This window comes from Pyrus communis, chromosome 1 (genome assembly GCF_041283825.1).
Source record: "Pyrus communis isolate YQ-2024b chromosome 1, ASM4128382v1, whole genome shotgun sequence".
Classification (NCBI taxonomy): Eukaryota; Viridiplantae; Streptophyta; class Magnoliopsida; order Rosales; family Rosaceae; genus Pyrus; species Pyrus communis.
The window spans coordinates 19,015,158-19,073,357 of NC_142565.1; the positions used below are offsets into that span (position 1 = coordinate 19,015,158).

Below are 58,200 nucleotides of genomic sequence, written 5' to 3' on the forward strand. Positions count from 1 at the left end.
CTCATATTCAATATGCCCAACCAAACTCAAGTTCGTCAATAGATTATAATCAAAAGCTTAATGAATTAATTTGTTTGGTGCAGGGCTCACAAAATCAAGTCAAGGAGGTCCAAAATCAAGACAAAAGGTTGGACCACTTGGAAAAGCAAATTGGGCAGATCGCGGAGTTCGTATGACAGTTTCGAGACCAAGGCGAACTCCCTAGTTCAACCATTGCAAATCCGAAGGGAGAATTTGAAACTGCCAAGGAAATCATGTTGAGAAGTGACAAGGAGGTTGGAACGGACCCTCAACCATCAAAATCAAATCACAAGGAAGAGGAATACACCCAACCCACGGCAAGGATGGAAACACCTTTGCCGGAGGCACCTATTGCTCCTACGCCATCTAATTCAAGTAAGGTTGTTCCAAATTTAATTAGTTCTAACCCCATTCCACCTAATATCCCTATTCCTTGCAGGTTCATGAACTCCAAGGAAGAAGAAAGTGAAAAAGACATCTTGGAAGCCCTTCCAAAGGTGCAAAGTAGGGAAATTCATGAAGGCATCAAAGAGGACATATTTGAAACCACAATTCCCAAAGAAGTTGGATTTTATGACACGGGGCAAGTCATAACTTTCGAAGGGGTGTTTATTCTTAAGTTCTTGTCGGAACACAAAGGTAAGCCGCCTCCCCGAATTTCAATTTTCTTTTATACTAATATGTCGTTAATGATTCAGGCATCCACTCTAGAATTCAAACTATTACCGGATCATTTCAAGTATCACCGCCCATTCAAAGATCAATTTCATGCCGTGCAATAAAAAGAAAAAAAAAATATAAATAAATAAAATAAAGCAGATGTAGACTTCACAGAGGTTGTTTGCTTGAGGCCCCACTACGTGGCTTTACTCTTGAAGCGGAAGGCATAGGAACAGAAGGCATCGGAACGGAAGGCATCGGAGCAGAAGACATAGGAACGGAAGGCATCGGAGCGGGAGGCATCGGAGCTAGAGCATTCCAGGCCTCAATACTTGGCCAAACGCTGGATGACCCAGGAAAAAGGTGCCTCTGGAGATAAGCCGAAAACCTCTGACGGTCACTTTGAATCCGACCTTCAGACTCTTGCAGCTCATCAAGCTTCCTCTTCATGCCCGTCGAATAGTTGTTTGCAAGCACGTGCAAACTTCTATTCTCATACTTCAGCTGCTGGACCTCCTGCTTGAGACTTTCCACCTCTGCCATCAATGATTCCACCTGACGGGAGCGGGCAAGCAGGCGTTGGCCCATGTTGGACACAGAACTCGCACACTGAACACTAAGTGCGAGGGACTCTTGAACGGCCATCTCATCGGACCGTCCTGACAGCAGCCTACTATCTTTTGGAGTGAGGAGGTTCCTAGCTACTATTGTAGCTGTTGTGGCGTCCTGCATCACGGAGTCTTCACCTGTGAGAGGACCGTTAGAAGATAAGAAAGAAGGGCGCCATACGTTACCTTGACGCGGCGCGCCCGTATCACTGCTAAGGCTCAATTCCAAGCTAAGGTTCGATGGGTTTGCCATTTTTCAAAAGTGTTCAAAGAGAAGGGGTGGATGGAGTTAAATTTCAAAGGGCCGGAGACGATGTTCAAGAATGGGAAATCTTAAGAGTGTGTTTGTTGTGGTGATCGATAGCTCTATAAAAAGCCAAGGCGACGCGTCCACCGATTCAAAAAGCCGGAATTTCCGGCGTAAGTTAGGCGACGCTTTCTAGGCTTTTCAGAAGACGCGTTCAACTTTGTCAAAAGATTTCTTCTTTTCAGACAACACGTGGAGGCCATCACCGCAACTACACATCTTTAGCTGACAAGCGCAAAGTTCGGCGACGCTTTCTCTGCTTTTCAGAAGACGCGTGCAGCTTTGTCAAAAGGAGCCGCATCCGCACTACTACGTGTCGTTCAGAAAGCGAAGGGGCGCCTGCTCAGAAATCGAAGAGGCGTATTCAGAAATCAAAGAGGCGCCACTATTTCAAAACGCCGGATTTGCGGGATCAAAACGTTTGTCGACAAGGGTAAAAGAACAGTACCACCACTTGATATTATCTCTATATATGTCGACCTTCGTCTTTTATGGCAAGGCAAACCTGAAGAAAATGCCCAACTCTCCCTCACCTCTGAGGGTGCACTCCCAGCAAAGCCTTTCGAAAAACTCAATTTTTTCTTCTTCCCCAAAGATGATACCAGATGCCTGGAGTACATATGACCCAGGAGGAAACGGCGGATTGAAGTATGCTGATTCATTCACCGCTTCTTCAAAAGCAAAGGTATCTCATATCATCAAGGTCAAAAGCAAAAGTATCTCATATCATGCTCTTTCCCTGTCTTTTTCTTTGTCCTTGTTCTTACTCGCATGGCAAAGTGAAAGAAGCAATCAGCCGGCACTTGGAGTCAGTCTTCCGAGTTGGAGCCAACTGCCTGGAATCTATTCCTGATTGCTTACCTAGCGTTGCTCTCGAGTAGTCATCTTCAACGGTTGATACACTTCCAGAGAAGGGACCACTTCTGCAAAGGGGAGCGAGTAAGGCAAGTGAAAATGATACATTGAAGCATGTGGAGACAAACTTAGGCTGACTTATCCTCCAACCCTTTTCAATACGAATTGGAAAGATTGAACAAAGAAACAGACCAAAGGAGTAAGCTCAGACCTTCGGGGGAGACCAAAAGAATCCTGCTGCCCAGTTCAAGAGTAGCACAAAGGAAAATCAACGATGGGCGGAAACCAGTTTAAGAGTAAGCCTGTGGAATCACAAAGATCAAAGCCTCAATGCAATCACCAAGGAGAAGAGGGAATTTACACTCCATAACCAGATTTGCGTCCCTAAACTCTTCTCTTTGTTAATTACATTCTGCCATGTTTAGTATGTTTAAGTGCTTTTTGTGTGTTTACTTATATTTTGTGTGAATCTATGCTTAAAACATTGAGGACAATGTTTGATTTAAGTGTGGGGGGGGGGGGGGGGTAACTAAGTATATTTAATGCAAATTCGTGGGATTTTATCACCCATAACTTCAAATGTTGTTCCTTGCTGTTTTAAGGTGTTTTAAGTTGTTTTAGAGTGTTTTATATTGTTTTGTTTTTATAACTCCGAAAAACAAATAAAAATTTGAAAAACATGTTTTGAAAAGCCTAAAAAGAGTGTTTTGAGTCGTTTTTGTTTGTTTGTGTCTTAAGGTACCTTCCAACACAATGATAAGGATTTGGTTTGTAATTGCATGATTGTTAAAGAGAGTTATAAACATGGATGAAAGTTTGATTTACTCTTGGTATATGCTTGGTTATGGTTATAATGTATGACTTCACATGCAATCATAAAAGAAAAATTCGTTTTTGTAACATGCTTGAAGGAAGAAACTCATAATAACGCTACATCCCTGTGAGACTCGAGCCATTACTTTCTTTGGAGAGTTATTTTCTATGATTCTTTGTTTTCTAAAGTTGTTGCATGATCTCATTATTCCTTGCTTGGTTGCTACTTAGAATGCAATTGTATCATGATAGAACTAAATGCTAGAACTTATATCCGTTTCATTCAAAGCATGACATTGAATTGCATAACATATATCAAGATGAAGTTGTGTAGTTGCCACCATAGCCAAATAGCCTTACTTCCCATATTTCGTATATATTAGTTTTAACCCTGTTGAGCCTCGTTTAGCCTATTTTCTTTGCTAACCACATCACCCCTTACCTAGCCTAGAGTAGGACTTAATTGAATTCCTTGTGAGTTACATTTTGCAAGAAAATGAGTGTGGGGGAGGGAAAGTTTGTTCTTAAGTTTGTATGTTTTGAGAGTCAAAAGAAAAGAAAAAAATTGTGAAAAACATATGAGAACCAAAAAGAAGAAGAAAAGAAAGAAAAAGAATGAAAATAAGTGAGAATGGACTCACAAGTGTGATTGTTGAAGAAAGGGCCCAAAAAGTTTGAATATGGCCCTAAGTTTTGTGTGACTTCCCCTTGGGTGTTCAAAGTTGACTTCTGCGTTCTAAAGGGAATTCTAAGTGCCTAATTCAATACTTTGCTCACTATTGCTTAAAGAACGTTTGTTTTCCCTATCCTTTCATTGTTAGCCAACTCCCCAAGCCCCGTTACACCTCTTTGATTTCTATCTTGATCGTTATGTGTTCAATAATGTGGAGTTTGGAATTGATATGAGCTTATGGAATCACTGGTTCTCGTTCTAAGTAGTAGCATTCCATTCATGAGATCATATTCATGTCATTGTCGTAAATCCAGAAAATGCTTTCTTTGATATAACATATGTGAGTGTTAGAATTCATATTTACATCAATCTTCTCACATATAACTAGTGTAGGGTGTGTAGTCAGAAAATCTGTGTGAAAAACGAGTGCATATCTTGTAAGGATTTGAGCAAATTCTCTAAGGCATGTTACTACATTCAAATCATGGTTTAAATGCTTAATTGTGAACTAGTATGTGGTGACTATGAGTAAGAATGTACTTAAGTATAAAGATGGCTAAAATCTGTGGGAATAATGATTTTTAACATGTCATGTGCATTGGAAATCCCTGAGACGTTTGTTGGAAGGTGTAGGTTGTGTTTTGTTCGTTTTGTTTTGTTTTTGGTTTCTTTTGTTTTGTTTTGCTCGAGGACTAGCAAAAGCTAAGTGTGGGGGAATTTGATAGGAGCATATTCATGCGACTTAAATGGCTTATTCTCGTGCATTTACGTTATGTTTCTTTAGTTATTTTAGTCCTTTATGCTTCTTTTGTGTGTTTTCAGGTTCTAAGGGCAAAGTATGCAAAAGGATGCCTTTTGGAGCCTTTTGGAGCAAATTAGAGATTGGAATGGATATCATATGCTTGGAGCCAAGAGGATGGACGAAATTGAAGGATTCCTAATCCATTGCAGCCACATGCACATTCAATCATTCACACCAAAACCTTGCACATGCTTTCCCATTTCATTATTCATTCACTTTGCAGCCACCATTCACTCTTTAATCCACATGCATTCATCATCATTCACCCTAGCTTTAATTCACATGCAAACACATTCATTTTCAGCACCAAACACCATCATTGACATGCACTCCCATTTTCTCCCAAAACATTGCACATGCATTGATAATCATTCATCCATTGCAGCCACATGCATTCCCCCTTTAATCCACATGCTCTCCCATTTCAGATTGCATTCCCACTCACCACAAATCAGCCACATGCATTTTGCCTTTCATCATTGCATCACAAATCAGCCACATGCACTTTTCCTTTCATCATTGCACCACAAATCAGCCACATGCACATTTCCTTTCATCATTGCACCACAAATCAGCCACATGCACATTCACCCCTTTCTCCACCTATAAATAAGCACCCATTGCAGCCACAAAACTGATTCCCATATTCAGAAATTCTCATACATTCTTCCATTCACTCTTCCATATTCCAGAAATTCGTCAAAACCTCTCCACACCCTTGCAGCAGCCACCAAAACACTTTTCTCCTCCATTGCAGCCACTCCAACCACTCCCCAAACCATTCACACCATCAAACTATCCTTAGACCTTGTGCTACAACGAAGAGGAAGATAAGAGGGCCTAAACGTTCATACAATTCAAGTTTGAGTTGTTGGAATGTTTAGGTGTTTCTTTGATTTCAATGTTTAATTTCAATACTCTTTGTTTTGTACGAATGAGGAATGGAAGAGAAGAGGGCCTAAACGTTCATACAATTCAAGTTTGAGTTGTTGGAATGTTTAGGTGTTTCTTTGATTCCAATGTTTAAATTCAACTAAACCCCCCTTGGCTAGGGGGGAATTCGAAATATATGTTTATGCTTGCATTTTGATTTGATTACTTCTAATTGCGTTTCATAAGTTGTGGATTCAATTCGTTTAACTGTTTGATTGATAACTTATTTATGTATGTTTATTGAGAGTGCACACTTAATTTTCATGCATGAATATGACGCTAGAATATAAGTGAGTTTCACCTAATAGTTACGAACTTATATTCACAAGTAGTGGAGGTTGCTTATAAACAATCGCGTTCAACGAATTCTTGGCATAAGTTTCATGCGTATTCCATAGTAACGAATGCCTCGTCAACACTTATAATTTTCATAGAGCGTAATGATTCTTGCTTGTATCTCTATTATGCAATCATGTAGGGGACTTGTGGGGAATGTTTTGGGTTGTCGTATGCAATCATCCAATTCAATAACGTTAGGAAGATTTGAAAGTTAATTTAAGCGGACCTAATTAACTTGGAGTGTTGAGAATTAATGATTTATTGAAATGCAATTGGAATTCATTTTATTATGCAAGTGTAACATGTGTTCTATCATCCATTCATTCCATTTCATCACATTCATCTTTACTATCTGTTTTTACTTACAATCTGTTCTTTTAATTTAAATTCGTCAAAACCAAAATCCCCCTTTACTTTCTTGTCGAATTAGTTAGAAATCAATTTAGTTTGTGTTTATAAGTGTTGTGATTAAATTTGTTACATAAATTCGTCCAAATTCACCAAAGTGCTCAAAACTGCCCAGAAAGTGATTTTAAGGCAGTTTTGAGTGTTTTGGGTGATGTTTGAGTCTTTTGATTTGTTTTAGTGTTTTAAAGTTTAGTTTTGCATTCCTTGAGTCTAGTATAGTGTTTCATATTGTTATTTTACGTTTTTGAGTCAAATCCAAGTGGTTAACAATCCCTCCTAATCCCCGGTCCAGAACGATCCCTACTTATACTTATACTACAATTTGACAAAAAGAGGGTTTAATTTGTGTGCGTATAATTCTCGCATCAAGGGTAGCAAACAATATCAAAATATCGTATATGCGTTAAATAGTGGCGCGACCGATAAACTGATTAACAGTGACTACCTGAGCCGAGGAAACTAAATCATGGAAACTAAGAGCAAGTTTTGTATTTGGACAGTAAACTCATAGTTGTTTTTACCTCATCACTTATCTAGGTAAACAGAACCTTTCCGACTAGTCACCTTTTCGATCACTTCCATAGGTAGACAGTAGAATCGAAGTACGAGTTAATTTCTCACAGTTAGAGTGAATTAAGTATCGAGAAAGCTGTGGAGACCTATTAGCACATGGTGTAGTGAAAGGAAGTAGTATGGTACATTTCGAGGATGTACATTTGGGTGTCATATTCCAAAATCTTACCTAGGATATCATCAAATGGTGAAGTGAAGTACACCATCAATCCACTTTCTCGTACTACATCAATTTTCCTTGCAACTTGTCGAACAAGTCCAACTTCATTGAGAGAACTTAGTTACAAAAGCTTACTGATTAGAAATTTATCCAACTTATCTAGAAAATCTCAAACCTATCCACGAAGGCAAAAGGCCGAACCCTAGTATGTGCCTAGATTTTAGCAACTCCATCGGGTGACAATTAAAAACCGTTTAAACCCTACTTCGAGTTGATGGTCTAGCCGACCAACCTTTGTAACTTCAGTTTTCTTCCATAGCCTAACGAATTTGTAGTGGTCTTATTGATGACTTTCCCACCTATCCCAGCAACGAGATTAAATTCTCTAAACACCAATAGTCAGCTTTGTATCAAAATCTTCGAATGTTAAACTTGTTTAGAACATGTATGTTTCTTGGAAACCGTGCTCTTAGTGGACGACATTCTTTTCTTTTTCCCAAAAGGTTGTAGTGGAAGAAAGTTGAAAATCTCACGAAGTGTTGGGAAATTCAAGATATCTTTGGTCTTGTCGATTTTATCGACAATTGGTTAGCAATTTTTTGGTTATAGTGTTTTTCCTCACTTATCAACCGAGGAAAGTTAGTTTAATTGTGATGTTGATTATGAATAAAGTTTCTGACAACTGAACTGTTGTCTCACACCTTAGTTTTACACCTTTTGATGATAATGATCATTTTGGAAATCCACGATGATGTGTTCTTTGGATGTTTCAAATGTATAGAGGCAGTATGACGAAATATCGCTTACATTTCCCAACGTGTAGAACCGTTCAAAATGAACCATCTTATTCATGACTTAGAGTCAACAGTTACCGTCCTTTGAAAATCAGATGACACTTCTTTGTTGAGAAACGTGTCCAAAATCTCTATCAATCTTAGACCTCTAGAGTACATATGAATTTGAAAAGAATTAGATTTCTGACAATGGCGATAGAAGAACCAAATCTACATCTACGATTACACAATCATGTATCTTCCCCGTTGTGTAAACGTAATTACTGTTTACAGTAGCAAAAGATATTATCTACTCCCAAAATGCTTTCGGCCTGCCCTATTTCATTTTAGTTGGAACTCATGAGCATTGGGTTGACGTTACTTACAAATCATCAAGAAATCGTTTGAGTGATTATAATCATTTTATGTATCCGAATGGAGATGGGAAATATCATCGTACACTCTCGGTATGAGGTATCTTGTGCATATGGAGATTATTATGATGTTTCGATGATTATAGATCGACTTGACAAGTCAACTTACTTCTCGTTGGTCTAGATGGACAATATTTTAGATCCCTTGGTAAATTGCTTATTCTTGAATTTACCAAATTTTTTGGCGTTTTGATCAGTATCTACTCTGATTATGATTCCATATTCTCCTCTTGGTGCTGGAAGGCATTCCAGTCAATCTTGGGTACGTGTCTACCCTATTGCATTTTGTATTAATTTTGAAGTAGACAAACCGTTTAGGTGAATTGCTCTAACATTTAAGTTTTAGCTGTGACCGTCAACTTCTCAATCAATCAACAAATTCTTTACGAAATGAATCTTTACTATTATTGATTGAATATTCCGAAGGCTACCATTGTGGCGACATGTTATATGCATTAAATCCAGTTATCTTGTACTCTAGATTTGATAGACTTATTTTGACCCTCAAATTCTTGAGTGTTCTTTTAGCCTTCTTGACATAGATTTTACTAAATTCAAAAGAAATTCACAATGAAGCTGCTCGCTAAGGTGTTATGAATTACATTGTTCAGCTACATGGTGTGCATGTCACTACTGTATCTCATCGTGATGCATGTTTCACTTTCAAGCCTTGGGAAGTCTTCTTGAAGGTTATGAGCACAAAGTTGTTGTTGGAAACCACATTTCACCTTTGGACTAACGGCCAGTTGGAACGAATTATCCGGACTTTTGTGGACATGTTGTGTTTGTCCGTTCTATAGTTTAGCATGTAATTGTGATTACATTTTCGATTTTGTGTATGGCACCACTTGAGGCGTAGTACAAAAATTCTATGCATAATACATAATTGACAGTTGAGTACTACAAATAGGTATTTGAATGATCGAGTTTGAGATATAGAAAATTTCATAATTTAGACGATATTGCCCGAGAGGGTACTACGTGAGCGCGATCGAGGCGCTAATTAGACGAATTTTACGTACTTTCCAATGAGGGGCAAGATTGTAATATTGCACCCTTGGGAAATTGTTACTTGCTTATCGAGACAACAGTGACTTGTCGGTATTACGAGCTGCCGACTGTAATATGGATAACTTATTCGTTGTGTTCATTAAGCACGTAGACAAGTAGGTTCTTTTACTTTAGCATTTTTAGTTATTTATTTATTATTTGGGCTTAACCCAAAGATACCACACGCTCCTCTTCGGAGTACTGATAGGAGCATATTCATGCGACTTAAATGGCTTGTTCTCGTGCATTTACGTTATGTTTCTCTCGTTATTTTAGTCCTTTATGCTTCTTTTGTGTGTTTTCAGGTTCTAAGGGCCTAGGGAGCAAGAAAGTGCATTTTGAGGCCATTTGGAGCATTTTTGGGCATGGATTGGATAGCTTATCCATGGAGCCAAGAGGATGGACGAATTTGAAGGCCTTGTATGCACTTGAAGACACAAAACAATGGATCTAGCCCAATCAAACACATTATGCCATACAAACCAACCTATTTTAGGCCCATTCTATGTACTTAAACCCTAGCCCTTTAAACTAATTCATTTATCACTTATCAAACCATTCACTTATCACTCACCACATATCATTCACTTATCACTTAACATATCATTCATTTATTTCACTTCCATACTCCTCTTAATTCCACATGCATTCTCACACATGCACATCATTCACTCACATTTCCACCATTCATTCTTTATTCCTTTCCAAACATCTCACATGCATTTCCACCTTCCTACTTCATCATTTCACCACATTCTCCCTCTTTAACTCACATGCATTCATCATAATTCACAACACAAAACAACTTCATTGCCATGGGTTCCCATTTCCTTTCCAAACATCTCACATGCATTTCTTCATTATTTCCTAACCCTACATGCATTATTTATTGCATCTTCACATGCATTCACACACACTTTACACATTCAAACCATGAGCTCCCATTCCTATATGCCATTTTCAGATTTCCACCCACTAACCTAGTCATCAACACATGCACTTCCACCTTTCATCCACAATGATTCATGATTCATTCACTTTGCATCCTTTAAATCACATACTTTTCCATCATTAATTAGCCACTTGCATCTTAAACAAACAACCATATGTTCCCTCCACTACTCCTATAAATACCCTTGCATTCATTCATTCAATTCATATCATCTCATTTCATACACAACACACCACAAACACTTCCATTCCTTCTCTTTGCCGTGAGTCCCCTTAGAATCCAAAACCATCTTTCCATTTCCATCACTCCTCACTCCATTCCACACTTCCATTCCCCCAAACCAACTATCCTTAGACCTTATGCTACAATAAAGAGGAAGAGAAGAGGGCCTAAACGTTCATACAATTCAAGTTTGAGTTGTTGGAATGTTTAGGTGTTTCTTTGATTTCAATGTTTAAATTCAATTCTCTTTGTTTGTACGTATGAGGAATGGAAGAGAAGAGTGCCTAAACGTTCATACAATTCAAGTTTGAGTTGTTGGAATGTTTAGGTGTTTCTTTGATTTCAAAGTTATAATAAACTAAACCCCCTTTAGCTAGGGGGTGATTCGAAATATATGTTTATGCTTGCATTTTGATTTGATTACTTCTAATTGCGTTTCATAAGTTGTGGTTCAATTTGTTTAACCGTTTGATTGATAACTTATTTATGTATGTTTATTGAGAGTGTACACTTAATTTTCATGCATGAATATGACGCTAGAATATAAGTGAGTTTCACCTAATAGTTACGAACTTATATTCACAAGTAGTGGAGGTTGCTTATAAACAATCGCGTTAAATGAATTCTTGGCATAAGTTTCATGCGTATTCCATAGTAACGAATGCCTCGTCAACACTTAAAGTTTTCATGATGCTTAATGATTTTTGATTGTATCTTTATTGTGCTTTTCACGTAAAGGACTTTTGGAGAATGTTGCGAATTGCGTTGCGCTAACCCATCCAATTCATTAACTTAAGGAAAACTTGACGGTTAATTTAAGCGGACCTAATTGACCCGGGGCGTTGAGAATTAATGATTTGTTGAAATGCAATTGGAAATCGTTTTATTATGCAAGTATAACATATGTGGAGATGAACCCCGTAGCTAACTTTCCATCCATTCAATTCCATCCATTTGTTCTTTCTTTTCTTGTTTCTGTTTTCATGTTTAATTTAACTTGTTATTCAATTATGTTAAACATGTGAAACTAATTTCTTTTTAGTTAGAAGCGAATTTGAAGCCATGGACATATGTTGGTTATGATTTGATTTACTCCAGTTATGAATTCATGAACTTTAGATGTGGGTTACTTTCCTGTTTTGATTAAGAACTTGTTTATGTATGTGGGTTGAGGGTCGACACTTAATTTGCATGCCTAAAACTTGATGCTAGGATATAAGGGAATTTCACCTAATCGTTATGAACTTATATTCATGAGTAGTAAAAATCGCTAGTCACGATTGTGTTTAGTAAACCCTAGGCTGGATTAACATGCGTATCCCATAGTTATGAATGCCTAGTCGATGTTTATGATTTCCATTGAACTTAATGATCTTTGTTGAATGTCTCTATCATGCGTATTCCATGTGAGAGACTTTGATTAGGAATAATTTGGTTGTAATGCGTATCCCATTCAATCCAATGAATCTAGGGAAATCTGAAGGTTAATTTAAGCGGACCTAATTAACTTGGAGCATTGTCATTCATCGTTTGTTGAAGTCATAACTGGGAGTCAAATTATATGCTTATTGTTCATGTGTGGATAAGGAACCCTCTAACTAGTTTTTCATCATTCTATTTTATCAATTTCGTTTTTATAATCTGTTTTAATTAGAATATGTGCATTTAGTTTAAATTCATCCAAAACCAATCCCCCATTTATTTTAAAGTGTTAGATTAGTTAGAAATACATTTAGCTTGTGCTTATAAGTATTTTGATTCATTTTGTTTCCCAAATTCGTCCAAAGTACTCAAGGTGCTCAAAACTGCCCAGAAAGTGTTTTTTTTAGTTTCGAGTGCTTTGGGTACTGTTTGAGTCTTTTGGTTTGTTTTAGTGTTTTAAAGTTTAATTTTGCATTCTTTGAGTCTAGTTTAGTGTTTTAAACTTTATTTTACGTTTTTGAGTCAATTCCAAGTGATTAACAATCCCTCCTAATCCCCGGTCCAGAACGATCCCTACTTATACATATACTACAATTTGACGAAAAGAGGGTTTAATTTGTGTGCGTATAAATCACGCATCAAGTACGTGATGCTACGATTGTATAGGTGGAAAACTTTATTTTAAATGTTAATTTCAGTACAATTATTTTAACTATACGTTTTTACATATATATGTATTTTGACAAGATGTTATTCTACATACGTAAATACTCTCAACTTTATGTTTTTATAAAAAGTATTATATTATAGTATTGTGTTAAAGGAGAAGGAAAGTGAGAGTTTAGGGGCATGAAAGAGGAATTGCTGCACTCCGATCGTGACGGAATGACATTCACTTTTATGCAACCACTCTAATTTGATATCTTCCTTTACATATTTATTTTCTTGTTGTCTTTTCACTACTTTTGTATAACAAGTGATTTCAAATTTCGGGGATGAAATTTTTTTAAGGTGGGTAGATTGTGATAACCCGTCCCTAATTTTATGTTCTTATAAATTTTAAATGAGTGAATTGACGAAAATGCCCTTAGAGGTGAGATTGTTGACTTTAGTTGACCGTCATTTCGTGAAGCTTATGGGCTATTATTTTATCGTATTCCTGAAGTACTCACCGATACGGATGCGTAGGCCCAACACGAAAGTGAATTTGGAGTTACGATTAAAATTTTACGGATTTACAAATCCAAAAAGTACTTTTGTAAAAGATTACTGTTTATTATTTTATATATATCTCTCTCATGGTTATTATATTGTTATTTAATATTAGAGGAGGAAAAAAAAAAGAGAAGAGAGTTGGGGGTGGAAGGTTTGCCCAATCAGGAGAGAAAGGAAGGGAAATGGGCGGCCAATGAGGAGGAGAGAGAGAGCTGAGGAACGAATTAGAAAAGAGAATAGGAGGGAAAGGAGAGAAGAAGAATAGGAGGGAACCCAAACCGGGTTGACCTGTTTCTTCCCGACTGGACCCGCGTGACCTGGCGACTTTCCCGTCGCTTTTCTGACTTTTTTTCAGCGATCCAAGGCTCGCCACCGCTTGGAAATCAATCACCATCATCCCCTCTTCAGTTTACACCCAAGATTGTTGGGGTTTTGGCCTCGTATCTCGAAGAACGGAATCGTTGGTTCCAGAGGTGCCACGTGTTGGAAATGTGCCCTAAAACCAATCATATGATGATACTTTACGGACATTTCACATGTTAAACTAATCTAGTTTACTATAAAGGGAAAAGATTATTCTTTTAAGCCGTCTTATATAAATGTTATATGCTTAAACGATAAGTCCAAGGAATATGTAATTGGGAGAATGTGATCTAAAGAAGTTAGATTCACGAGACCATTCTCTTTTGTATACATATCCTAAACGTTCCTAATCATAGGATTGCCAATTGGGCATTGATAGTCTATTAAGATTAGTATGTGCTATGTCTTCTCTTAGAGAGAGTGACTGGTCTCGAGTCCTTGGTGTGATTGACACCAAGACAAGTATGTAGGTGCTCAATAGAGAATGAGTCCACTGAACGCGATCAACAAGGAGTTTTCATACTCATGTCACATGAGAGTTCATGGTTGGGATAATGCAAAGTAGTCCTTTGACCTGAGGCATCATAGTTGTCTTGTGGTTAGATCCTTGATCTTTGACTATGTCAAAGTCACTCCGTAAGAGGGTGTCCCCGTATTGCATTGTAATTTTAACTAGACAGGTTCTCCAACCACTTCGACTTAGCTTGGGTAGCCATGACATACTGGTAGGTGTCACTCATGGTTTGTGGAAGCCCCAAAGGTGTATAATGACTAAAGGAAGAATTGAAAGTAAGTTTCAATTCACAATTGATTTGAAGAGTTCTAATTGCCCACTGCCTCGCTAAAAGGAACCTAATGGATCGCACATCGTGTAAGGTAATGATTGAAGGATATAACGAAGATGAGTAAGGACAATTAAATAGTTTAATTGTATATGGAAAGGATTAATTAAAATTTAATTAATCTAAAATGAAAGGTTTGTTTTAGGCCTTAAGTTAATTATGGGTTTCAGGACACAAAAGGGTTTTGGTCCACAAGACACATCAGGTTTAAGTTGTGTGACAACTAAAACAAAATGGGCAATTAACCCACAAAAAATAGGGAGGCGGGCCATGCTTAGAGAGGGTGTGGGTTTTGGACTTATTACAAGTTTGCCACTCCAATGAAGGTAGGTATAAATGTGACTTTATAGCTTTTTCTTCATTAGGGTTTTCTTGAGAAAATTGGAGAGAACAAAAGCTCTCCTTTTTCTCTCTAGGAGGCTGGCCACCATTGGGGAATTTACTAGCATCTAATTCTTCCATGGTCACTCATCTTTTTCCTTAACCATCCTTGGTGTCGAAACTTAGAGGTCTCCAACTTTGGGGACTTTTGGAGAACCCAATATCCACATCCATGGAGCGAAGGAGCAAGGTGACCAAGGAAGGAAGGCCCTCACATGGGTGATTAATCTTTGCTAAGCAAAGAGGTGCTTCAAAGGTATAAAGAAATCTCAACTCTTTTTCTTAGATCTTGAGTTGAGTATTGGTTCATCATAACTACTAGGCTTTGAATTTCATGGGTAAATTTTTGTTTTGAGTGCATACAAGCATGATTTCGCCTTTTAATTGTTAATTGCATGCATAGATGTTGCTCAAATGAACGTGTTTTCACCAATATTTCCTTCACCACAGCGGAAATCCACTGATCGAGAAAGTTAGGTTGACCACCACCAACACCACCAAAACACTCCTCTTGAGGCCTGGAACAAAGGCTAAGCAATTGTAGGGGCGGCGGAGCACCGGAGGTGGCAGATTGAAGCCACCCATTTCTAGGGTTTTTGGAGCCTTTGAGGGGAATTGGAGCTTTTCCCGGCCAAATTGGACTTGGCGACAGGTATCAAAGTTGCTGCTCCCGTTGAGATCTTCATTCCTGTGAAAATTGAGAATTTTTGGAAATAGTTGAATTTTCTGGCGAGTCGGGGCTACCAGCCGCCGCATGCAGTGGTGCGTGGGGAAAGACACCCCTTGACCTCCCAAGGCTAAAATGGGTGCCCCGATTTCATAATAGACATCTGATTGATGAAATTCCGTTGTTTGGTTATATTTTCGTTAAGGGTCGCCACTTGGTTATTATATGATTAGACGATTCAACCATTGGATCGTCACCAAACTTTAATAGGTAATAGTACATAATATTAAAGAATATTAGGAACTTACGAATCGAGAATTGGACGTACGGATCTTCCTAAATTGGATTTGTAAGTTCGTAAAATAAAACATTGACCACCGCTTCGGATCGTCACCAAATTTTAATAGGTAATAGTACATAATATTAAAGAATATTAGGAACTTACGAATCGAGAATTGGACGTACAGATCTTCCCAAATTGGATTTGTAAGTTTGTAAAGTAAAACGTTGACCATCGCTTAATTTTAGCAATTGGCGGAGATCCGACCGTTGGGATCGTTCCAAAACTTTAGGATGTTGTTCTAGAAGCTTATTGAAACTCTTGGGATGTTACGGATCAGAAATCCGAGGTGCGGATCTTCCGGATCGAGTTACGTAGGGTTGTAGACCCTACCGTCAATCTTCGACTGACGGTTGACTTTTGGTCAATGGGTTTCAAATCATTTTAGAACGTCTTTGGGGATGTGTTTTTATCTAAGTTATGTGTTCTATCAATAAAAATTCTAAGACGTGATTTGATATTTTTTTCTAGGCGACAATCGTTCGTGACGCCTCGATATTTGTACTAGGAAGTTGTAGCGCGGACTTTAGGTGAGTGTGTCTTTTCCTTTATATAGTGTATATATATATGATTGATTGTTTCCATTTATGCATTTGGAAAAGAATTTCTTACGTACGCCTGGATTAGACTAAAGTTTATAGGAATTAGCGAAATGATGGAATTTATGAAATTATTCCGGATCCGGCGAGATGCCTTAATACAAGTTACAGCTTTAATGAATGTTATATTGACTAGAAATTATGAAATATGCTACATCCTACAGGATGCACAGGTATGCTTATAATCTTTGATGCCATAATTATATCTATGGCTATGAATGTTAGTATGTTGATTAGAACTATCGAATCACTGTGGCCTAACTATATTTGTGTTATCTGCTCATTGTTTGCTGCACTCGGTGTTAGTGCTTGCCCAGGGTCAGGACCAGTCTTTTACATGTTTGTTCACATTCGCACCACGTGCTGGCCTTGGATCCAAGTAGGTGCCAGTCCTGTCGTACAAGTTGCATTAGGCAACTCCGACTCGTATGTGATCGTGAATAGCGCCAGTCTTCACGTAATTGTAGCACTAGAGCGTATATCATTATTACACATAGTCTTGTTCATGTCAGACTACCTCTGCATGAACTCGTGTGTCAGCATATGTCGATGAACACTCGTTATGATATATTTGCTTATGCTAGATTATGTGGTTACTGACAAAATGTGTTTACGTACGGGATTTGTGCCGTATTGATATCTTGATATTTTGCAGCTACTGTAAGTATTTTCTTACTATACGTAGTATGTATATTTTGGAAACTATACTTTTTATTTTTATTTTTTATAAAACTTTGTTTTTAGGCCCACTCACCCTTGTTTTTCGCCTCTCCAGGTTTTAGTAGCTGAGTTTTCGTATGGACGAGGACTCTTGGCAAATCTCAATATAAGTGGTTTTCTCCGAGGGTATAATTCTCAATCCATTCTACTATACTTTACTTATGCTATGACGTCACGTGTGAAATGAGTTCATTCTCGCTCACTAGCGCACTCTTATATTTAGACACTTTTAGGTTTAAATTCATTCACATTTTTCACATCACTACACTTTATGGCTTCGTCACCTTCCAGGTGTCGGCCATCACAGCTCGATTTGGAGTCCTAGTGGACATTCCGAGTCGGGGTGTGTTAGTTGGGCAATTGGAAAAGAACAAAAAAAAAAAAAAAAAAAGTGGGTTGGCCCTTTGGGCCTTTTTTGTCTCGTGGAGCCCACGAACTCTTTGGCCTAGCCCTCAATTGGAGATGATTTTTGGGCTATTTTCGGCCCTCTGACCCTCTGGACCCTTCGGTTGGAGATGGTCTAAGAAGTGACCAACTCATATGAGAAGGTAATAAAGGGCCTCAGGGCGTGCAACTCCTTTGGATTCGTAAGTAACTAAGTGTGCAACTCATATGTTAACGGCTGATTTAATAGCCACCTTAACGAGTGTGTGAAAGTGTCTCAAAATTATGAATTTAGATACTACTCTAGAATGAAAAAAAGCTTGATACATGTAATATTAAAAACCAAAAAATTTTAGAGTAATAAACTGAGATTAAGCAAAGAGTAATACGTTACCGAACAAGGACCAAGTGTAGGAGGGAACGCTACCTAGGCCAAGAGTGGGAACCAAAGTAGGAAACGCGTATGACAAGTGTTGGGCTGCTGTCACCGAAAATAAAATGGCAGATAATAGGACTCGGCGGTGTTGCCGCCGATAAGACCGTCACCAGAAACCCTAGTCTCTCTCTCGGTATTTCTTAATTTTCATTTCTTATTTATTAAATTAAAGTCACAAATTAAATATTATCCTAGTGCAGAAACACATCGTTGCTTTTGCCCTTGCTTTTGCCACTGTTTGTTTCAGATTCCCTCCTCCCAACTCTCAGATTCCCTCCTCCAACTAACAAAAGGTAAAACCAAACCCTAATTTTAATCTCCTCGCTCTCTCACTGTGTACATATGTGTGCGTATCTGTTGGGTTTGATTGGGGTTTGCTTGTGTTGGTGTTGGTGTTGGTGTTTGGGTGCAGAGTAAATGGATAGGTTTCAGAGGGTGGAGAAGCCCAAGGCGGAGGCTACGCCCATAAACGAGAATGAGATTCGTATAACGGCTCAAGGCAGAATGAGGAACTATATTACTTACGCCACCACTCTCCTCCAGGTCCCTCCTCTGCCTCTTTTCTCCATTTCATGTTTTGTGTTTTGTTAAAAGGAAAATTATAAACACACTCTTATCTTTTTAACCTCTCACGCATCTTGTCGGTTGTTTCTATTTAATTTACTCAACCAGATAAAAAGGATGTGTGAAAGCTAGAAAAGGTGTGAAAGTCTGCTTGGTTGATTTACATTTCCCTTTAGCTATATACATATTAGTCACTATTTTATCTTGCGTTTTAATATGAGGTACAAGTTGCAACTTCCAGACTCCAGTCCCTTGCTTTTTATTTATTTTTTATTTTTTTTAAACAAACGATTTTATCTTTGCTAAGAAGAAGGGGTGGGCTTAGACTTACAATGAGTTAACAATAATATGGTTCAAATTTGTATTTAGCGAGAATCGAACTTAAGATTTCTTACTTACAAGTAAAGAGAAATACTATTAGACCGTAGTACGTGGCAGTCCCTTGTCTTTTATTTTCCTTTTGCTTTTGTGCCTTTAGTTTTGTCTTTGTTTGTCCTTTGGATTTTAATTTGTTTTTGTTTGCCCTTAGCTCATCTTTTATTATCGTTATTATTATTATTATTACTTTTTTCTAATAGTGCACTAAATCCTTTTTTTTTCCCGTTAGGCTTTACCATAAATGATTGTATCTGATGTAGGAGAAAGGATCTGACGAAATTGTTCTAAAGGCAATGGGCCGAGCTATCAATAAAACGGTTATGATTGCTGAGCTAATAAAGGTGAGGGACTTGTGACCTCTTCGTAGACATATGCATGTACTTTCATGTCTGTACCAGTGTTTGTGTGTACACATTTTCTGATAAAGCTTTTCTATTTCCAGAGAAGGATTCTTGGTCTTCATCAGAATACTTCTATTGGATCGACTGATATAACTGACGTGTACGAGCCCCTAGAAGAAGGCCTGCTTCCGTATGAAACCATACACTTCTATGCTACTATGCATATGCACATATGATTTCCTTTCTTGTTTCACTTAAGTGATATAATTGGTTGTGTTTTTCTGCAGTGTTGAGAGTACTCGGCATGTTTCAACGATCACTATTACCTTGTCGAAGAAAGAGCTCCTTACATCCTCTTCAGGGTAAGCAATTTAGATTTTGGTTTCTGCTTGCATGCTGAAGCAACTATGTATTTCTGGTGCATCTCATGAGTATCCCATTTTAGTATTTACTGATGGTTTGCTGAACTGGGATACAAAATTATTAACAGATGAACTGTGCTACTGCTGTTAGGATTTTAAAGGGTGCTAAAAACTTTAAAACTTCGATTGCTTTTGAACCATATGTAGTTGAATGAATTCTAAGGAATGATTTTAGTGCTGGTTCCTAAAATGCTAATTACATTATGATGCACAGTAGAGCCCAGAAGTGCACAACTATGCGATAAAAATCACAGTGATCATATGAGTATGTGGTTTGAAAGGTGGGAAGTCTATCCTTATCTTTCATTTTCTGTTATTTGATACGGTACAGATATCAATCCCCTCTTCCAGTTGACCAAGTGAAACAGTTGAATGATTTTGAGGACAATGGAGGTGATGTGTTATGTCTTTGTTCATGTTTATGAGGTTACTTCTCTACTATAATTGCTTCAATTAATATTGATTTAATTACATGCAAGCCAGACGGTTCGCCTGGATTCCAAGGCAGGGGTCGTGGTAGCCAAGGAAGAGGCTGGGGTAGAGGTATCGCTCTCTGCTCTAAAATTAAGAATATATTTTGTTTACAGCGTCATTGTAATCGTGAAGTGGGGTTAAAATTTTGCTTTTCAAAAACTTCAAATATCATTATACCAGTACCCATGGTAATTTACTGAGTTTTTTTGTTACAAGTGGCTAAAATTGCTCATTGGGTTTTGCTCTGGTTCATGGTATGGTACCCTGTGTGCAGGAAACTACAATGGAGTTGGGGATTATAATGGAGATGTTTGGGATGGTGGGCGTGGTTATGGTGGCAGAGGTAGAGGCCGTTCAAGAGGTGGTTCTTTTAGGGGTCGAGGACGAGGTTATGGTCAGTCAGGTGGATACTATGACTATGTTGAAGGTGCACCTGCCCAAGGCCGTGGTAGGTTTTCTATGCTCTGTACTGTTATATTTAATTTATTTCCTTTAAGTTTATTCCAATTAAATGTAGTTCTCTGGCTTGCAGTAGTAACTGTAAATCTATGAATGCAAATATGTTAGCGGCTTTATGTTTGCCTCCATGTCACTAATAACGTAGTTTATCAATATTGGATTCATACGGTTTTTAAACTAGGTTTTACATTTACCCTGGTTGTATTCCTTACTTTTTTGTTTTGTTTTAATTTTTATGCTTACGGTCTACTGTATCCTTGACCAGTGTGCTTTTATTGTAGCTAATACTGATGGTTTTGACACAATGCATTTAGCTCTCTACTTGCTTGGTGGGGCTTGTTTGAGAACCATTTGGTTTTCAGCTTCTAGTTTTCACTTTTTGGTCAGAAATAAGTAGGTTACAAGGAAGAAATGAGGGGATTAATAGAAGAAGGGTGGTGGAAGGAAACGGAGAAATGCACACGGAATGGTACACAACGTGGAACCAAAAACTGAAAAGAAATTTTTTTCGTATTTTTTTATTTTGATTTTGTATGTAACATGATGTGCATTTCTTCCCCCTCTCCTACAATACTCTCCGCATTCTTATTCATCTACCCTGCCATCTACTTTCTCTCTATACCTAGTGAAAAAAACTGAAAACTCTAAACTTAAAATCAAATGGTTATTAAACGGGCCCTTAGAAAGTGGAAACTTTTGCGTTCTCAAATAATTAATTCATAAGTATTGTGTGCTTTGAATCTTTGGAATGTGGGAATGCTGTTAACGTCGATAAGATATCTGATAATAGATGCCTTTTGAAGGTCTTGCAGGGCGTGGTCGAGGCAGGGGAAGGGGCCGTGGGCGCAGTCGTAATACCAGATTGGATGGACAAGCACCTGCTGCTTGAGCCGATGTTTGATTACAAGATATGTGTGAACCTGAAAAAATTGACATATGGGATGCCTGCTCTGCTTGCTTATGTCTTGGTGAAGTTTGCTGATAGCTATGGGCACCGTCTTTCCTTTCGAGTATTCTAAGTGTTGCAACGGTCGCGATGCTTGACGTTTTGTTTTGTAGGTCATGACGTAGGAATACTTTCGTAGTTATTGCTGCTAATCAAGTGTGTTTATACACCTTATAAAGTTGTAAAATGATTTTTTGTTCCATGGAAATAATAGAGCAGTACATTCTTTTATTCTTACATGAGTATTGCATGCTAACTCCTCCTAACAGAACATCATTCAGTCTGAGTCCGCCCTCCTTTCAGTCAAATACTTGCAAAGTCTTAACAAGTTATTAATGGTAACGTACTGGTCAGTAGAGCCCTTTTAAGGGCTTTATTGTCAAAATATGTCACAAGTTCGAAACTCCCCTTCCTTACCTTTTTTGTGAGAAAAATTTAAAAAGAAAATTAATGAAAAAGACCTGGGGTATTTTGAATTCAGACAAAAAATATGTAATAGCTTCACGTTTTCTAAGGGGCAGATCGCACTTTGCGGATGTTGCGTGGGGACGGCATGTGAACCGTTGAATGAAATCTGAACGGTTGAAAATCAATCCATAAAAATGAGCTTAGGGTGAAACTGGATCATAAAGCACCCATCACTAATTGAAAGCAGTACCCTGCATCAATTCAAAATTTTTGGGATTTAAACACGTCTCCTCTCAAAACTCTCCATCTCTGGTCAGCCCTCAAACATCCTTCCCGTTCAAGACCCAGTTGTAGTTTGTCGTCTCCGGCCTCACTGCACTTTCACACAGAAGTTTAGAAGTTCAGGTGAGTTTGGCTTGAGGGTGAACAGTCGGTTCCACAGCGAGAAAAGGTGTACATATCTCAGAAACATAAGTAATTTCCTCTTCCAACTAATTTAAGATTCAACTCCTCTCTATCTCCCCTCTCCAACAATCTTTTCCTTTCATCACAACTAGCAAATTCGGAACAAGAATCTAGATGTATAGGTTTCCGATGCTGGAGTGACAGACGATGCAGCATCTCGGTCTACGACATACTGGCTGAAGCCCAAATCGTCGCCATGGACATCTTCAGCAAGAAACCCACCGTCTTTCGTCAGGTAATTTAATCACTCTGTTTGATTGGTGAGAAAATTGAGAATAAGGTTTTGTTCTGTAAAAAGTTTCGTTTTCGTGATACAAATGCTGGGCCTTTGTTTGTTTGTTTTGCAAGTATTGTAACAATTACTTGATGTTTTGAATGTATAGATATAGCAACAGGGTGTTAAACCTATCATGTTTCTAGAGCAGTTTATAAGGTAATTTGAATTTGTAAATTGTATGGACTTTGAAATTTATAAGGTAACTCGTTTCTACTTCTTTGTTCATTTGTAATTTACCAATTTTTGTTTATCTCACAGATCCTTGGTGTCAGCCCAATTGAGGGATTTGACATGATCAAGGCAGTGTCTTTGAAAAAACACTCTGGGCGGCAGAGCTTTGATCTGATTTAGGCCAAAACGTTCGGTTAAGGTGGGGATGATTTAGCCGGCTGCCTAGGCGCTAACTGGGTGCTCTAGGCGGTCTAAGCGGTGCTAGGCGACACCCTAGGCATTTTGAATCTCGCTGCAGCTCTTCATCGGATTTGCAACTCTTGATTTGATCTGCAACTCTCAATTTTTATAATATTAGCAGAGCCTTATGCAGAATTTCTGCAACTTGCCGTCTGTGCATGGATGAGGGAAGAGAAAGCGCAAAGAGAGAGAGAGAGAGCAATTGATCGGTTTTAAGCCTGGCTTCTGGATTTTAGCCTAGTTGTGCGAGGGAGAAGAAGAAACGAAAGTTTGAGTTCTGGTGGAAGAAGAAAAAACGAAATAAATTTAAAACGAAGGCCTTCCACTTTCCAAGGGGTCAAAGGCAGTAATAGGATCGGACTCCACCTTGGATTATGTGAGAAACATGAGGTGGTGGGTTACATAGAGTAATTGATTGGTTTTCACTTTTCAACCACCCATCACTGAGTTGTCTATTTTTCATTTACTTATCGACTTAAAATAATGTTTTATAAGAATATATAAATAATGTTTTGTTGTCATCTATTTTAAATTACCATATTATCTACTTAAAATACTCACATATATATATATATGGACGTTCTTCTTTTAAAAAATCATATTACTCAATAATTATATATTAAATTTAATTATCCTATCTACATTACTATATTTCTTTATTTTCTTCCTATTTTGCATTTTATGTGGTTTTAAATTGTGAACTTATTGTACATGTGTCATCCAACAATACTCCTCACTATGGTTATATGGCATACATGCTTAATTTGTTTTTAAAATTTGGACTTGTTCGATACTCTTTTTGCATTTTATCATTCTTATATTATCTTATCCATGCATTTTATCATTCTTATATTATCTTATCCATGCGTTTTATCATTCTTTTACCTAAATCTGCCTAGACCTCGCCTAGCCGCCTAGGCTCTAGGCACCAGCCCGCCGCCCGACTAGCGCGGTTTTCAGAAGCTTGCTTATTACAAGTTTGGCACTCACTTAGAAAGAGGTATAAAGGAAACTTTATAACCTTAACCACATTAGGGTTCCTTTGAGGAAATATTAGAGAACACAAGCTCTAGCTTTTTCTCCACGAGCAAAATAGAAACGCAAAAGACTCTTTGACAGAGGAAAAGAGAGACCACAACAATGAAGGCTCACTTTGACAGAGCGAAACAACGACCACAATAGTAGATGAATATGGTTAGAAGATACGAGAATTTGATAGAGGAAAATAGGGAAGAGAGGACATAAGGTGTTTTCTTAGTTTTTCTCTCTAGCGTTGTCCTGGGCTTAGCATTTATCTTTGTTGTAAAAATAGAGAAAAAATATGTAGGAGAAAGGAGCAATGAAGAAGAGTGAAAGAAGTGAAAGTAAAGAGGAGTGTGTAATCATTTTTATCTTCTCTCCTACCACATCCCTTCATCCTTCTCGATTCCTCTTTTTTCAATTCAGGAGTTGTGAAACTTGCGATTGATCAAATATAAGGCCAAATCAGGATTGGTGGGGTCGATTCTTGGTTACTAATATTCCTTGCAAAATGTCTTGGGAATGGTCTAAAAAGTCCTCTTCGCAGTAAGATTTCATGATTAAGAACACAAAAGGTCATTTTCAACTGTACCACTTTGTGCAGAGTGCTTGATATCTCTCTGGGCTTGCACTGAGTTTTCTTTATGTATTGAAAGAGTATTATGTTCATTACCATTCACTTCTGGTGTCTGGAAATGATCTTCGTTCAATTCTTATTACGTATACAAATCAGTCTTATGCTAGTTATATGATTCTGATTTTTGTCATACATATACAACTCCTTATTGTACTGTTCCTTAATTCGATATTACATACGTCTGCTGCTATCTAAAATGTAGAATAAGCATAAATAAATTACAATTTATGCTCATCTACTGTATATAGCTTACAATTTACGCTCATCTACTATATGACCATATCAAATTATGAAGAAAGTGGATCGAGGAACAATAGACCACATGCAATATATACGAAAGCAAAATTATTTTATCAAGTTATGTTACAAGATATGCAACCATGCATTACTAAATTTTGATCGACAACCTTTTATCAGTTGGGATTCTAGCAACATCTTACTCGTATGTGTTCGGGCAAAGATTTCTCGGGAGAAGGATCCTCGGACCTCAGCATAGCTTCTTAAGAGATTGGCACTTTGGATGTGTAGTCGGGCTCTTACTTGTTGATGTGCTACAAGAAGAGGACAAAGTTAGTTCTGAAACGTGCCTTTGTGGGGCCTTAGGTATAGGCCTTAAGGCTCGCAATCAAAACTAACTAAGTGCTAGGCGTGCCATTGCTATCTCAGTATAGCAGATGTAGAACAAGAATGTTTTCAGTCGATTACTTGCACCCCAAGTTAGTTGGACTTCTTGTTATCAAAGGATTGTCATGGATGGGTTAAGTCTACATTAAGTTCTTTTTCTTGCCTTGTAAACAAGGACTTTTAGTTCATAGTCTTGTATGTTCAAATGAAGGGAGTCCAGGCCCCTTTAAGCCATTTGTTTGGTTCTTGATTGATTTTAATGATAACATATCCGTTAAACTAACCAGATCTAGATGCAAATGGAACTCTTAAAATAGGAAAAATGATGAAAATAACTTGAATACATACTGGAGAATGCATTAAGTAATAGATCTATAAATTTAGAAAACAAACAAAAAGCGTCGGGTAAGATTTCACCTTGTCTGTCAAGATTGAACCTCGTACAATCACTTCTCTTTGAATTAACAGGGGTTTAAATGCTAAAAAGGGATGGATGGTAAACAAGTTTACACAAGGGAATCACCACTAAGGGAGATAGCAAAGCTTTAAACTAGGTAAGAGATAGCTTGTCCCTAAAAAGGACTGAATCTATGTTGATTTCAGCTTTTGAATGCAAATCTGGCTTGAGAGCAGAGTTTGTATGTTTGTTTGTTTGATTGGTTGAGTGTCCTTGTCTCTAGGGCCTCTTCCTCCTTTTATAGGCCAATTAGCCTGACTGATGTGATTTTGCTCTTGCCCGAAAGCATCTGAAAGGTAGTGAGTTGATAGGATCAAATTTATGCGACTTTGTTATCTTATTTCTTTGCATTTACTTCGTTACTTTCCATTTATTTTGGTAGTTTATGTTATTTTCATATTATTATAGGTCCAGTTGGTAAAGATGACAATAAATAGTCAAATGGAGCAATTTGGAGCAGTTTTGGACTTGGATTGGATAGCAGGCCTGGAGAGCTTATGGGTTGGACATTTTTGGTATTTAAATGGTGTTAGACATATGCTAAACTCTGGAGAAATTGAAGATGAGGCTTGGAAGACAAGGAATTACACAAGAAAAAGGAATCCTAGTTGGAGAGGAACTTTATCTTACCTTAACTTATCTAGATTCATCTTATGTTGCCTTATCTTATCCAAATCTTATCCTACTTTATCTTATCTCCAGTTACAAAGAGGGATCCTTATCACATTCCAACAATTCCTATCTGATTTTTGGGAGTCCTAAATTAATTCAAATGACCTAATCCTTTTCTTCCTGTGATTCAACTGTGCCTTTACCCTATATATACATTATTGCCACAAATTAGAGGGGGGAAAAAAAAGAGTGCCGCATCCTGCATCCAAAGAAGAGTGGCGAATCTGCCATTCAACTGTTGGAGTTTTTTAGAGTTCTTTCTGTCCTTGTTTAGTTTTAATGTTCATTTTAAATTGTTTTTCAGTTATGATGAGCATGCGTAACTAAATTTCTTTTTAGCTAGAGGTGAATTCGAAGCCATGAACATATATTTTATATAAGTTGATTATATCCAGTTATTGTTACATAAAACATGAATGCAATTTACTTATCTGCTTTATAGAAAACTTATTCTTGTATGTTTATTAAGGATGCATACTTAGTTTGCATGCAGGGATTTGATGCTAGAATATAAGGGAATTCCACTTAATCGATATGAACTTATATTTGCAAGTAGTAAAAGTCACTAGTCATGATTGAGTTAAGTAAATTCTTGGCAGGAGTATCATGTTTTCCATAGTTACGAATGTTTCGTCAATGCTTATGATTTTCACAGAACTTAATGATTTTCGAGATGTATCTCTATCATGCTTTTCATAGTTAGTGAACTTGAGAAGAATAATTTGATTGCGTCGCTGAGTCCAATTCAATGAACGTAGGAAAATCTAAAAGTTAATTTGTGCAGTTCACAGTTAATTTGGGGCATTGTCATTCATGGTTTATAGAAATAACTGGAAATTGATTTGTATGCATATGTTTCATGTGTGGAGAACAATCCTCTAGCTAGCCTCACTACTACAAAAGGACCTAATAGTGTCACTTCTTGCGTCGCTTTAATATTATATAGTGGCGAAAAAGAGATTTGCGACACTCAGTGAAGATGACGTCGTATTTAGTGTCGCTTATAAGCGTCATAAAATTTCTATGTCGCTTTTAAACCGACGTAAAAATTTAGTGTCGCTTATAATCGACATATATTTTAATATTTTTAAGCAATGGCGTCGCTTTAAATAAAATAGTGTCGCTTTTAAGCGACATAAACTATTAGTGTCGCTTCTAGGCGACACTAATTCTTGTTTTTAATATTTTAAATCTTGCGTCGGTTTTAAGCGACATATATTTTGAAAACCAGTGTCGGTTGTAAGCGACACATTGTTGCTCTTTATACCCTCTCCCCCGTGTTTTCTTTTTCTTCTCTTGCACTTTTCTTATTCGTTCTTCCAATTTTTACAAAGTCTCCCGTGTTCCTCTTTCAGCTATCTCCTTTGGTTTGCAAACTTCATTTGTTCCTCTGTTCTCTCTTTCAGCTTTCTCCTTTGGTTTTCAAAATTCATTTGTTCCTCTTCACAACAGTAAGTTTTTCTTGCTTATAATATTTTTATTTTCACAACAGTAAGTTTTTCTTGTTTAATTTTTAGTTACAATTTATTTTTGTAGGAAAGTTATTGGAGTTGGTTGAGTACATAAAGAATTGTTGACGTCGAAATTCTTCAACAAATCAGGTTTGTATCCCTAACTTCTTTAATTTTTAAATTGTATAATACACAAGTTTATTTATTTAAAAATTATAATTTAAGCACTTAGATAAAATTCTACTATTTTTGTTAAATTAATAAAAATTTAGTCGAATTAATTAATTTTGTCACTCTAATTGTTATTTTAATTTGTTGTTATTTTGATAATTTTTTGTTGTTATTTACTAGAATGAATTAGATGAACATAATTTGAATTGTTATGAGAAAATGGAATGAATAATATTTATAAGCATTTATGTTAAATTAACAATATTAAATATAACATAAACTTATAATATTGAGTAATATAAGAATATATTATGTTAATTTTTTTTTTTTGCACTCTAAGTGTTATTTTAATTTGGTGTTATTTTGATAATATTTTGTTGTTATTTACTAGAATGGATTAGATGAACATAATTTGAATTGTTATGAGAAAATGGAATGAATAATATTTATAAGCATTTATGTTAAATTAACAATATTAAATATAACATAAACTTATAATATTGAGTAATATAAGAATACAATATGTTAATTTTTTTTTTTTTTTGCACTCTAATTGTTATTTTAATTTGTTGTTATTTTGATAATTTTTTGTTGTTATTTACTAGAATGGATTAGATGAACATAATTTGAATTGGTATGAGAAGATGGAATGAATAATATTTATAAGCATTGATGTTAAATTAACAATATTAAATATAACATAAACTTATAATATTGAGTAATATAAGAATATATTATGTTAATTTTTTTTTTTTTTGCACTCTAATTGTTATTTTAATTTGTTGTTATTTTGATAATTTTTTGTTGTTATTTACTAGAATGGATTAGATGAACATAATTTGAATTGTTATGAGAAGATGGAATGAATAATATTTATATGCATTTATGTTAAATTAACAATATTAAATATAACATAAACTTATAATATTGAGTAATATTATAATATATTATGTTATTTTTTTTTTTTTTTGCACTCTAATAAGAATATAAGCTAAACTTATAATATTTAGGAATATAAAAATATAAGAATATAACCTTTCATAAGAATATAACCTAAACTTATAATATAAGAATATCCTTTCATATAAGAATATAACCTTTCATATAAGAATATAACCTAAACTTATAATATTTAGGAATATAAGAATATATTAATTAATTTTTTTTGCACTCTAATTGTTATTTGAATTTGTTGTTATTTTGATAAGTTTGATAACTTTTGGTTGTTATTTATTAGAATGGATTAGATGAGCATAATTTTGACAACTTTTTGTTGTTATTTTAATTTGCTTTTACTATAATAGGTGTTGAAAATTAAAAGATTGCAATCGTGATAGAGTTCGAGGGGTGAAAGATAGAAATTGAAAATTTTGATAGTTATGCCTACATGATAGGGATTGAAAGATTGTAGGCATCTTAGTGTCAACATAATATTTTACCTTCGTAAAGTGGTAAAATATGGACAAGAGTTGGTTGACAATACCCCGAAATTTTGAAGCGTATACAACTGGAATTAATTTGTTTTTGGATCAAGCAGTTGCAAATGGTGTTGGTCCTGATAAGTTTAGATGTCCTTGCAAAAGATGTTGTAATCGATATTCTTTTGTTAGGAACACCATTGTTGAACATCTCATATTGTATGATATGGATAAAGATTATAAAAACGCTTGTTGGCGACATCATGGCGAGCAAAACATTGGAGAGCAAAATGTGGGAATTGGAGAAGAAGAAACAGGAGATGAGGTGATTGGCATGCATGATTTTCTTAATGATGTATTTGTCCAACCATTAACAGAAGAAGGTGTTGGGCCATCTACTGAACCCCCTATTGGGGAAGGGCGTCCAGAAGAGGTGCAGACTTTTTTTAAGTTGCTTGAAGAGGCAGATCAAGATTTGTGGCCAGGTTGTAAGGAGTTTAAGAAATTGGAAGCAGTTGTAAGATTGTATCAGATCAAGTGTTTAGCGGGAATGCCTGACGAGATCTTCACCACTTTACTGGAGTTAATTAAAAGAATGTTGCCTGAAGGGGATTGTTTGCCTGAATCCTGTTATAAAGCAAAAAAACTTATAAATGACTTGGGGCTGTCGTATGTGAAAATTGATGCATGTCCCAATGATTGCATGATCTATTGGAAAGATACTTCAGATTTGACCGTGTGCTCAGTTTGTGGTAAATCAAGATATAAAATTACCAATGCAGAGGATAGCTCGAGGAAAAAGGTCGCAGCTAAGGTTATGTGGTATTTTCCTTTAAAACCACGATTGCAACGCTTTTTTATGTCGAAGCATATGGCTGAACATATGAGATGGCATGCAACTGAATGTCCTAAGGATGAGTTTATGAGACATCCTTCAGATTCTCCCGCATGGAAGCATTTGGATAATTTATATCCGGATTTTGCGTCAGAAATTCGAAATGTCCGATTAGGGTTAGCCAGTGATGGATTTAATCCTTTTGGGAAAATGAGGAATGATCATAGCACATGGCCTGTGGTGCTTTCTGTTTATAATTTGCCACCTTGGATGTGCATGAAGCAACCAAATTTGTTATTGTCTTTGTTAATACCAGGACCGCGCAGTCCTGGTAAAGAGATTGATGTATACATGCGTCCATTGATTGACGAGCTGAATGAGTTGTGGGAGGTGGGCATTCCCACTTATGATGCGTTTTCCAACCAAAGTTTTACGATGAAGGCTGCCGTGTTATGGACCATAAGTGATTTTCCGGCTTATGGAATGTTGTCAGGATGGAGTACACATGGTTATAAAGCTTGTCCACATTGCATGCATGATAAAGAATCTATTTACTTGCCAGCGAGTCGCAAGATTTGTTATATGGGGCATCGACGATTTCTTGAAGATAATCATAGGTTTCGAAGGCAAACCATCACTTTTAATGGTCGTCGAGAGCATCGTACTGCACCAAGGCAGTGGACTGGTTTACAATGTCTCGAAGAACTTTCTACATTGAGATTTACTTTTGGAAAACCAAACAAGGATGCTTCAGTTGGGCAACGCAGAAGAAGAGCTTCGAGCAGTACAAGTAGTAACAGTCAGTGGAAGAAGAAATCGATTTTTTATGAACTACCTTATTGGAGGCATCTCTTGATTAGACACAATCTTGATGTTATGCATATCGAGAAGAATATATGTGACAGTGTGGTAGGAACATTGCTAGATATAGAAAAGTCTAAAGATGGATTGGCGGCACGTGCAGATCTTGAATTCTTGAACATAAGACATAGTCAACACCCACGTAGAGAAGGAAATAGAACATTTCGACCTCCAGCATTGTTCACATTGAAAAGAGAAGAAAAAACTGCGTTTTGTAAAGTATTGTCTACTATTCGGGTCCCAGATGGATATTCATCAAATCTGTCACGATGTGTGCACGTGAATGAACGAAAAATACATGGGTTGAAAAGTCATGATTGCCATGTTTTAATGCAGCAGTTACTCCCGCTTGCAATACGCCCGGTTTTGCCTAAAGCTGTTACTATGGTTTTATTAGAGTTGAGTGCAATTTTCAGACAGTTATGTAGTAAGAAGGAGTCTGAGGAAGGATTTAAGCAACTGAATTCAAGAATTGCCTTGACATTATGTCAACTTGAGAAAATATTCCCTCCTGCATTTTTTGATATAATGGTGCACCTCCCAGTTCACTTGGCAGATGAAGCAGCGCTTGCAGGCCCTGTTCAATATAGATGGATGTATCCAATTGAACGGTAATGAATAAATTTTTATAATTTTTTTACAATTGTAGTCATAACTTTAATTAATAATTATAATAATTTGTATTTCGTTTTATAATTGTAGGTATTTGCAAACACTGAAGCGCTATGTTCGTAATAAGGGTCGTCCTGAAGGTTCTATTGCTGAAGCATATTTGGTGGATGAGTGCTTGTCATTTTGTTCCATGTATCTTAGAGACGTTGAGTCTCGTCGTACCCGTAGAGGCCGAAATGAAGATGGGATTGGACGTGGAGTATCTGGTGGGTTATCAATTTTTGACTCGAAAGGATGTTATATGGGTTCAGGAGAAAATGTGGAGCTCAATCTAAATGTTCTTGATCAGTGCCATAGATACATTCTAAATAATTGTGATGAAGTTAGCCCATTTAGAAGGTAAGAATGTTTAATCATACGTCGAAATGTTTTATTGGTTTTCTTAACTTTGAAAAAATAATTATCTAAATTGGACATAATTGTGTAGGCAACATGAAGAATTCTTGAAAACTAAATATCGTCGAGAAAGGTTAACTATGCGACAAATTAAAGAGCTAAGCAAGAAAGAATTTCCAGAATGGTTCAAGCAAAATGTGAGTTGATATAATAATCATATTATTTATTTATTGTTTTGCATTTTAATTATAACATGTTTATAGTTATTTTGTCAATATTTATCTTCATACTTATTACAGATGAATTCAAGATATGATGCTAATGACACATTGATATCTCAAGACTTGCATTGGCTAGCTAATTATCCTAGTAGGGTTGTGAGCAGATACAAAAGTCACATTGTTCATGGATTTAGATTTCGTATAAAATCTGTGGATGATAAGCATAAGAATCAAAACTGTGGTGTCTTTGTACCTGCAAATGTTCCTGGAGCAATTGGGCAAGTAAATTGTTATGGCAGAGTTGTAGATATGTTTGAGGTCAAATATTGTGGTCCTACTGAAGCAGGAGATAGGGGTCGAGCTGTGATGTTATTTAAGTGCGAATGGGTTAATAGTGAAAGTCCACGAGGAATGAAGACTGATCAATATGGATTTACTATGGTGAATTTCAATCAATTGGGATTTAAAGAGGATCCTTTCATACTAGCATCACAAGCATTACAGGCATTTTACGTGGAGGACACGATTGAAAAAGATTGGCACGTAGTTGTTCGAACTCAGCCAAGAGATTTATTTGACGTATTAGAGGATAGTGATGCTATTGATGATTATGACACGCCGAACTTGGATGATCGAATTCTTGATAATGAAAATTTTCATACAAGGGTTGGCGTGGAAGAGACTCCCTTTCTTGAATCATTAGCGTTGCCTACCGGGTTCGTTAATCATGCCAATACCGACGAAGAGCTAACAGATGATGACAGGGAATAAATATATTAATTATTTTTTGTATTAATTAGACTTTGTTTTATTTTGTATGCTATGATATCGTATTATAAAATTATATTTCTGTTTTTTTTTTTTTTTTCCTTGACATTCTGTCGCTTTTAACCGACGGCATTTTTCAGGTATGTCAGAATTGGCGTCGGTTTTAACCGACGCAACCCCAGCCTATTTCGACGCAATGTTAAGCTTAGGACATGTGTGTCAGACTTGGCGTCGGTTTTAACCGACGCAACCCTAGCCTATTTCGACGCAATATGAGACTATTTCGACGCAAGATACTTGTTGTCAATCATATGCATTACCCCTAATAATAATAATTATATATAATTATTTTTTATTATTTGCAGTTTTATAGCCTAAATATTAATAATTATATATTAATTTAATTGTTTTACACCCCTAAAAACAATAATAATTATATATTAATTTAACTGTTTTACACCCCTATACGAATGCAATGAATGTTTTACACCCTAATAATAATAATTATATATAATTATTTTTTATTATTTGTAGTTTTATACTAATTATAATAATTATAAACTCTAAGTGTTAGCCAATCTATCGTTTTACGAATTCTCCAAAACTAATTTCAACGATCCAAACCGTCAAAATTGTTTGTATATGCTTGGAGATCACATCAGCAAAAAATCACAAAAAAAAAAACATTCAGAGATCAAGTAACGGGACAAAGCTTTTCGACGGTTATAAACGAAAAATCACGATTTAACGGTTATTTTAACTCCGATTTAGATGATTTTTTATAACTACACTCCTTGACCCTATATGAATACAATGAATGAATTCGATCTTCAATTTAAAATATTTACACAAGTGGATACCACAAAATCTTACGTTATACTTAATGAAAGTATAAATAAACTCTAAGTGTTAGCCAATCTATCGTTTTACGAATTCTCCAAAACTAATTTCAACGATCCAAACCGTCAAAATTGTTTGTATATGCTTGGAGATCACATCAGCAAAAAATCACAAAAAAAAAACATTCAGAGATCAAGTAACGGGACAAAGCTTTTCGACGGTTATAAACGAAAAATCACGATTTAACGGTTATTTTAACTCCGATTTAGATGATTTTTTATAACTACACTCCTTGACCCTATATGAATACAATGAATGAATTCGATCTTCAATTTAAAATATTTACACAAGTGGATACCACAAAATCTTACGTTATACTTAATGAAAGTATAAATAAACTCTAAGTGTTAGTCAATCTATCGTTTTACGAATTCTCCAAAACTAATTTCAACGATCCAAACCGTCAAAATTGTTTGTATATGCTTGGAGATCACATCAGCAAAAAATCACAAAAAAAAAACATTCAGAGATCAAGTAACGGGACAAAACTTTTCGACGGTTATAAACGAAAAATCACGATTTAACGGTTATTTTAACTCCGATTTAGATGATTTTTTATAACTACACTCCTTGACCCTATATGAATACAATGAATGAATTCGATCTTCAATTTAAAATACAAAGAGTGACTCAACTCTTCTAAGCTTTCTAGGGTAATTAACTTTCCGATGTGGAGCAACTCTACATATCACCACACTTCCAACTTTGATTTGGGTTCAATGGTGTTTAATCCATTCTAGTAAATAACAACCAAATGTTATCAAATGTATCAAAATAACAACAAATTAAAATAACAATTAGAGTGCAAAAAAAATTAATTTAACATAATATATTCTTATATTCCTAAATATTATAAGTTTAGGTTATATTTAATATTGTTAATTTAACATAAATGCTTATAAATATTATTCATTCCATTTTCTCATAACAACTCAAATTATGTTCATCTAATCCATTCTAGTAAATAACAACAAAAAATTATCAAAATAACAACAAATTAAAATAACAATTACAGTGCAAAAAAAATTGATTCAACTTAATAAATTTATTTATTAAAATATTATATGACATAACATAACTAATTATTTTTAAATTTTGGGTAAATTGATTGGCATGTCTAATTATTTATTAAAATATTATATGACATAACATAACTTAATAAATTTATTTATTTGTTCCTTTTTTTTTGGGAAGTACAAATTTTATTTTTATGTTCGGCGGGAGGTTTCCCGGTATTTTTTGCTTGGAATGGGTTGAATTGATTGGCATGTCAACTTGGACTGGTTTTAATCGAGGCAAAATTATACATTTTCGAGACTAATTGAATGTCAGACGATTCTTATTTCGAAGCAAATGTTTTCATATTTCGACACAAACTTTCTCTTATTAAAAACCTGTCAGGCTAACGTAGGTTAAAACCGACGCAATGTGACCTTATTTCGACGCAAAGGCATTTATGACTGAAACATGTCAGACTTTCAGTCAAAACTATGTCAGGCTATAATATAGGTCGAATCAGATATAGTGGCGGTTTTAAGCGACACAAACCTGTGCTTATTTCGACGCTATGCAAGCTAACGTCGGTTTTAAACGACGCAGTAGGCCCTTATTTCGACGCTATGCAAGATAACGTCGGTTTAAAGCGACGCAATAGGCTTGCACTGACAAGTATAGCAGGCTTTATGTCAGGTTACGTGTGGGGAGGTTTAGTCAGTGATTGTGTCGGTTTTAAGCGACGTAATGTATTCATATTTCGACGCTAAGTTGTTATCCATATTTAATTTCTGTCTCCCTTCACTTCCGTGTTCCACTTCTGTCTCTCCTCTCTATCACCCATTTCTGGCTTCCTCTTTCCCCCATTTCTAGCTTCCTCTTTCCCCCACTTCCTTCTCCTTCCATTAAGTTTTGCAATGGATAATTCCCGTGAAGATCAACATTCTGAGGAACTTCATTTGGAAGAGGACGAGGGTGATGCTGGTTCTTTTTTGAATTGTTATGAGTGTCAGTTTTTTTTTTTTTTTGTTGTGTTTGAACGATTATTATTGCTAATCTGAAAATATACATTTGTTTCCTACTTTTTAATTGTGTGTTTGTATTAACAAGGTACATCTCAACGGAGGCGTGGACCCTCAATTCCTAAATGGAGGAAACAGCTTTGTTCGTTTGATTCGTCCGGAAAATGCATTAGTGATAACGCTAGTGCTTTTTCAAAACATGTAGCAGCGGAGGTTAGGGACTATAGAAATCTTCCGTTGGAGAAAGATTGGCGTAAGGTTACGGAAGAAGATAAGGAAGCTTTTTGGAATAGAATAAAGGTATATATAGATCTTTTTATTTTTAGTTGAAAATAGAAGAATAGGTCAATGATTGTAATAATATTTGACTAGCGTGATTTTTTTTGTTTTTTGTTTTTATGTATGTAGGGAAGTATCTTTTTTGAAGATGCAGATATAGTAAAAATGCCTTTGATCCGTCATATGACGCTTAAGATTGCGGAGCATGCGCACAAAGAGTTTAGAAATAAGTTAAAAAAAAAGTATTATACTAAAAGAGCAGAACAGGTTCGCAGCGAGCCTCCTCCTGATGTGATTCCTACCCAGTGGAATGATTTGTTGGCATATTGGAATAGAGACAAAACAAAGGTAAACCCTACATGATTTATTTCGTTATAACTTTAAAGTTGCCTAATATAATCTTTTCTTTTTTCGTTCGTTTTTTTTCAGGAGGTTGCTGAAAAAAATAAGATTAATCGGGGATTGAAATCAATGAACCATACTACTGGTACAAAATCCTTTGCAAGAGTGCGGGAAGAATATGTATGGATTGTACATTTTCAAGAGATGATTAATTTTAAATAATTATATTTATTTTTAGTATGAGGTTTGCTTAATTTGTTTGTATGAAATTTTATTTTTGACAAAGCGGAAGAAGCATGGGAAAGAAGCAGATCCTGTAACCTTTTTTCGTGAATGTCATACACGAAAAGATAAATCATGGATTGATGAAACATCGGAGCGTACAGGGGTAATTGATTTTTTCGTGTTAGTATTTGATTTTATTAGTATTTATTATCTATAGCTTATTTTTCTGTTTTACGATTGAATTTTTGTTTTTAAAAATTGTAATGCAAGTCAACAATGGAGAGCAACCTGCAAACATTGATTGAGTCGGGCCAAGACGATAATGAAGATCTTAGGACCCAAGTTTATGTTGATACTATGGGTCCTGAGAGGTATAATAGAGTCAGAGGATACGGTCATGGTGTGACTCCTGATATGGTGTCTTATGCATCTTCTGCATCTTCTACATCAATTTCCTCTAGGAGATCATCTAAGAGTTCAATGGCGTTGCTAATGACTCAAAATAATGAGTTGAAAATGAGAGACGAAAATAATAATAAACGGATTTCGGACCTGGAGAACAAGCAAAATCAGTTGTTTGCATGGTTTTTTCAAAGATTTCAGCCACAACCACCATATAGCCCGGGAACCCAACAATCAGGCCACAGTCAACCTCCTCAACAGTCGGGCCAAAGTCAGCCTTCCCCTGCATATCCGTATGCTGGCAATAATCAGCAATCTCTATATCCTGTGTATCCGATGCCTGCGCAGCCCATGCCATACATGCAGCAGCCGCCCATGCCATACATGCAGCAGCCGCCTTATCAAGTGCCAGTATATCGACCTGAGATGGCTGCTCCTAGTGGATCTTTTCCTGAAGTTCCAGTTGGGGGGTTTTCTGGAATGCTTGCAGGTGTTGGATTTGATGTGGACTTGTCGAGGATTTTTGGATCAGATGGAGGATCTCAAGAAGGAGGATCTCAAGGAGGAGTATCTCAAGGAGAAGATTCTCAAGCAGAAGGATCTGGACGACGTTCAGGCGCAGATTCGGTTGGGTAGTTTAATTGGTTCTTTTTCTTGTCGGTTAAATACGACAGTATAATTGGTCTATCTTTTTGTTTTTTTATGTTATGTTTGTAATGTCGGATTTAATGTTTGTTACGACGGAAGACTTTTTGGATTTTATGTGAAATGTGAAATGTACAGTTTGGCACTATTGTTTTTGTTATTTATTTTCATTTTTGTTTCTTTATGTTATGTTTGTAATGTCGGATTTAATGTTTGTTACGACGGACGACTTTTTGGATTTTATGTGAAATGTGAAATGTACAGTTTGGCACTATTGTTTTTGTTATTTATTTTCATTAATGTTTATTTTGATCTTAAAATTTATAATTTTTTTTGGTTGGAATTAATTGAAATTGCATGCAGTTGTTCATCCACTTTTATTATTATTAACAAATATAGTGTCGGTTAAGACCGTTACTAGTTTTTATATTTTATTTATTTAATTGTTATCTAACGTCGGTTTAAGGAATATTTTATTTATTTCATTTTAATATAATGTCGCTTTAAAGCGACAGTATACTGCATACTTTATTATTAAATAGCTGATGCACGTGTAAGTATGCGTCGCTAGTTTTTATATTTTATTTATTTCATTGTTATCTAACGTCGGTTTAAGGAATATTTTATTTATTTCATTTTAATATAATGTCGCTTTAAAGCGACAGTATACTGCATACTTTATTATTAAATAGCTGATCCACGTGTAAGTATGCGTCGCTTTAAACCGACGTTAGGGTTAGTGTCGCTTTAAAGCGACACTGTGTAGTGGCGGATTAAGCTCAAAAAGCGACGCTGAAGCCCTTTTGCGACCCTAGCAATAGTGTCGCTATTGAAAAGCGACATTACATTATGTAATGTCGGATTTGTGCCAAATTTTCGACAGAAAGTTGATTTCTCGTCGGTTTGTCCTCCGCCGGTGATAGCATATATTGTAGTAGTGCCTCTCACCTATATCTCGTACAAGACCTAATTCATTTGCTGCAATTTACTTTATTTTTGTTAAAATTCATCCAAAAATCCCCCTCAATTCTTATTTTGTGTTAGTCTAGCTTAGTTTTTAGTTTTTAGGTTTAATTTATGTTGATTAGCATCCATCCTAATCCCTGGTTTAGAACGATCCCTATTGCTCATACTACAATCATCTAAATTATAAGGTTTAATTTGTGTGTTAGTTTTTAACACATCATGAGTCGTCAGCCTTTTTACTTGTAATACCACTAGAAAATGTTCTTTGGTTGGTAGTAGGTTAGTCTTCATCACTTGTCTCATCAATGGTAAAAACGTGTCTTGTATTTTGGCTAAGAAGGCTTCACCTTGCCTCTGGGCTTGGTGCTAGGCTTCGGGCAAGTCCCCTTTTAGTTGGCAACCTTGGGCATTCCTTCATCTAGGTCCAATATTCAAATATTAACCCAAACAGTATGTATGACCGGAATGGCACTGATTAATATTGTAGTAACTAATTAACTAAGAACAAATTAGGATTAACTAATAAATGTTGTCATGTGATAATCACACACTCCTTTTTACTTTTCACACACCCATTTAATTTTCAACCGTCAGATCAGATGAATTGAAGAATATCAAGGGACATATGAGTGGATAGCACACCCCTAAATGTTTCACAAGCAAAAAATGGTGAAGAAAAACACTATTTATATATAGAAAAATTATTGTCTTCGTTATGGAAGGAAAAAACCCAACCTCTACCTCTACAAAAAGGAATTAACAGAAACTCAATCTACTCAACTAATTACTTAACAACTAAGATATTATGCTTGCTAGCTAAAATCCTGGTCCGCCTGTGCGTTTGGGTTTTTCCTATTATTTAATTTAGAAAGTTGCCCTCACCTTCTTCCCATATGATCTTGCATTCACTGGTTTCGTGGTCAAATAAATATCTGCAAGAGACCGGTACCTCCGCTTCTTAGGCCGATCGATATCTTCTTTCCCAAAAATCTCTTCAATCTTTTCCCAAGTGATCACTTTGATTTGATCAACCACCTCATCGCCATCCTGCTGAAATTTCTTGTTCTTGTTGTGGCCTCTGCTTCTGCTATTGGTGTTATCTTCATCACTAAGCTGCATCAGCTGCTGTACAGCGGCCAAGTCTGACTCCGTCAACGCCTTCTCAGGATGATCAGTATTTCGCAAAGATTGTGATTTCACCATTGAACAAATTGATGCAAAGAAAAAGAAACACAAAGATCGATGAGAGAGAGAGAGAGAGAGAGAGGGATATATAATGTGTAGAGCTTTATAGCCAAGCTAATCAAAACCCTGTTGGCTGTTGCGTTTTCTTTTGTTTTTGATGTCCTCCTACTATGGTTTTTTGGTATTGGGATGTTTTGGGTTTTTTTCTTATTGCTGATTATATGGGTTTGGCGTAGAGCGCGTTTTGTGGGTACGTGTTGTATGAGGAAAGGAAAAAGAGAGAGAGATACAAAGAAGCTGCTGGGTTACTACTATGAAGGTGGGTGGAAAATGTCATTCGCCGACGTGGATTTATTTATTTATTTACTTTACTTTACTTTACATTTGTAGTGCATAACTAAAAATAAACAAAACAATGGTGGAAAAAAAATGAGTTTTTACATAATGACGTGGGTTCAAACTTTATCGGTGGCTAATCTAACCCCTAATCTAACAAAATCTATCGTTTAACCAAAAAAACAAAAATGCCATACTTATCCTATTTTGTATATCATATTTGTCAATTTTTATAATATAGGTGAAGCTAAATTTGAAGACTCATTAGACAACTCAGTTGAAGTACAAAAAATCCTACATGACACTTTAAATTTAATTTTGTAGACTCTCTTCAATATGTCATGGTATCTGTAACATTACTCAAAAATAACTATTTGACAAAGCATGTCATCTATGGGTTTTCCAATGTGACAAGCCATCACATCCTAGGAGGAAATAGTTTATATCAACAAGACAACAACCTATGCTATTAAGTAATAACAGTAGAGTTGCATTTGGTTTGAACTTTAAAGAAAATGCCTATGGAAATTAGAAATTGTTATTTGTCACAAATAGAAGTGCATGCTTGATAAATGATTTCCATGTTCATGGGAAAACAGGAAGAATAAGTGGAATCCTCAATTAATTCACTTTTGGTTTCATTTTATTTCCCTACCAGAAAATAAGACAAGCAGTATTAAGTGTTTTTTTTAATCATTAATTTACAGTCATTAACAATCAAAATGTTAATTTAGTCCAAAAAAAATGAGAACGGTTTAATTTTCGAGCGTTACCAAACATATATCCCTTAGGTAAAGGTATACAAGAACAACAACAACAACCAAGCCTTATTCTACTAAGTAGAGTCAACTATATGAATCCTAGAACACTATTGCGGACAATTTTGCGCCAAATCTTCCGTTAACTCCAAGTATTCCACTCTTTTTACCTTGAGCCTCCATCCTATAGCTGCATCTTCTAATCGGCATCCTAAGTCTTCAATTCGCATGTCTATATCACCTTAACCTATTTTCTCTCTTCTTATCTTCAATTGCGGCCATTCGTACTTTACCCCGGATATTCTCGTTCTTAATTATATCATTTCTTGTGTGCCCACATATCTAATGAATCATTTTCATCTCTACTACACTCATTTTTTGCACGTGTTGTTTTTTTACCGCCCAACATTCCGTACCATATAACATCGCTAGCCTTATTGATGTCCTATAAAATTTTCCGTTGAGCTTTAGTGGCATATGACAATCGCACAATACAACTGATGCATTTTTCCCCTTCATCCATCTAGCTTGTATTCTATGGTTGAGATCTCCATCTAATTCTCCATTATTTTGCAAGATAGTCCAAGATAACGAAAATGTTCACTCTTTAGTACTTCCTGATCTCTAATCCTCACCTATCTTAGGATCCATTATCATACACTTTTTTCAAAATATATAAAGATCATGTGCAAATCCTTTTTCATATGTCTATATCGTTCCCTTGAACTTCGTAAGAGATAGATTGCCTCCGTTATCAAGCGCCTTGGCATGAACCTAAATTGATTGTCTGAGACTCATGCCTCTTGTCTCAATCTATGCTCAATTACCCTCTCCTAGAGCTTTATTGCATGACTCATTAACTTAATATCCCAATAGTTCTTGCAATTTTGCATGTCGCCCTTATTCATGTAGATAGGCACCAAAATGCTTTCTTGCCACTTATTGGGCATATTTTTTGTTTTCAAAATCGTATTGAAAAGGTTTGTGAGCCATACAATACCCGTCTCTCCCTAAACCTTCCACACTTCAAGAATCCAACAGCTCAAGCCAAGAGCTACTGTCATAAATAATAGTTAAAAGTTAGAAAAATTGATTGGCAGGGGCTTTTTGGTTTTCAATAGGAGATTGGAGTGCGTTTTTGGTGGTCGTCGTCCAACATTAACATATGAACGCTTTCACTTCCCATGAGCCGCTTTCCAGATGAAGTCAAACCCCACTAAATTGATTCAGGTCTTTAATCACTTTATGGCACCTTGATATGCATATAAAAATCAGTTGAAAAATATTGTTCACTAACTGTTATTTGACGAAATTGCCTTTCAGCTGCTGCTCTTTCGAACGTTTTTTTTTAGAGCTTAAATGTCAAAATGGTCTTTGTGTTTTACATGTTTGGTCAATTTAGTCTCCGTATTTTCAATTTGGCCGATTTAGTCCTTATGTTTTGGACTATTAGCCCATTTGGTCAATTCCGTTTACTGTTAAATATTTCACTTCAAATTATTAAAAACCATTCAAAACCGTGTGGATAGTGTTTTTAGAGGGGGGTTGAAAATAAATAGTAAGTCATGATAATTAATTTACAAATGCAAAAATATGACGTCGATGGTAACAAAAATCCGTCGTCTTTAGTTTTGATGAATTTGTACCTAATAAATAAATAAACACGGCCAAAGCAACACGTGCCCACGAAGTGGAGGGGCTTGGCCAATGAATCTTAGATGCCTAAGTCAGCTTCCCTTAAAAAAATAGAGAGTTTTGGGTTTAATTGCATAGCAAAAGCTTACTAGAAATTAGTGGAGATGAGGTATTTATAAAGTTAGGGCCAGCCACGTGTGTAGGCTTTTGCCCTGACATGAGCCGGCATCTAATTAGCCAAGATGTGTTATCCATAAGATCGATAAGGAAAGAATAGCCCCATCCCGGCCCGGGCCCCCATCACATCCCTGGTTCGACTTCACTGTAGCACAATATTGTCCGTTTTGGGCCCCGACCACCCCTTCACGGTTTTGTTTCTGGGAACTCACACGAAAACTTCCCAGTAGGTCACCCATCATGGGAATGCTCTCGTCCCTTTCTCGCTTAACTTCGAAGTTCCTATGGAACCCAAAGCTAGTGAGCTTCCAAAAAGCCTCGTGCTAAGTAGAGATGAGAATATACATATAAGGCTTACAAGATCCAGTCCCCTGGGCAATGTGGGATGTAACAATCCACCCTCGTTAGGGGCCCGACGTCCTCGTCAACACACTTCTGGCCAGGGATTGGCTCTGATACCAAATTGTCACATCTCGACCCGAGCCCCTACCACATCCTAGGCTCGACTCCATCGCAGCATGATACTGTCCGCTTTGGGTCCCGACCACGCCCTCACGGTTTTGTTTCTGGGAACTCACACGAGAACTTCCCAGTGGGTCACCCATCATGGGAATGCTCTCACCCCTTTCTCACTTAACTTCGGAGTTCCTACGAAACCCAAAGCCAGTGAGCTTCCAAAAGGCCTCGTGCTAGGTAGAGATAGGACTATACATATAAGACTTACAGGATCCACTCCCCTGGGCGATGTGGGATGTAACAAGAATTATCCCAATATATTATTTAATAATATCTTGAAATTATTTTGTGGAATCCCTAATTGGATTTGATTGCAATTCCTTGCTTGATAGAGTTGGTCTTAATTTGGGAAAGTATAAAGACAGGATTTAGTAATTATCCTATCTTTAATACCTTTGAATTTTCTCCTTGCCATGGGTAGGGGAGCTAGATGAGATTATAGTCAGATGCTCAAACCTCTAAGAATGTTGAATTGCTTGTGGATTAAATGTAGACCTCGACAATTTAATAAGGACATTCTTGTCTTTTGCTATTAAACGTCCATGTGTCAACTCCAAGATTTTTCGCATCATTTTGTACTTTTCAACACCAATTTGTACATGACCAAGAACGTGATATCTTCGAAGTGGTACGTTCAATATACCAAATCGGTATCATGAAAATGGTAATTGGCCAAGGGAGTGCAATCAAGTAATCTTGAAACATATACAAGTGTATCAAGTAACATTTCAAACAAGTACCCAATGTGACATTTGTGAACTTCTCCTATTTCATTTGGGAATCCAAGTTTTATGCTCATTTCGCAATGAGCATGGTACAAGGAGTCTGTGGCAACTTTTGGAATATTTTTTTGATTTTTCCATGATTTTATATTAAATTATATGACACTCGGCATCTTGTGATTTGTTGGGGATACAACTTTTCTAGACTTTTTTGGTATCAAAATGACGACCACCCTACAATGAGTTCGTACCAACTTCCGGACAATTTTTTTTATTTTTCTTACATTTACGATGTTTAAAATTATATAATTTTTATTATCACTAGGATTTAGGGTTCAATTCATAACGTGTCACAAAGGCTTCATCCAAACAATAACAGCGAGGGCAGTAACGGAATTTGGCAGCACCCAAGATGTCATCCAAGGCATCATCCAAAAATGCAACATTCTAGCCTTGCTGTAGTAAATATGAACTGCTTTCTTTAAGTGTTCATGATGTGATGGCAAATTGTTGAACCATGCCCTAACTGATGAAACTAAGTGAAAAACGCACAATAACTTTCAAATAATCGTATCATTAAATTACCATCAATGCTAACAAAGAGTATCATAAACTATCACAAGGCTTGCAAAGCTTGTCCATGACACACCCCGACTGAGATCAGGGCATGCTGGCCGTCAAGTGGAAGTGACGTAACCATGTGCACAGTGCGGAAGCTAAGAAATAATAATAAAAGTACGAATAAAAATAAACCTAGCTATACACAAAGTAAATAACATACATGTGTAAGTGTAAGTGTGAAAAACAAAGTTCAAAGCACGAAAGACCTAGTGCAATCCGGGAGAAACAACACTAAATAAACACACCCAAAGGTGGTCCTACACTTGTGATAATCTGTCAGATAAGCCGAGAAAATCCTCTGGGGAGCCACCAAAAGTGCTAGCCAACTAGAACCTGGAGGGGCGCAAAACAGAAAGCGTGAGTGGGCAAAACAAAGCTTTTCAAAAATCATTTCATAAACAAAGTTCTAACCTCGCCATAAAACCTGTATACTTCCCAGAAAATATAATATATACATATATATATAAATCATGCGCAGAAATATGCCATGCTAAATGCCTCAAAATAAGATGCAAGTACTCAGGTAATGCCAATCCATGCCATGTAATCTGTCAACCGGAATCACCTAACGTGACCTATACGGCAGAAACTAGAGCTCCAATCTCCATCTCACTAACTACACCTGCAGATGAGTCAGAACCAACTAAAGTGGTCTGTACGACAGGACTGGGTGTAAAATAAGTACGCTCAAGTGCTAAGATCATGTGAAGACTGGGCGAATAATCGCGGGTCACCTATGAGTCGGAAACACCTAAAGTGGTCTATACGACAAGACTGTGCACCTAACTTGGATCCAAGATGAGCGTGTGGTGCGGGAGGTGAACATCACGTGAAGGACTGTGCCCAACTCTGGGCGGGAGCACTAACACCAAAGGTGCAGGTTATGAGCTCTCCATGAATCTCAAATCACTACTAAACATAAACATAAACCATAACTTACCTAGTACTTACCTATGCGTCCGCAGCACCAAACATATATATATATATATATATATATATGCAACTAATAATGCATAATTAAATGGGCAAACATAATGCATGGCATATAAAACATATAAACGTTTTCATTTCACTTTCTGGGAAAAACACAAGTATATAGCTATATACGGAAAACCAAAAGCCCATTCACTGGTATGTAGAAGGGTCGTAACCCCCTTGCCTCGAGTGACCGCGCTCGTCCTCGGGATAGGTCTCACCTATATGCGAAACAACTATAAAAACGTAAATTTTAAAGCACATAACCAACATTATGAAATAACTTCTTATACAATACTCAAATGGGGTGTATGAATACACCAACGTGATCTACTCAACCTCATAAATATCCCCATATTTTTAAAATAATTTTCTGACGCCGCATGCACCCCCACGTGCCGGCCAAGGCACGGCCACACGCGCCGCCCACGCGCAAGCATGTGCCTGGCACACTGATGGCGTCAGTTAACGCTGTCAGGAATATTCCGTTAAGTCTAACTGATTCCATTAACGTCATTAGGAATATTCCGTCCAAACTGACGGAATATTCCGTCATCTTCTCCGGCCAACCTTCGGCGCCGTCCCCGACGCCGGAAAACTGGGAAAATTTAAAAACTTGATATCTCCTTCGTTTTTCATCCAAATTTCACAAAATTGGTACCAAACTGAAGCTTACAACAAGAGGAACAAATCCATACCACTTTCAAACTAATAGAATCTCGCCGGGAAAACACCACCAACTCCGACCAAACCTGCAACTCACGATCCCGACGTCCAAAACCTTCAAACGAACCACCCCGAGCCTCCTAAGGACCTCACCAAGCTTCCTACAAGCTTGAAATTCCAAAAAACATTAAAATTAACGTGTGCATGAACAGTACCCCGATTTACACCTCTCGGGTTCGACGTGAAAATGAAGGGTCCCTTACCTGAAATAGGTATGGTTGAACTCCTAAGGACCTCACGAGCACAAATATGTAGTTTGTTTCCTTGATCTATGAAGATTCCAAGGGTTTTGGGTGTTGTCCTTACGAAGAAGATAGGAAAGGGAGAGAGAGAGGGTCTTGGGACAGGGTAGAGAGAGAGAAATGAGTGTGGGTATGTGTGTGGTCCAAAATCAACCAATCAAAACCCAAAAATGACCACACAATGAAACAACCATACTAAGGGCAAAATCGTCATTTCACCCCCACAGTACGAAAAGTCCGGGACGGACTGTCACAACCTACCTACCTTAATAAAATTTCATCCCGAAAATCAAAACAACCACTCACAGCAACCACTAGCGATCAAAGAACAACCGAGGATACAAATCTCTCATCCGATCTTCAGTTTCCCAAGTAGCCTCCTCCACGAAATGATTCCTCCACAAAACTTTCATCAAATTCACTGTCTTGTTCCTCAGAACCTTTTCTTTCCAATCCAGAATCGTCACTGGTTCCTCATCATAAGTCAAATCCGGATTAGTTTCCAAGGGTTGAGGAGGTATCACATGAGACGGATCCGCAACATAATGTCGAAGCATGGACACGTGAAAAACGTTATGTACTTTAGCTAGCTCAGAAGGCAACTCCAGCCTATAAGCCACCTCACCAACTCGCTCGGTGACCATGTACGGTCCGATATACCTGGGACTCAGCTTACCTTTCTTTCCAAACTGTACAACGCCTCTCTACGGTGAAAGCTTTAGAAACACCCAATCGCCAACCTCATACACTCTCTCAGTAGCATGCCGATCTGTTAAACTCTTTTGTCGATCCTGGGCCGCCTTCAGGTTAGACTTGATTACCTGAACATTTTGAGTAGTCTCCTCAACAATCTCCGGGCCCACCAAAACTCTTTCTCCGACCTCTGAGCAAAACAAGGGTGTGCGACAAGATCTACCATACAATGCCTTAAATGGTGCCATGCCGATACTCGAATGAAAGCTGTTGTTGTAGGCAAATTCCATTAAATCCAACCGCTTGTGCCAAGCATCGCCAAACTGCAACACCGAAGATCTCAACATATCTTCCAACGTTGTAATGGTTCTCTCTTACTGTCCGTCCGTCTATGGATGATATGCTGTACTATAAAGTAACCTCGTACCCAAAGCATCCTGAAAGGCCACCCAAAATTTAGATGTAAATCTTGGGTCACGATCCAAGACAATACTCACAGGGACACCATGGTACTTCACGATCTTCGAGATGAACAACTCAGCTAATCGGCCCAAAGGATATTTCTCCCTCACTAGAATGAAATGTGTTGACTTAGTATGCCGATCAACAATCACCCAAATGCCGTCAAAACCGTTATGTGTACGCGGAAGCTTGTACACAAAATCCATAGTAATGTGTTCCCGTTTCCACTCTAGAACGGGAAGCTGCTGCAACAACCCAAACGACTTCTTCCTTTCCGCTTTAACTTATTGATAAACAACACACCTACTCACATACTCAGCTATCTCCCTCTTCATACCTGGCCAATAATAAAATGGTCGGATGGTATGATACATTTTAGTAACTCCTAGATGCATAGCATAAGCCGAGATATGTGCTTCATCGAGAATTGCTTTCTTTAAATCCAAATTATTAGGCACAAACATCCTACCCTTTTGCATCAGCTTGCCATCTGATTCACGAACTCTGAGGTCTCTCCTCCTCCCTTGATCTCAAGCTTGGATTATTTCTTAAGTTTCCTCATCAGCTACCTGAGCTTCAAGCACCCGATCAATTAAAATTGGCCTAACTTGAAAATTAGCAAGTAAAGCCACCTCTCGATCTTCTGCCTCCAACCTCACTCCCGTGGATCTTAAGTTTTCCAGAAGAAGAACGCGACTAGCGTACAACGCATTGATACGACCCTGAGACTTCCTGCTAAGTGCATCAGCTACCACATTTGCACGACCAGGGTGATAATCAATTGTGCAGTCATAATCACTAAGCAGTTCCAACCACCTCCACTGATGAAGATTAAGATCCCTCTGCGTGAAAAGATACTGAAGACTCTTATGATCTATAAAGATCTTACATTTATCACCATAAAGGTAATGTCTCCACAACTTCAGCGCAAAAATAATGGCAGCTAACTCCAAATCATACGTAGGGTAATTCAACTCATGAGGTTTCAATTATCGTGAAGCATAAGCAATTAGCCTACCATGCTGCATTAACACACATCCCAGACCATTCAAAGAAGCATCACTATAGACCTCGAAATCACCACTATCGTCCGGGAGTGCCAAAACAGGTGCATGAGTGAGACAATACTTCAACTGCTGGAAACTTTGCTTACACTTATCATCCCACTCAAATTTAACATCTTTCCTTGTTAACCTCATCAGTGGTAAAGCAATCATAGAAAAATCCTTAACAAACCGTCGATAATACCCTAGTAAACCAAGGAAACTCCTCACCTCAGTGACAGTTCGCGGTTGCTCCCACTTCTCCACAGCTGCCACCTTTTGAGGATCCACCAAGATACCCTGAGCTGAAATGACGTGCCCCAAAAATGCAACTTGGTCTAACCAAAACTGGCACTTGCTAAACTTGGCATACAATTGGTGTTCCCTCAACCTTTTTAACACCAAAGTAAGATGTCGAACATGTTCAGATTTAGATTTAGAGTACACCAGAATGTCGTTGATGAAAACAATAACAAACCTATCCAAATATGGCTGGAATACCCGGTTCATCAAATCCATAAAAGCAGCTGGTGCATTCGTCAGTCTAAATGGCATAACCAGAAACTCCTAATGACCATAACGAGTCCTGAAACCCGTCTTAAGGACATCCTCCCTACTAATCTTCAGCTAATAGTATCCAGACCTCAAGTCAATCTTGGAGAATACACAAGCACCTCGAAGCTGATCAAATAAATCATCAATACGCGGCAACGGATAACGGTTCTTAATCGTTACCCGATTCAATTGCCAGTAATCAATACATAACCTTAAGGTTCCATCTTTCTTTCTCACAAACAACACTGGGGCTCCCCAAGGTGAAGTACTAGGCTGAATAAAACCCTTATCCACTAATTCCTGCAACTGAACTTTTAATTCCCTCAACTCAACAGGAGCCATATGAAAATAGGATTAGTACCTGGAAGCAAATCAATGGTGAACTCCATGTCTCGGTCTGGCGGCAAACCAGGTAAATCCTCAGGGAAAACATCTGGAAAAAGCCTGACTACCCTTACATCCTCCACACTACTAGGAGCAGCATCGTCCAACACCACATGAGCTAAGTACCCCTAACATCCGTTAGATAACAACCTTTTCGCTCGCATAGCAGAAATAACGCCATGTCTCACCCCAGTCTGCTCGCCCAGAAAAGTACAATGGAAAGTAACTATTTTCCCGTAACAATCAATATTGGCACGATTGAAATGCAACCAATCCGTGCCCAAAATCACATCAAAGTCAACAATATCTAACGGGATAAGATCAGCTGGCATAATAACATCCTCCACCATCACTGGACATCCCGGGTACACACGATCTACAATACATCTCTCCCCTCGAGGCATAGCAAACTCTAAATCATACCCTAGAGGTGTAGGGTGAGGTTGCATCACTTGAGCAAATGTATGAGAAATCACAGAATGTGTAGCACCACAGTCAATTAATACTCTAGCAAAATAACCAAGGATATTTAACATACCCATGATCAAATCTGGATTGTTTTGAGCGTCATGCAGAGAGATATTATGAATACGTCCTTGGGTCTGCTGCCGTCTACCACGACCTCTACTCGTCTGGCCACCACGACTCTGTGCACCATGCCCCTGACTAGGCTGACCAGACTACCTCAAAGACCCTGCACTACTCGCAGCAATCTCCCCCTGCTGAGACTGTTCTCCCTAATACCACTGAGACCCGCCTGCTGGAACTGGAGGATACAACATATAGTCACCAGAATACTGGGGATAACCACCCTGAGAATATGGATCTTGGGGATATGGATACTGTCCCGGGGCATAAGAAACAGCATCACCCTGATAGTAATAAGCATTACCTCGACCCGTTTGCCCATAACTACCAGGACCAGGAACCTGCTGGATCGGTGCAGGTGGTGGCAAGAAAGTTTGATAGGGCCTCTGTTGACTCTGGGGACAATTTACAGCCCGATGTCCCATCTGCCCATAAGTAAAGCAACCGCCGTTGCCTCGCCTGCACTCACCAAAATGTCGATTATTACACCTGCGACAAACTGGGGCCCTTCCTCTACCAACATCACCTTGCTTCTGGCCTCTAGCACCACCAGCAATCCTACCACCACGACCCTAACCAGTGGCACTAACCCACCGCTTGAAGAACTAGAACTAGTGCCACCCTTCTTGAAGCTCTGGGTCTTACGAGGTCCGAGCGACGCCTGACCCTTGCCCTTGTCATCTTTCCTCTGGTTATCGTCTTTTTCTTCCTCATCACTCTCGCTGGGCATATTCTCGGAATCCTCAATTCTCAACAGAATCTCATAAAACTCCTAGTAGGTGTCACAAGGGGTAGTGGTCGCCATCGAACGCCACTTCTTCTTAGTGCCCAAACGAAAACGACGAAGCATCTCTGCCAGATTGCCAGCAACATTAGGATGATAGCGAGACAGATCAGTAAAACTCCGGTAGTACTCGTTTGCTATCAACTTCCCCTGTCTGAACTCAGTGAATTCATGCTTTTTGCGGTCAATATACTCAGGAGGCACAAACCTTCCCCTGAACAGCTCTCTAAATACCTCCCAATCAGTCATCTCCTTTAGGGATAAACAACGAACCTCCTGCTCCCACCAAGATGCAGAATCCTTACCCAAAAACCATAATGTCATCTCAACCCACTTCTCAACAAGGAGATTCCCCTGATTATGCAGTACATGAAAGGTCTTTTCAATATGTTCTAGCCACCGCTCCGCTCCCTCAAATCCCTCGTAGCCCTCGAATTTATCCAACTTCAGATTGTACATAGTCTCCAAAGGAGTCCTCTGGGGGGGGCGGAGCGCCGACCGAATAGCTGTAGCGATAGCTTCCCCCAGCTGAGCTACATCGACCAAACTAGGCTCAGTAGAGCGACGTGGTTCCCTACGAGGCGGCATAATTCTAATAGAAGACACCAAAAACCATTAGAATACTCACAAAAGTACAGGACTGCCAAACCTGGCTCTGATACCAAACTGACACACCCCGATCGAGATCAGGGCATGCTGGCCGTCACGTGGAAGTGATGTAACCATGTGCACAGTACGGAAGCTAAGAAATAAGAATAAAAATACGAATAAGAACAAACCTAGCTATACACAAAGTAAATAACATACATGTGCAAGCGTAAGTGTGAAAAACAAAGTTCAGAGCACGAAAGACCTAGTGCAGTCCGGGAGAAACAACACCAAATAAACACACCCAAAGGTGGTCCTACACTGGTGATAATCTGTAAGATAAGCCGAGAAAATCCTCTGGGGAGCCACCAAAAGTGCTAGCCAACTAAAACCTGGAAGGGTGCAAAACAGAAAGCGTGAGTGGGCAAAAACAAAGCTTTTAAAAATCATTTCATAAACAAAGTTCTAATCCCTCGCCGTAAAACCTGTATACTTCCCAGAAAATATAATATATACATATATATATATATATATAAATCATGCTCAGAACTATGCCATGCTAAATGCCTCAAAATAAGATGCAAGTACTCAGGTAATGCCAATCCATGCCATGTAATCTGTCAACTGGAGTCACCTAACGTGACCTGTACGGCTGAAACTAGAGCTCAAATCTCCATCTCACTAACTACACCTGCGCATGAGTCAGAACCACATAAAGTGGTCTTTACGACAGGACTGGGTGTAAAATAAGTACGCTCAAGTGCTACGATCACGTGAAGACTGGGCGAATAATCGTTGGTCACCTACGAGTCGAAACCACCTAAAGTGGTCTGTAAAACAGGACTGTGCACCTAACTTGGATCTAAGATGAGCGTGTGGTGCGGGAGGTGAACATCACGTGAAGGACTATGCTCAACTCTGGGTAGGAACACTAACACCGGGGGTGCAGGTTATGAGCTCTCTATGCATCTCAAATCACTACTAAACATAAACATAAACCATAACTTACCTGGCACTTACCTGTGCGTCCGCAGCAGCAAACATATATATATATATATATATATGCAACTAATAATGCATAATTAAATGGGCAAACATAATGCATGGCATATAAAACATATAAACGTTTCATTTCACTTTCTGGGAAAAACACAAGTATATAGGTATATACAGAAAACCAAAAGCCCACTCATTGGTATGTAGAAGGGTCGTAACCCCCTTGCCTCGAGTGGCCGCGCTTGCCTCGGGATAGGTCTCACCTATATGCGAAACAACTATAAAAACGTAAATTTTAAAGCACATAACCAACATTAGGAAATAACTTCTCATACAATGCTCAAATGGGGTGTATGAATACACCAACGTGATTTACTCAACCTCACGAACATCCCCATATTTTAAAAATAATTTTATGATGCTGCATGAGCCCCCACGCGCCGGCCAAGGCACGGCCACACACGTCGCCCACGCGCAGGCACGTGCTTGGCATACTGACGGCATCAGTTAACGCCGTCAGGAATATTTCGTTAAGTCTAACTGATTCCATTAATGTCGTTAGGAATATTCCGTCCAAACTGACAGAATATTCCGTCATCTTTTTCGGCCAACCTCCGGCGGCGTCACCGGCCCTGAAAAACCGGGAAAATTTCAGAACTTGATATCTCCTTCGTTTTTCATCCAAATTTCACAAAATTGGTACCAAAATGAAGCTTACAACAAGAGGAACAAATCCATACCACTTTCAAGCACTAAAACCAATGGAATCTCGCCAGGAAAACACCACCAACTCTGGCCAAACCTGCAACTCACAATCCCTACGTCCAAAACCTTCAAACAAACCACCCCGAGCCTCCTGAGGACCTCACCAAAAACATAAGAATTAACGTGTGCATGAACAGTACCTTGATTTACACCTCTCGGGTTCAACGTGAAAATGAAGGTTCCTTTACCTGAAATAGGTATGGTTGAACTCCTAAGGACCTCACGAGCACAAATATGTAGTTTGTTTCCTCGATCCATGACGATTCCAAGGGTTTTGGGTGTTGTCTGTGCGAAGAAGATAGGAAAGGGAGAGAGAGAAGGTCTCGAGATAGAGTAGAGAGAGTGAAATGAGTGTGGGTATGTGTGAAGTCCAAAATCAACCAATCAAAACCCAAAAACGACCACACAACAAAACAACCATACTAGGGGCAAAACCGTCATTTCACCCCTACGGTATGAGAAGTCCGAGACGGGCTGTCACAGTCTAACAACTCATAGACTAACATATACAATTTTAAATAAATGCAATGATCATTCAAAAAATATTTACACATTGTGATGCCATGCAACATGTCTACAAACATTCTCAACTTAAACAAAGGCATGTTCGACGACTGCAATTCATCCAATGGTAGTTCAGTTGACAACAATTCAATGACATTCAATGTAAAATACTACACATTCTTGGCTGCACAAACACATAACATTTTAGAACCGAAACACATTATCAATTGAGTAAAATAAATGACTACCATGCCAATCAATCAGGCAGTCACTCACCCATTATCTTGTTGTAGATCATCACCTCTAACCAGGATTGAAAAGGTTTTTCCTTCCCCTTCCACAATAGGCTTTTCAACAGATCAGGTTACAGGTGACCAATAGGAGCCAATTTTTCCATTGCTTGTCGTGCATTGGTTGCAATCTGTAATGAGTCATACGCTTTGATTTTCCCCTCGACAAGATCCATCATCACAGCCACCCTATGCTTGTTCTTCTTCAGGTTGGGTGGCATGGACACCTTTTCTACCCCTTCGAACCAAGATTTACCATACTCAAACCTCTTGTCTGTCACCAATTTCAATTGGGTCAAATGTTAGTGTTTGAGCTACTTTTTAGCTAGATTTCTCTATGTAATTGTAATCAATTCAGCAAGAAATTGAAATGAATGCAAAGCTGGGATATCAGAGAAGAACTTTCAAGAAGAGGAATACGTTGCTCCCTTCGAATCTGTTATATAGCTGTTGCCAATAAACTCGGCCGAAAACCAGCTATATAGTTGTTGCCAATACATCAAAGCATCGTGACTATGATCGTGTGCAACACACCTGCTTTCACTTGACTTCTAACTAACTAGACACATGGCAAGATACACATCATTGAGATGTTTTAATCTTGTCTTACATAATTTGAATACCAACTACTACTACACTTATACATTTCGAGCTTCTTCTTCTTCTTCATTGCAGCAACCTTGAATGGTTGAACCAACTGCCATGCCTATGCTCCAACACTCTTTTAAGCTGGTAGCTGGTTTAACTCCAAGCTTCTCTCTGAGTGCACAAAAACGATCTTTGGGAAGTGCCTTGGTGAAAATATCAGCAAGTTGATCTTCTAATTTGCAACAGATTAGCTTGATGATGTTTGACTGTAGTGTTTCTCAAATGTAATGATACCTTATTCCAATGTGCTTTGTTCTCTGATAGAACACAATATTTCTTGTCATGGCAATGGCAGATATATTATCACAATAAATAGGAGTAGCTTCACCTTGTTCTTCACCAAAATCTTGAAGCACAAACCTTAACCACACAACTTGAGTGGTTGCTTTAGTTGCACTCATGTACTCAGCTTCAACTGTTAATATAGCTACATTGTGCTACTTAACTGAGGCCTAAGATAAAACCTCACTTCCAAATGAGAAAGTTGTTGGAAATGTGCCCTAAAACCAATCATATGATGATACTTTACAGACATATCACATGTTAAACTAATCTAGTGTAATATAAAGGGCAAAGATTATTGTTTTCAGCCTTCTCATATAAATGTTATATGCCTAAAAGATAAGTCCAAGGAATATGCAATTGGGAGAATGTGATCTAAAGAAGTTAGATTCATGAGATCATTCTCTTTCGTATACATATCCTAAATGTTCCTAATCATAGGATTGTCGATTGGGCATTGAAAGTCCGTTAAGATCAGTACGTGCTATGTCTTCTCTTAGGGAAAGTGACTAGTCTCGAGTCATTGGTGTGACTAATACCAAGACAAGCATGTAGGTGGTTAATACAGAATGAGTCCACTGAACGCGATCAACAAGGAGTTCTCATACTCATGTCACATGACATATTACTAGGTGTCACTCATGGTTTGTGGAAGCCATAAAGGTGTGTAATCACTAAAGGGAGAATTGAAAGTATATTTCAATTCACAATCGATTTGAAGAGTTATAATCACCCACTGCCTCGCTAAAAGGAACCTAATGGATCGTAGACCGTGTACGATAAAGATTGAAGAAACAATGGAGATGAGTAAGAATAATTAAATGGTTTAATTATTTATGGCTAGGATTAATTAATGTGTTAATTAATCAAACGAATAAGTTCGTTATAGACCTCGGGTGAGTTTGGGGCCTCAAGGCCCAATAGGATTTGAATGTCAAGCCCAATAACTCAAGTTGTATGACAACTTGAAAACACAAAGGGCTTCAAAGCCCAATTAACCTACAATGGCCGGCCATATTGGTGAGGGTAGCAAACTTGTATTAATTGTAAGTTTGCCACTCCATTGTGAGGTGGTATAAAAGAACTCTATAGCCATTTCATCCTTAGGGTTTTCTAAGGGAAGAGAAGAGAACACAAAAGCTCTCTCTTCTCTAATGAAGGTCGGCCACCCTAGGGAGAGATTACTAGCATCTATCTCTTCCTAGGTCACTCATCTCTTCATCAATGCTCTCCTTGGTGTGGAGACTTAGAGGTTCTCTACTTTGGGAACTTGGAGAATCCATTCATCCATCCTCCTCCAAGAAATCCATAGAGGTAAGAAGTAAGGAATGAATGCCCTCTCTCTTGGGTGATTAGCCTTTGCCTATGCAAATAGGAATCAACAAAGGTATAAGATTTCTCAACTCACTTTGTTTTGAGTTGAGTCTTGGTTCACCATAACTATTAGGCTTTGAATTTCATGGGTTAAGTTTTGTTTTTGAGTGCATACAAGCATGATTCCGCCTTTTAATTGTTAATAGCATGCATAGATGTTGCTCAATTAAACTAGTTTTCATAAATATTTCCTTCAAAAGTATATCCAGATGTGTCTTTCATATCAGTTTCATCCCCACTCTAATCACTGTCATAGTAGCCTATGAGAATTGATTCTTTGCCTTTCTCACCTGAGCACTCTCTTTGCTGCTCCCAAATGTTTCTTTGTTGGTCCATGCATGAATTTAGCAAGTAAGCTAGCTGCAAACATAATATCTGGTCTAGTTGCAATCAGATACAAAAGACTTCCCACCAATTGCTTATATACATTCTTATCTGTTTTGTCGCCCTCATCATCTTTCTTGAGCTTATCACTCACCACCAATGGAATACTAACAGGTTTGCAGTCCTTTAACCCAAATTTCTGCAATAAACTCACTGCATATTTCCTTTGGTTAATGAAAATTCCAGATTCAGATTAAAGAATTCCCATTCCAAGGAAATGATATAGCAGTCCCAAGTCTATCATTTCATATATTCTCATCTTGTCACACTTAAATTCTTCCTACAACTCAGTCCTACTACTTGTGTAGATAATGTCATCTACATAGATAGAGACAATGATGCTTTCATTTTCTCCCCTTGACTTCATATACAATGTTGCTTCACTTGGACTTCTAGTGAATCCACAATTATGCAGATAAGCATCAATTTCTTCATACCAAGCTCTTGAAGCTTGCTTTAAACCATACAATGCTTTCTTAAGCTTATAGACCTTAGCTTATGCACCTTGCACAATATAACCTTCTAGCTGATCAATGAAGACTTTCTATTGTAACACTCCTTTCAAAAAAGCTGATTTCACATCTAATTGATACAACTTCCACTTATTTTGAGCTGCTAAAGCTACAAGAGTTCTGATGGTATCCATTCTTGCAACAAGAGCAAAAGTTTCATTAAAATCAATCCCAGGCTTCTGTGTATACCCCTTGGCAACCAACCTTGCCTTGTGCTTCTGAATAGTCCCATCCATATTCAATTTGGTCTTGTAGATCCATTTCACTCCAACAATGGGTTTGTCTGATGGTCTGTTAACCAATTCCCAGGTTTTGTTTTTCTTTATCATCTTAATCTCAGCATTCATTGCTTTCTTCCAAGCTATATTAGTGGTAACATTAGTGAAATTCTCTGGTTCAATCATGCTTACATTGCATCTGGCATAGATTTCACTCAATGAT

At 37.6% G+C, this 58,200-nt stretch overlaps 4 protein-coding genes and 1 long non-coding RNA gene across 7 annotated transcripts; 4 read left to right on the plus strand and 1 right to left on the minus strand.

Moving 5' to 3' along the window:
- Positions 1–17,932: 17,932 nt before the first annotated feature.
- On the plus strand, positions 17,933–21,767 carry LOC137721335 (uncharacterized). 3 transcript variants are annotated; one of them, XM_088699516.1, is made up of 10 exons: positions 17,980–18,073; positions 18,200–18,245; positions 18,365–18,495; positions 19,155–19,235; positions 19,337–19,425; positions 19,523–19,597; positions 19,989–20,050; positions 20,141–20,200; positions 20,406–20,579; positions 21,394–21,767. In XM_088699516.1, the coding sequence occupies exons 3-10, from the start codon at positions 18,370–18,372 to the stop codon at positions 21,477–21,479; spliced, it is 753 nt and encodes a 250-aa protein (XP_088555642.1). In that variant the 5' UTR covers positions 17,980–18,073; positions 18,200–18,245; positions 18,365–18,369; the 3' UTR covers positions 21,480–21,767. The 3 variants fall into 3 exon arrangements, with proteins under 3 accessions (XP_068316536.1, XP_088555642.1, XP_088555643.1); XM_068460435.2 differs by having other exon boundaries at positions 17,933–18,245; XM_088699517.1 differs by having other exon boundaries at positions 18,012–18,245; positions 21,403–21,767.
- Positions 21,768–22,114: 347 nt separating this feature from the next.
- Positions 22,115–23,622, plus strand: LOC137719960 (uncharacterized). The gene is made up of 3 exons (XR_011066452.2): positions 22,115–22,644; positions 22,793–22,842; positions 22,945–23,622. It is a non-coding gene; the product is annotated as an uncharacterized LOC137719960 (long non-coding RNA).
- A 4,134-nt stretch (positions 23,623–27,756) lies between these two features.
- Positions 27,757–33,314, plus strand: LOC137714890 (uncharacterized). The gene is made up of 6 exons (XM_088699519.1): positions 27,757–27,958; positions 28,044–28,108; positions 29,434–31,854; positions 31,946–32,254; positions 32,343–32,448; positions 32,551–33,314. The coding sequence occupies exons 3-6, from the start codon at positions 29,588–29,590 to the stop codon at positions 33,241–33,243; spliced, it is 3,375 nt and encodes a 1,124-aa protein (XP_088555645.1). The 5' UTR covers positions 27,757–27,958; positions 28,044–28,108; positions 29,434–29,587; the 3' UTR covers positions 33,244–33,314.
- Positions 33,315–36,050: 2,736 nt separating this feature from the next.
- On the plus strand, positions 36,051–38,209 carry LOC148699315 (uncharacterized). The gene is made up of 6 exons (XM_088696317.1): positions 36,051–36,141; positions 36,244–36,455; positions 36,564–36,782; positions 36,864–36,956; positions 37,063–37,164; positions 37,272–38,209. Exons 1-6 carry the CDS (start codon positions 36,051–36,053, stop codon positions 38,037–38,039), a joined length of 1,485 nt encoding a protein of 494 aa, XP_088552443.1. The 3' UTR covers positions 38,040–38,209.
- A 1,472-nt stretch (positions 38,210–39,681) lies between these two features.
- Positions 39,682–40,428, minus strand: LOC137719920 (uncharacterized). Its single transcript, XM_088684484.1, has one exon. The coding sequence runs from the start codon at positions 40,215–40,217 to the stop codon at positions 39,879–39,881; it is 339 nt and encodes a 112-aa protein (XP_088540610.1). The 5' UTR covers positions 40,218–40,428; the 3' UTR covers positions 39,682–39,878.
- Between the last annotated feature and the right edge of the window lie 17,772 nt (positions 40,429–58,200).

Bases quoted from the DNA above. Each gene is read 5' to 3' on its own strand.
- LOC137714890 (XM_088699519.1), top strand. From the start codon at position 29,588: ATGGACAAGAGTTGGTTGACAATACCCCGAAATTTTGAAGCGTATACA. The intron at 32,255-32,342 runs GTAAGAATGTTT...ATAATTGTGTAG, and splicing joins GAAGTTAGCCCATTTAGAAG to GCAACATGAAGAATTCTTGA. The intron at 32,449-32,550 runs GTGAGTTGATAT...TACTTATTACAG, and splicing joins CAGAATGGTTCAAGCAAAAT to ATGAATTCAAGATATGATGC.
- LOC137721335 (XM_068460435.2), top strand. From the start codon at position 18,370: ATGGATAGGTTTCAGAGGGTGGAGAAGCCCAAGGCGGAGGCTACGCCC. The intron at 19,426-19,522 runs GTATGAAACCAT...GTTTTTCTGCAG, and splicing joins CTAGAAGAAGGCCTGCTTCC to TGTTGAGAGTACTCGGCATG. The intron at 20,201-20,405 runs GTATCGCTCTCT...CCCTGTGTGCAG, and splicing joins AGGAAGAGGCTGGGGTAGAG to GAAACTACAATGGAGTTGGG.
- LOC137719920 (XM_088684484.1), bottom strand. From the start codon at position 40,217: ATGGTGAAATCACAATCTTTGCGAAATACTGATCATCCTGAGAAGGCG.
- LOC148699315 (XM_088696317.1), top strand. From the start codon at position 36,051: ATGGATAATTCCCGTGAAGATCAACATTCTGAGGAACTTCATTTGGAA. The intron at 36,142-36,243 runs GTCAGTTTTTTT...TGTATTAACAAG, and splicing joins TTTTTTGAATTGTTATGAGT to GTACATCTCAACGGAGGCGT. The intron at 36,783-36,863 runs GTAAACCCTACA...GTTTTTTTTCAG, and splicing joins GGAATAGAGACAAAACAAAG to GAGGTTGCTGAAAAAAATAA.